Source organism: Gavia stellata, chromosome 3, assembly GCF_030936135.1.
Source record: "Gavia stellata isolate bGavSte3 chromosome 3, bGavSte3.hap2, whole genome shotgun sequence".
Classification (NCBI taxonomy): domain Eukaryota; kingdom Metazoa; phylum Chordata; class Aves; order Gaviiformes; family Gaviidae; genus Gavia; species Gavia stellata.
The window spans coordinates 90,235,011-90,307,099 of NC_082596.1; the positions used below are offsets into that span (position 1 = coordinate 90,235,011).

At 39.9% G+C, this 72,089-nt stretch overlaps 1 pseudogene; it reads left to right on the forward strand.

The window, feature by feature from the left end:
* Nucleotides 1-14,113: 14,113 nt before the first annotated feature.
* Nucleotides 14,114-32,731, forward strand: LOC132316774 (glutamate decarboxylase 1-like; annotated as a pseudogene).
* The last annotated feature ends 39,358 nt before the right edge of the window (nucleotides 32,732-72,089 follow it).

The window sequence follows — 72,089 nt, forward strand, 5'->3', positions numbered from 1 at the left end:
AATGTTGTAAAGCAGCCTCTCCTGGTGCCCGTCACTCAAGCTACATGTAAATCCCAACACTACCTTTTTCAACCCATGATTTGATAACATAAGGGAAACTTAATGGAGCTATGTAATTCCTGATAGGGAGGTAGCTAGGACTCTGGTGAAACAAGCATTGTGGCTTAATTCAGGAATTTTCTGAAGGCTCTTAAATATTGCTACAATGCTGGTTGGCCCAAGAGATCCCTGCACTTTAGTCCATATCATCTGTTTCATCCACAGCAAAGTGGTATGGCTTTTCCTGTAGAAAGCTGCTTTTCACGGAAGACCTAGATTTTTGACCCTGAACTTGAAATGCTTCTGCTGAAAATCCAAATTTCTTAACTTCAAAACATTGTTGTGCCTCTCTGAAACTGTACTTTGCCTTTCTCATCTGCTTGAAGTCCTCTGTAGGACAGGTACTGCTCATAAATACACTTCTCATACTACAGACAAGGAAAGATAAGGCAGTAGAGTGTTATCTTCTGAGAGCTGGACTTCAGACAAACAGCCTGCAAAAAAGCGCAATGTTTTGGGGTTTAAGGAAAGCGTTGCTTTAAAGTGGCATATGTACTTTCTCTGAAACTTTTAGTGATTAAAAAAAAACTTTTCTAAGAATCTGTAACCCTCAATTATAGTTGAGAAGACAGCAAGAAAATCGAAACTGCATGCGACAGTCAGTTTGTTGCTATTTTCCATTCAAAAATGTAAGCATACCTCATAAGCATTATGATACGGGCATGCAGATACTTCTTCAAGACAGAAAATAGCTTTTAGGTACTAACCGTTTCTTTTGTAACTATGATTTTGTCCACGCGTATGTTATAAGTTGCACAGTTACCCTGGGGTAGAAGTCTGCAAATTTTTCTCTTCTCTCTGCATTGAGTTTAAAAAAAAAAAATAAAAAATTGAGAAGTTAACATTTGACAAATGGATGGGAAAGTAAACAGAACATTTATAAAATATCTAGAAACCAGTCAGATGTAAATGACAACAGACGTTTTCCATTTTTCAGTGAGAAATATGGCTCACTGAGAGACTGGGGAAAAAAATGGAAAGCAAGTGAAACCTTTTTTCAAGTCTTCTCTGTTCTCCTTTTCATGGGAGACTGAAACAGTGACAGTCCTTTCATAAGGACTGAAACAGAACCAAGGGAGTCAATATAGTCCTTATTTTGAATTTGTGAAATAGTAATCATACTCCTCAAGAGAAAGTGGCATATGTTTCTCTTGATAGAATAGTATTTGATTCTTTGCCTCATTCATGATCTGCTCCATAATCTTCCCTGGCACCAAGGTCAGGCTTATGAGGAATGGCTGAGAGAGCTGGGGTTGTTTAGCCTGAAAAGGAAGCTCGGAGGAGACCTCATCGCTCTCTACAACTACCTGAAAGGAGGTTGCAGAGAGGTGGGTGCTGGTCTCTTGTCCCAAGTGACAAGTGACAGGACAAGAGGAAATGGCTTCAAGTTGCGCCAGGGGAGGTTTAGACTGGATATTAGGAAAAACTTCTCCATGGAAAGGGTTGTCAGACATTGGAACAGGCTGCCCAGCGAGCTGGTTGAGTCACCATCCCTGGAGGTATTTAAAAGACGTGTGCATGAGGCGCTTAGGGACATGGTTTAGTGGTGGACTGGGTAGTGTTAGGTTTATGGTTGGACTTGATGATCTTAAAGGTCCTTTCCAACCTAAACAATTCTATAAGTCTAATGTCTAAGATGCAAGTCCTTTTTCCAAAACAAAAAGTAATTGCTGCAAAAGGGGCTTTTACTAAATTGCTATGCCTTGTTTCTATGGTTTAGTGGTAAATATCGTTCTCTTAATACCTATCTGGTAACAGATCTACTGATACAGTGGGTATATTAAAAATCGCACAGGCTGAGAAAGGTATTGCTCTTGTATATACAACTAGCCAAAAGTAACATTGCAAAAGTTAAATGATTCATCACAGCACTAAGTACTGAAAGAATTTTAAGGTTTTCAGGAGGTTTCATCACTGGTGCTTATATAACTTCTTCATTTAGTCTTTAGCATTTTTGTCATTATATCATCACATAAGGCTGATCACTGACCTAAATAGACCTGTACATGATTGGAGATATTTTGGATGCCTCACTCCATTTCCAGCTACTTTATTTGTTTCTTCACATCTTATTTTAGCCTTTGTGTATGCCACCTGAAGTATACAGCTTCCCTTGCTCATTAGAGGAGTTGGCACCTAAGTCAGGACTGAGGATTGCTTTTGTGGAGTCAGACAAGTAAAAGTGAGGTGATGCCATGTGAAGAGTCCTAGTCCAAGTGACCATGCTTGAGGTCAGGGGAGCTGTGCTGGTAGAACAGGAAACTGAACAGAGACATTCACAAACACGGGAATATTTTTGTTTCCAGGGTTGGACATTCCTGAACATTTTCAGCTCTTGTTGAACACATTTGAGAGCACAAAGCACTCAACATTTTTAACTTTCAGCCACAGATGGCAATGCATTTTCAAATATTTGTTTAATATCACGCATGAGAAGCATCATCTTTCTTTTACCTAAACATAACAAGGTGGGGGCAGCTGGGGAAAGAAGGGATCTAAGGAAGCTTTTCTACAGGTGAGAGCTCTGTGAAAACTGACTAGCTCTGGCCACAGTAAAAGCAAAACAAAAGCAGATTTCAACCATCCAGTTAGCTACCACCCATGATTCAGAGTTGTTCCCATTAGATCAGAAGAATATAAAATCTACATGTTGGATATCTGTTCAGACACAGATAAACCTCTCCCCTTCTTCAAAACCATGTGCACATGGCTCTTCCCATTTCCTGCTCTGTACTGTTACCCAGAGAAGCACAAGTATGGATCGCAAGGCAGCTGCTAATAAGACGAGTAAGTATAAAGATGTCATTAAATAACATTTTTGTGGAATCTACTTAGTATTAAAGACTACCTAAAAAATGATTGCCATCATTTGTACCACTCACAGTCAAGTAGGAAAAATATTGAGGCTTATTGTTACTTTTGAACACAACTTAAACTATGTGCAGGTAACACAGATTATTTTTGCATCATCTGTATTACTAGAGTAAAAATAGATCTCTGTTCCATCCCATTAAGTTAATAAGAATTCAAACAACTCTTTTGAACTGAGTTCTTTCTTTCTAATACAGTGGAATGAATAAAGATGAAAGTAGCAAAAGCAGGTAGGTGATCAAATTCAGGTGACTGATGTTTTTAATATATTGCTTACTCTTGTCCAAAAAAAACCTAACCTAAAACAGCCAACCAACAAACTGATAACAAATGGCCTTCTTCCCACCTGCCCCCGAAAAAAAAGTCATAAATTTCTTAAGCAAAATGTATTTCTGAATGTCACTCATATCTCCTAGGTTGCTGTTTGAAGCAAAACTCTGAAAAGCCAAATAGTGCCCTTGTGTTCACTGATTTGTAGTTTTACTTGGATGATAAACTTCAATGCTTATTGTGGACAATTTCTCTGCCTAAAATTCTGCATCTTTATTGTTTTCAAGATTTTGTCTTCAGTGCTCAAGACCATTAAACCTCTTTAAATTGCAAATTTCTCTGAAGAAAAGACCCAACTTCATTAAACACCATGATGTTATCTGATGGGCATTAATGTAAGAAATATGCCCTGACAGAGTTGCTTTATCATTTAAGAGAAAAGCTCCCCAGTGGCCACATCGGTGGCTTCCCAGCAAGTTCAGTAATAACTCCCACAGGGTCATTGTATTTACATTAAAGTAATTTGGAACAGAGAAGTAGGCATTCATAAAATTGGTATGCTCATAGATAATGTATGGGGCATGACTTGACCTTTCTTTGAATTATATGGATGCTGCCTAATTTTACGGGTCCTAGGTGCTTTGGGTTGACTTCTGAGAGGTCCACTGCTTCTAGGCTCTTTCCTTATTCAGTCACTAAGTAAGCTGAATTAAGGTTAGACTGTGTAAACTGGTACCCTCTTCTCCTCTCCAGACTTTTTTTAGGAGTACACATTAGAGGTAAATACTTCAACATCAAAACATCAGTGTTTTGTACAAAGGCCACGACTTACTACAGCTAAATGCTGGTGTGACATCCACTGCTATGCATGCAGTCTAGCAAGCTTGTTTGTGGACCAGGCCTCCTTATGCTTGCTGTACAACAGGAGGAAACAAACCAAACCTTCTGTGCTTTGCCACCAGGGTAAGCTATGGAGAGAAAATTTGTTGAAAGCTGACACATGCAGTGATCTGTCTATTGAGTGGGTTTGTTTGATTATTTTTTTTTCATTGAGTAATTTACACCAAAAGGAACTCTATTAACCTTTTCTGATTCACAACAGGAAAATAGTTTAATCCTGTTCAATGTGTAGTGATAGCTTGTTATTGTTCCTCAGTAGTCTGGACTGAGTATTAAAAGATATTATTTTACCTAAGCTGTTAAGTAGATAGTTCATAGAAACAAAGCTACCTGTTGGAAAAAAATAGGGAGTTGAGGAAAAATGCATTAATATTTTTAATCTTGAAAACCATATCTTTGTTTCTGCCTGGTGCAGTGAAAGCCCAATTTTGCATTTGGCTCAAGCTGATCAAAGCCTGTGCTGCTGAAAGGGATGGTCCTGCCTTCCTCCTCCTCTCCTCAGCCCTGTGTTTCAGCAGCCTCACAGTGCAGGGAGCCCAGTCAGCTGCTGAACCCTGGTTGTTCTGGTTTTTTTGTTTGTTTGTTTGGTGTGTCATCCCGCTCCCCAAGGGTGAGGTTTTTAGCTCTATCAGTGATCTGATCTGACTTGGTGCATGGCCACATGCTAGTGTTGACACAGAAGCTGTCACAGGAAATGTTCAGCCAAGGTTTGGAAAAGGCGTGGGAAGGGCAGGTGTAGAACCATTCTCTTCAGTGGCAGCCTCCCACTAGGTCCATGCCGGCTGCAATCCCACCAGAGTAGTTTCCATGATGGGCTGCGAGAATTTGCAGTTTACTAACCTGAGTTTGCTACTCAGCTAAGTATTAATGATGTCTAACAGGGTAATCCAAACTTTTCAGGTGTAGAAAACTCTCTGCCTTCTTCGCCCCTCTGCCAGCACAGTCTTGGTTCTCGGCTGTCCGTGCCTGGCCATGCACACACCAAGACATGTGGACGTGACATATTGCAGTCTTCCAGAAGCAGGCTGTTTGCCAGCCTAGGGGGAAACAGGTGTAGGTCAGCATCACTGCATGTTCCTGTTGCAGTGTGAGGATAAGAAAAAGGGCTGGACAGAATTGTCCCCAGACCAGCTCTTTCCTGTGGCTGTGCACATATGCCTGACCATATCTCTCCATCGGACAGTGCATGTATGGATGAAGAAGGAAAAGCTGACAATGCAGATATTGCAATGCTAGATGCGAGACACTCTACGGACTGAGAATGATGCTCTGCAGTGATGCAGCTGTTTTCCTGGCACGTGATCCCAGAAAGCAGGTCTGTCAGCAATGGGGAGCCTACAGCTCTTTTAGCCCAGTCTGATAAATCTGTCTGTCATTAACATGATGAGGACAATTGGCATATTTCCATCCTAAATTAAATTAGCAAGCTTAAGACCTCAACTCTAAAGGTTGTTGTCTTTGAAAAGACTTGCTGCCAACTATGCAAGTAAGAAAACAGATATTATGTTATTTTTACAGATACTACAGATTTTTTTTTTTACTTTATAGATATTACAGATATTCTTAAGAAAACAGATATTTTCAGATATGGAAAATGAACTTGGTAAAGCAGATAGCTAAGGTAAGTTTTAATAATAAACACACAAATAGTTATTGGTGCAAAAGCAGTGCCCTGGCTCCCTACCCTTCAAAAACCAGTCCTTGATGTGACAGTTTGGAAAGTGTGAGTCTTCCTTCTTTTCCTGCTTCCCTTCCCAAATGATTCATCCCTTGCTTGGGGATAAAGTAGAAATAAGCTTTAAAAACAGGTCTTCCACCATCTGCTCACTAAAATTCCAAATAAAGGAAAGATGCCACCACATTCTCTGCTCTCTGCGCTTGACACAGACTTTTTTGAGGAAAAATGTAAACATTGGCACCTTCCTCTAGAAAGGAGTTCAGGGTTGAATATTTTTTTCCTAGGGGAAAATGTTAGTAAATCCAAGCAGCTGGGGTGGGGAGAGATCTAAGTTGTACCATTTTTTATGGTTAGCCTGAAACAGCTCTCTGACTAGTCTGTGACTCTTTAGACATTTGAACCTTACAGTGTGAGCAGATGTATGTCACATCCAGAGGGTTGGACTCTGCAACCCTCCTAGGGGTGACCCTCCTGCTACTGCTCTGCTGAAATCTCTTTTGTGGGGTTTACCCTCTCTGCAAAGGTTGAGTTTACCAAGTAACACTGCTGTTTTCATGGTTAGCAAATGTGCGATCAATTGGAAAGCAGAGGCTGAAAGCATGGGACAGGTGCATTGCACTGGGAGTCAGAGTGAGTAGGAGAGATGACAAAACAAATATGTATATGGATCGTTTTAAGGAAACAAAAGTGAAGCCCTCTTTTTTTTTTTTAGGCAGTCAGAAAAACTAGACTAGTATTTAATTTTTTAAAGACTATTTTCACAACTTACAAGGAATGAAACTCAAACAAATTCATACCATACTTTTTTTCCCATATCCCCAGAAACCTGGTAATAAACCTTACTTCACATGGTCATAATTAGAACTAGAGACAAATCAGAACAGGTTTATTAAAAAAACTGGAGGACAGATGACAAAATGTCATATATATTTGAGGTAAACAGTGTTTGCACAGTTGTAACTTCAGCCATATAAAGATTATCCTCTTCCCATGTACATATCTGCCTGTCTCAGATATTAAGTGTGGATAAGTATATCCTTCTTTCTTTTGTCTCTATTAATGCAGTTAAATGATCGATTTATGGGCACAGTTATGTTAGACTTATGGCTACTGTCATTTGTGCCCAAAAACAGTACCACAAAATCTGAAGTCATAGTTCCAAATCAGGAGGTATATGATGTCTATATGCAGTAAAAGTACACATTCTGTTACTATAAAACAGAGGTTTTTAAAGAAGTTTGAATAGTCTCTTTTACAAATTCAAGGAAATTGAAATTAAAAATCTAGTTTAAATTTCCACAAGACAGGACACTTTCCAAGTGTTACTTTTTATTGCATCTGGAGAGTTAAAATTCTGGCAGCTGCTACAGAAGCTGCTTTGGGCACTGGGTGTCTGGTTTTCTAAGGACTGTCTTTGTAGGCCAGCACTAACTGCATTCTCAAGTAGCTTTTTTTTGCTTACATTTTGTTGTTTCGGTGAAGGAAGTGCTTGGTTGGTAAGAGAAAAGGAAATATAAGTATCCAGTAAGGGCTGTGGTACCATTGTGACAGAGGAGAAAAAGTAACACTTGACTCAGCTGCTTTTATTATCTTAAAAGCCAAGTAACATTAACCATATTCTTTACCTACATTGTGAAAACAGAACCTAAAGTTACATCAGATGCAATTATTTTATAAAAGGCTATGTAAATCTATCCTGTCTGTGTGAATCCCAAGACAGCAAAGCTCTTTCCAAAACTATTCTTGTTTTATTGACTTTCAGAATAGCTGGTCAGTTATTCCTTTGTAATTTTTAAGCATTAGTTTAACCTGGAGGTTAAGAAAAGCCCAGGACTTCCTCTCTGTTATTTAAAATATTAAAATATTTAAAATATTAAAATATAAAAATATTCTATTAAAATAACGGTTTTAGTAATAATAAGAATAGAAGAATAGCCCACAGGCCAATGTCTGCCTGTCTCAATATCCTGTGACTGCCCCTTGTCTGGAGTCTACCCTTAGTAATGACCATAATGCAGGAAAACCTTGCAGTGATACTTCCCCAGCAACCTGCAGCTTGGGGGTGACTTCTCAAACCACAGGTTGTATCTCTGTGTTTCATCTCTCCCATTCCCTCCTCTCCCTCACAGCTAGGAACCAGATCCAGGACAACATACAGGTAAACCAGTTGCTCTACCATGGCACAACAATCCTTGTGGTTCAGGTTACTCTGCCTTCCCAGGTGCAGCAACCTCATCTGAGATTTTTGGGGTTGGTTGGTTGTGGTTTTTTCAGAGTGCTTCTTCAAATTCACCTGTTGCTTTTTTCAGCACCAGTGCTATGTGAGACCGAAAAGTTACTTTCATAGTCAAATAACAGATTCTATCTTCAGCTGGATCAGATGGAGAGCTAATCTCACAAATATGGAAGTTCTTATGTTCCTAATAATGTTTTTTTATATTTTTCTCCCTCCACCTTCTCCCCTATCCTGATGGTATTTCTGCAGATGAATACATTAATTCTAAACCTAGAGATGCAAGTAAAATACAAATCTGCACTCTCCAGCAAGAGGGTGAGGAGAAAGTGACTTGCACTGAGAGCTTTGGGAATTATTTTTCAAATATCTATGCATCAGGTAAGGCTAAATTAAAAAAAAAAACCACAAAAAACAACACACTTATAATTTGTGATTACTACATCTTAAATGTTACTGAGAACATACCCTCTTTGCCTGTTCTCTCAGGAAGATCTCACAGAGCCTCAATAGCATGCTGTGGAGCTACTATAGCAGGGTCCTTAGGGACCACCACCACATGTGAGACAGGAGCAAGTGAAGGACACTACGCGTGAAGATCCCCCTTCTCCAACCTCTGCCTCTGTGCATTATCACTCTTTGCAGTTCTCTCAGTCTCTTTTCATCATTGCATCATCATCTTCTTCCTCTTCCTCTTCAAAAGTCACCTAGAAATAAAATTTCCTTTCTTCTCATCAAGCAAAATCTGAGAAGGGTATTTGTTGAGGTTGCTGCTTCAGTCAGAGAGGCTGAAAACTGCTGATGGTGTGGACTCCCAAAACAGTTGTGCAGAGGATTGAGGGAGACTAGCCAGGCCATGGAAATCTTTTTCTATCCTCCAGCTTTGTCTGTCTTCCTAATTCCCCTGTAAATAGGAACAAAGGCATTTTCAGGACCATGCTGAGGAAGAATGGACCACGCTGAGTATGGGAGGATGTTCACCTTCTGTGCTCTCTATTTCTTCCTGTGAAAGTACAGAGGTCACTGTGGCAGCCACCTCTCCGGAGCAGTGTAAAAATTTATGGATAAAGTCTCCCCTCCTTGCTGGAAGAAGTGTTCTGTTGTTGCTGCTGGAAGGTGGAGTTGAGGCATAGTACACTACTGTGTCCTGGAAATGGCTCCAAAGTGAGCTAATGCTTTCCTTCTCACCCTTCCTCATCTTACCCACTGGCAGATGGCCACTAAGCAAATGACGAGTCTCTCATGAGCCAGGTTTCCACTCTGTGGCACTTCTTATGCCAGAAGCAAGAAGTACAGCCTAATTGTGAATGTTGCAAAAACATTCATGTCCTAAGACCCTAAGTTCTGAACCATGTTTTTCCCTTTCCTCACTGTTTGGTTATATCCCCATTCTTGTTTGATTGCCTGTGAAATGGATATACACAGAGAAACTCAGCAGAATATTTATAGTCTCTAAAACAGTCTCTGACCAGCCTGGCTGAGCTGATAGAGCTCAACACTGATTCACATGTTCTATTCATTTCTGTGTAGACTTGTTACCTGCTAAAAATGCTGAAGGCTTCACAGAATGGTTCTTGCTTGAGGTGGCAGAGATTCACCTGAGTTACATTAAGAGAACCTGTGACAGAGAAAATAAAGTCCTGGACTTTCACCACCCCCATCAGCTTCTGGAAGCGTTCAGCCTTGAGCTGTCTGACCAGGCAGAGCCTTTGGAACAAATACGTGCTGATTACAGGGACACCTTAAAATATGAAGTTAAAACAGGTAAAATAGCAAAAGCATACATGCCTCACTGTTACATCACTTCATGGATGCATGAAATACTTATTAATGGATTGGACTATATTTGTAAGAAAAGCTAGGTTTTATCAAATGTGTGGTATATATTTTGTAGCAATTCTGTATTTCCAGTAATGCTCGTATTGCTCTGAAAAGGCTTTTTTATTATAGAAGACATTTGGTGGGAAAAGATATACTACTCTGGGATCTATTACTAGATCAGAAGAGTTATTTACGCTGTCTCATTTAGGGGTCTCTGCATGGTCAGTGAAAAAAAATAGGCTCCTAAACTGGGTACTTTAAGTACTACTTCCTTACTTAGACACATACCAAACTTTAGTATCTATAAATGCAGGAGGAGAATGTCCCCCTTACTCCCTCATTAATGATAATGTTATTTGAAACGGTAATGTTTTTGCAGGACTGGATTAGTTTTTGCATTGTTTCATTTTCCCCCTCTTCATTAAAGCACTGTTTATGACATGCTTGGCTGACTTCCCATGTCCCTTTTTCTCCCTCTGTATCTTCAGCTAACTTGTTTGCTGTATTTACAGAGGAGTTAAGCAGTGCACAGTCCTTAACTCAGTACAGGCCAGGAAGTAGCAGAAAGAAGTAAACCCATTTGGTTTTGTTCAGATATTCAAGGACATATGGAGTTCTAGCTCTAAAGAAAATAGGATGCTTCTGAACATCTGCCAAAATTAATAACTTCAGCAAAAACTTATGTGTCAACCTGATGTAGATATTAAATTTAGTTGATTAATGTAATTTTCATTTTTTAATGGTCCCTAATGCTTTACAGCCTCCATTATATCCTTTTCCCAGGGATGTCTGTCTTTCCCAACATTACCATGAAACATGCTCTTTCTTGTTTCCCATATTGATTTCCATATCCTTTTGACAGCCAGCCTCAGCTGAGAGCCTTGGTTGAGAGCAGCGGCTTCTGAAAGTGCTCCCCATTCACTTCCCACAGGATGTCTGCTCAGGGCATCAGTGACTGTTGGCAGAACATTTGTAGACAATTACATTAAAATACTCATCTCTTACATTTTACTTAATAGCCACTAAAGTTACATGTTTGACTTGGGCGTGCTAACCAGAAGAATTACTGTATGCCTTTGCAAATAAATTGAATTAATATCTGCTGTTGATTCAGATCAAAACTTCTAATATCTCTGTGCTCTGCCCTGTGAAACTATAGATGCAGGACTAATACATGAGGAATTAATATTTTAGGATATTTGACCAGGACTGGATATCTGCATGCAAGATTTTATTGACTGGGGAGCATTATAGACCCATATAAGAGGGAACGCAGCAGGTACAGCAAAGGGTGAGTTGACTTCCTACCATAGCTTTGCCCAAAGAATCTCCTAAGAAATCTAAACTACAGTGTGTTATGTCACTGGTTCTGTTATATTTATGTGTACCCTAAAAAAAATTTTTTAATGAATTCCCTGTAAAAGCCCTACATATATATGGCTATACATCTATATATTTATGTGTATATAGGTATACATACAATTCCCCCTGCTCCCCCCCCCCCCCCCCAAAAAAAAAAATTTGTCTTTGTAATATTAGTTGCGGGTTTATCAGAATAATATTTTCAGTATAAGGCTTGTTAGATATTTGCCCTAAACTCATTTTCTTTTTTTTAACCTCCATGAAATAATAATGAATAAAAGGCAGGCTTTTGTCAAAGATATTTTGATAGGTTTCAGGACTGAAAAATCCAGCTTTTCAGAAGTGGGGAATGGGTAAGAATGGAGCAGGAGTGGCCTTGAGAGCATTAGCAAATATTTTGTACTTGCAGAAAATGAATAGTGCTAAGAGATAGGACAAATCCAAAGGAATAAAAGACGAAGTGTGTTTATGTAAGAAAAGAAACCACAAGGTTAATGAGAAGTACTTCCACAGTTGCTAAGGGAAACAGAGGAAAGAACTGATGGTTGCAGGCTTAGCTGAGGTACCAACAGGATATTCTGTCCCTCCTATAATTGTATCTTATATTCTTCGGCATGTAACTCAAGAGTGGTTTGTAATATATTGGAGGGGAAGACAATGTATGCTTCCTGGCCTGTGAGGAAAGTTTTTGGTTTTGTGTTTTGGCTTGTTTGTTTTGATTATTTGTGGAGATGCTGGAACGAAGTGGTTTTCAGGTTTTGATAAACAATGCCTCTACCTCTTTTCCCTAATCAGAATAACCTTTTAGCCCTTTGCTATGTGTAAAAAAAAAAAAAAAAAAAAAAAAAAAAAAAAAAAGGAACAAATCAGAGTAGAGAAATATGGGTAGTTATATAGCATACATGATTCCCTTTAGAAAGGGTAGGTGGAGAAGGAAGTATGCAGAGTGTATGTATGTGATAACACTTTTATCTTCTTTAAGACTGTGGATGTGGTTATTTTTAACTAGCAATGTTACCTTGTCTTTGAAAAGGGTTTATGAGGCTTCTCATCTGTACTACATTTCTTGATTAATATCAGATAAGGACTGCAGACCCAGTCCACTAATTTTATTCCATCATATGTTTTGAACACATAAGTAGTCCTCCTGCTGAGTTGAACTACTTGTATCTGTATAGGGAACATTTTTGCAAAGGACTGAAAAAGTCTCTCAGTCCCCTCTGACAGGCTACAGTAAAATTTGCAGGGGAAAAAAAGGGGCTTGTGTCATAAGTGCGCGAGCCACCACTTTTCATTCCTGATGTTTGCAATTAAATAAAGCATGCATTTGGCTTCATTGGTGATAGCAAAGCCATTGTTTATAATTAATTTGAGCATCATTCTGACAATCTGGCATGCAAACATAGCTTATTGCTTATTAGCCTAAATTTCTGCGCTCCAGGCAAACTTGGCCATATGGAAAAAAAATTGCATGCAGAATGCCAAAAAGCCACCCAGAATTCTGCCTGAAGTTTCAGAGCTTTTTTCTTGCTTGCTTTAAAACTCAGCTTCCGATATTTGTCCTCCAAAGAAAATTCCTATTGCTACTTGTTACCTAATGGTTGAAGTTATCCTGGTCTTGTTTTCAGTTCAGGTGGTGTTGTGATATATTAATCTGGGCTGGTTAGACTATAATTACCTTCTTTGACATTCTAAGCTAAATTTATAGAACTGTTGTGTTACAACTTTGGTTTAACTAGAAAATACCAGTGCTTCAGTGCCATGTCTAGTCAGTCTGTATTGAATAAATTTATTGCATCAGGTTGGTTGTAGCCATGTATTTTAAAATAATTGAAAGGCGGAAAGTTTATAGGAAAGTTCAATTAAAGGAAAAGCAGAAAGCATTCCCTTGGGCTCTAGTACTAGGCAACAGTGCATAACTATACCTTATAAGCACCTCTCAAATCTGGTTTTGGGTAAAAATCTGTATGGCTTTGTAATCTAATACAGCAGCATAAACTAAGTAAAACTGATTTCAATTCCATGCAAGTCATCAAACAGTGAGGTATTTTTGCATGTTATGTAATTCACTTTTGCCAAGCACAGTGTATTGTCCTCTGCATTACCAGTAACAGAAAACAGCCTGCAAGCCTTTCACCAAGCCCATGTAAATACTTGTTACTGGCTAGGAGCTGTGTCTATCTTCAGACCTGTTTAGAGTTGTACGGTGAAGTGGGCTGGTACTGCACAATAATGTCTGTGTACTAAATGGACCTTATTAGGCAGTACTGGTTTCCTGACTGTCTGTCTTACAGGTCAATTTTGGTTAAAGAATTTTTAACTCCCTCTACAACACGCATCAGGTAGCTGTCAAACCCCCTCGCTCCACAGAGCATAAATTGATAGGACTGTAATTTTACCTTAAATCAGTACTTGATGCTTTGGGGTTATTGTAATCACTCAATATTACCACAGACCCCACGCAGAATGTCTCAAATGTGATGGTATGGCACAAAGACTGTGCTACACACTCCAGTGTTAATTTTCAGCAAAAATAGCTTTAGGTATGACTCTGAAACGGTGGAATGTTGCAGTCCAGGGAGCTATAGTTCACAGCTCACACATAAATTAAGTAAATTTTGTAGAAAAAGCCTGAATGTGAACTACAGTTTTTAGAAGCAGTAGGTACAATCACAGACTGTATGGTGACCCCGTAACATGTCTATCAGAAATGCAGCATCTTCTCCTCTGCAGAAAGGCAAATATTAGTGCTCTCTGGTCTTGCTAAATCAAAACCTCCATTTGATTATGTTTCTTCTGCATCATGAAATAGTCTTAAAATAAGCTATTACTTTTGTAAAAAAAAAAAAAACACCACAGTGTATATATAGTTCACTATCATGGAGCAGATTTTTCTGAAGAAATTGCACGAAATTATAGGATGGAGGGAATTTTAAGCACATGGCGTATTTTCTCCAAGTAAGTAGAGCAAGGTAATTAACCCTGTTTATGGGTTGTGTCAGCCTGTGAAGTCTTCTAGCCCCACTGAATTGAGAGAGACTTTGTACTTAAATCAGGCTCTAGAGGAGGATGAGTTTTCGAGAGGGCAAAAGAGCTTGCAGTGAGATAGGCAAATAACTTGTACTTTCATTTTAATCTAGAAGCAAACAGCAGTGGAACTGTTTTGAAGGCAGGTAACTTTGGTTATATTTTTTTTAAATACTATTTATAATTTCAACACATAAATTGTGACAATTGAAAAATACTGCAAAAATGTGGTAAAAATACTTTCTCAGCCTAAAAAATCCCAGATAGAAGCATCTCCAGATTTGGAGGTACTAGAATTAAATTTTTCTTCAATTAGATATCAGAAATCAGTCTCAATAAAAGAAAATAATAAACTTTTTAAAAGACGTTAACTGCAGTGGCAACGACTTGGGTGCAACTAATTCCTCCTCCTCAGTTCTTTGTTGTTCTGCTAAAGCATAGGACTTGATGGATGAAGGAAGAGGAAGAGGGTCAAATGGGCCTAAAAAGTACAACTGTTTAAGTAATAATTAGGAAAAAAATATCCTTCCCTTCCCAGGCTAAGTTTTCTAGCATTATCAAAACTGAGGAAGTACAAAATGGGCTAGAGTGGAGAGGATCTGACTGCAGGAGGCAGACTATGCAAGCAGGCAGCATGGGAAGTGTTTGGAGACTTAGTTTCTCGCCTCTCAGGGAATTAATATATGGTTGGAAGAATGATGGCTCACACTGAGGATCCTGGCCTAAGATCTCCAAGAACGCAATGTTTAGATTCTGCAAAAGAATAAACTACTCAAAACTCAAACAACTTCTGTCATTTCCATGCCATTAGGTGGGACCATATCAAACCTCTACACTGTTTTGTTGGTTTGCTACAAGTCTCCCCGAGGTTAAAACTAAAGGCATGGCTGCACTTCCACATGTTGTGCTGTTTGTTTCTGAACACATAAGTATCTCACCTCAGTAAGGCTCCATAAACTTCCTGCCCATGGCACATCATCAGTCAGGAGTGCTGTAATGCCTGTGGTAAAGCGCACAGCCTGTGATTTCTGAAAATCCCAAATGTTTTTTACTCTGTGTGTGGGGAAAATACTCTTAGTGATTCAGGAACCTCTGGTCCTAGATTTGAGCCTGCGGTGTTAATGTCCTTCTGAGTCACTTGAATTTGTGATATTTAATGTAAGCATCCACATCCTGCAAGTATTTGAACCTTAGATGATCCTTAAATCATATGATGGTCTGCATGGGACAGCATGGTCTGCATAAGCACGTAGTCTAGAAAGGCAGACCCCTGAATTGAGTCTCTTTTCCTGCTTGCTATTGCAGGGAAGGGAAGGAGCAATAATATCTTGCTGATCTTTATTAGCAAATTAGCCTCAAGGGCACACAGCGATTTTTAATTTTTTTCTTTCTTTCTTTTTTTACCTAGTCATTGTAATTTTGACAGTTTCAAAGAGTAGGGAAAAAAAATCGTTATTCATTAGCCAAAACCAAGTATGTCTATTTCCTTTACAAATAAGAATATCAAACAGCTTTTTGTTTGAATTAAACATTTCATTTCAATAAAAAAGAACTGCTAATACTGAATTTGATTTTTTTTTTTACAGTACAAAGACCTAAAGACATTTCAAAAGTAAAATCATTCTCAGCTGAAAGAACTTGACATGGAATATGAATATCAGAATTAAGTGTAGGGGTGTTCTTTTCAGGATTTTTTTCCCTGCCAATAATAAACAACTGCGAAAACTGTCAGATGTTCATGAACCCTGTGGTATCACTAAATCTTTTTTTTTTGGTCCCTTTTTATTAAAAAAAAAAAGCTTTTGCTCTGATCATAGAATATCTCAGATTAGAAGGGACCCATAAGGATCATCGAGTGCAATTCCCTGCTCCTCACCTAACATTAAACCATATCACTAAGAGCATCATCCAGATGCTCCTTGAACTCCGATTGTTTAGCAAGAGTACCGCTTGGCTCTTTGTTATGGAGAAGTATGGAGAGCACAGTTCACCTGAACCAGGGGCAAAGATGGGTGAGCAGGTGACCAGGCTACTCCTGCTTGTAGCTGTGTGGCACAAAGAAAGTGCTGGTAATGCACACAGAGGGCATCTGGGTGACATTGCTCTGCCCTGCAGCTGCTTTGGCCAAGTCACTGGGTGCTTGGCTTGTGTTGCTGCTGCAAATACCTTTTAAAGGAGCTGTGATGTGCACTGAAAAGTTTTCCAGGGTTTGATCCCAAGCCAAGGAAGTTGGGTGGATTGTGTGCCCAGTTGAATGGGCTTGTCACATAGCTGTTTGGGCCTGACCTTCACTAAAGGGATTTGTGAAAGGAAGAAAGCAACACCCTCTGGGTGTAAAAGCTGACACTGGGGTCTCAAAAGCATCAGCAAAACTGAGCATTTCTTCCTCAAGTATGAGAATCTGCCTGGTAGGACCAGGATGCCCCACAGCCAGCTGGGCGGTCCTTCTCCTGCTTTCCCTGCACCACTCCCAGCCCTGCCTCAGGGACTCTCCCAGGACACCCTGCAGCAGCAATGTAGGTGGGATGGACGTGCCCCTCAGTGCTGGGGCTGTGCACTTGTAACTGTTCACTCAACTCCTGCTTGGATTTTGACTAACCCAGCTCATGCTAAGGCCTGACGTATGCCGGGAGCAGTGCCATTAGGTCAAAGCAAGAGCACCACGTAGGAAGAACTGCTGGCCAGAAGGAGCAAAATGGCCATTATGCAGCCATTATCACGCGCAAATTGCTATCTCCTGCAGTGGTAATTTTTGTCTGGCAGTTTCCTCAGAATCCGCTAACTTATGGAAATGGTATAGACCAAACCTCCAAGCTGGAAGGTATAAAACATCAGCTTACCCAAAAAACTTTTGAAGTGGATCCAACAGCAGTTGGACTGCTGAAGCTTTCATGCTTCCCGCTGTGACACAGAGGATGCCCGCACCATGATAGAGCAGGAAGGATGGATGAGTACTCTCACTGTCAGCTAGGTAACTAAATCCCTTTTTTTCTTTTTTTTCTCATAGGTGCCTGAATTAAGAGTTATGGGTTATAAGTTATGAAACCTTAGGACTTAAATCGTGAATAAGTGAAGTCACAAGATTGATAGATTAGTCTGGGCAAAAGGAGATTGAGCTCCTGTTTGTCATGTTTGTCGTCATTCTTAATAAGCTCATAAAATAAAGTTTAAATTGCAAAGTAGATTGCCCTGTAAATTTCAGAGATCCAAATGGACGCTCTGTGGGGACTGGCTGCCTCCCTGCAGGTGTTTGGAGAGGACAGTGTGACCCTGTAGCTGTGCATGCACACAGTGGGGTGACGATGAGCATCATCCTGATGCTGCTGCTTCAGCTGTCTTTTGGGGATGTCATTTCAGAGGGCAATGCTCCCTGCCTGCTTTTCATTTTGTCACTGTGAAGGCATGTGATAACACAGTTAGCAAAGTTTTTAACGGCTTTAGTTTTCCACTTTAAAGACAAGTATACTAATACCCAAAAAAAAAGGTGGAGAATAGTTCAGATAAATTTATTGCTTTATATTATGCAAATCCTGTAATGTTTGATTTGAGAAATTCTAAGTAGTTATATATCTCAGTGCTTTCACCTATGGCTTTAGGACTAACTGCATTAACCAGTGCTAAAGTAACCAACCACTTAGTAAGTATTCATCATGCCACTTAGTAAGTATTCATGATATAAATGTTGCGTTACTACTATAATTTAAATGGTTAATGATATTGCATAGCTATGACAGTCTTGCTCAATAATAATAACATTCCAAAATTGCTTCTGTGAAACTGTTTAGTAAATTGCTGAGTGCCATGCTTAAGTTAATTATCTAGGATTAAACATATACACACACACACACACGTACGTGATCTTCTTATCAGAATGTATTATGAAACCATCTGAGGAAAAACTGTTAGCTTCCTATAGGCATGGTACAGTGTAGAACAACTGAACGCATTACAGAAGACAGACAGCTGCTTCTGAAGGATATGTTGCTGCTCCTGCTGAAGACACAAACCAACAGAACACTGGTGAAATTTAACAGGGCTCCTCTTTAATGCTGGCATTTTAACATAACTGAGTCATGCACAATGTATTTCTTTAGGACAGAAAGAACGAAGAGGAGCATATACCATACGTAAACATATATATATGTATATACACCATTTATATTTCATGTAAACCTCTTCAAACTTTTTGTTCTTCTTATTTAAGAGCCATTCACTGAAGAAAGTAGTAGCAGTTCTTGGATTTGGGATGGATAATGTAATTACACTGAACTGTGATAAAAGGTAAGACATGCCATGCCTATCAAGAATGTTTTGTTGCGCTTAACTTCCTTTGATGCAGTGTGCCTTTGGTTCTGTTTCCTAGCAAGAATCCCATTTTATACAATGAACTGACTGTCTTGAACAAAACTCACTGTTCATAAAAACAGGGTTCAGTTTTACAAGTTGCTTTTTGTAGTTCGTACCCTGTTCAGTTTAAGTAAAAAGTGGCTGTTGTGCCTGAGGAAAAAAAATGGAGTAAAAATTATTGGACTTTCCTAGATATAGTCCACAATCTCATTGCTTATTTGCCTCTAGGAGATGGTGCTCTTTGGTGTGAGTTAAGGTGGCAGAAAGTGTTTTGGGCAGAGAATGGGATTAGGTGTTCTTGCCACTGTCTTCTGCGCAAAAAGCAATGCATTGCTCAGCCATTTCAGGAAACATGGGGAAGAAAAACGATGTGGGATAAGATAGACTCCTCCTTTCTTAACTCAGCCTTTCCAGGGGTGTGATAATTTTCCAGGTGCTCCTACTTGTAACGCATTTGTCTCCTTGGGGCAGTAGCAGCCCAGGAGCTTGGGGTGGGGTGGGAGGCCCTTGCTCATATCAGAATGCCTCCTTGGGGCACAGAAGAGAGTGCAAGAGACCTGCCTTTGCTTTCACAAAAGGATTTGCCCAAAGGGATTTGGGTGCACTGGAACAGATGGTGGGGAACTGGCCTCTTAAGCTAAGGCAGCCTTGGCGGGAATCTATCTTCTTCTGAGCTTCTGTCCAAGCACCCACTACCATTTTCAGTCTGTCTGAATTACTTTCATTTCAGACCTCTACTGTTTTGTTTAGAAGGGGTTTTTTTCCTTCTCACTGGAATGTGACCTTCTGTCCTCTACAAAAGGCTAGTGGAGCGGATGCAGTAGCGGTTTCAAGGAGAGGTTTACAGACATACTTCTTTTCTAGTCATTGCTCTTGGAATATGTTCAGGGCTTTAGGGTACATCTCTCTAGTTCTGCTTCTGGCTTTTTCTTGTTAAAACAATATTTAAGCTGCATTTCACTGAAAAATAAACAAACCACCCACACCACCTACTACTGAATTCTTCATTATTTCCTGGCATTGTCAAAATGCAAACTGGGAATCTTGAGGTGGGGAGGGGAAGCCCTCATCCTGCTCTCGTTACAAACTGTGTGATGCCCAGTGTGCTGTCAAAGTGTGCTGTCAAATTCTGGGGGGGAAGCATCGTGAAACAAAATTGGGGGACGGGATGAGGGGAGATCTGTTTTGTTTCTTAGACCTTACATAAGGGATGAGAACCAACTGTTTGTATTTAAACTTTGATACCTTTCTTCACATTTTCTTCTCTGCTTAATGCAGCATCTTGTGAAGGCTATATGGAACTCAGTTTGTAGTACCTGTACTTAAAAAGCAACATTCCTTTCTGTGACACTCTCTACTTCAGGGTTTATCCTCTTTTGCACAATCGGATTATTAAGGTTGAGATGTCATAGGCATTTAAGAGGGCCACTGGTCAACACACATACATGTTCCCCACCCCTCCCTTCCCAAATCCCAGAATTTGAAGGCATTGCTGTAGGCTTTCCTTGGCTCCTTGACCCCATTCATTTTTGAGAAAGCAGGGCAAACTGAAGCATTTCCAGATGGTGTATTTCTCCCTGTTTTGCTGCTCTGCAACATGGAGGATGGCCACCGTTATATGATGTATGGTCATATCATGTGACATAACATTGAGATTGAGGGGAAGAAAGAAAAGTCAGCGGAGAGTGGTGTTGCTTCTGTCCATGAAAGCATGAGGTGAAGGGGGATAGGAATCACTAACATGTCTGGAAAAAATGTAGTATTCCCTGCAGTGCTTTATTTTCATATTGCTGTCTATCATTGTTATTCTTACTTTTGAAAGGTTAAAATACCTGATGCCGCCACTCCCTGTTGTCTCAATGACTGAATCTGTTGACTCAGTCTCTGAATCCCTGCTCTGAGACGTGACAGGCAATTCAGAAACTTAGCACATTCTTATGTCTGTAACTTTTCTTCACTGATAATCAAAACTGAGAGAAACACTTCCCTCTCCCAGGCTGCAGGGGCACCTCTGCCGGGGCGCCTGGAGCTGCTCCTCCCCTCCTCCCGGCCTCCCCTCGGGGCTCGCAGGGCTGTTTCTCACCCCGCTTCCCTCAGCCCTGGCTGCCGGGCAGCCTTTCGCCCTTTCTCACAGGGGCTTTCCCGCCGCGGCTGAGGGGCTCAGCTGTGCCCTGCGCTGGGGCCGCTGGAGCCGGCGGGAACCGGCTGTGTCCGGCAGGGGGCAGCACCGGCCGCTCCTCACAGGGGTCGCCTCTGCAGCCCCCTCACTGCCGCCAGCACCGGGGCACCTGCACCCGGAGCAAAATTAAAAAAACCACATCATTGAAATTTTAAATAAGGGCAGTGAAAAAGGTTTTGGAAGGTTTTGCCCTGAAAGAGGTTGGCCATGACAGCTGACTTCTAGTTTGGGGAAGAAGCCCCCCAGACCATAAATGGCTTTAAAAGGTGGTTCCTTGGTAAATGTAGTTGTCCCTAGGGTGAATATTAAGGAAAAGGTTGGCTACGGTCCCATGAGGCAGTGTTGATGAGCAAACTGGTGCTCCAGCTTCTTCCTGCCAACCCAACTGGCCTGAGTGAGGAGGCGAGGAGGGCTGCTGCGCACCCGGGTCTCGCCCGCGCCGGGGGCTGAGGCTGTAAGTCATCAAAGACACCAAGCGAGCCACCAATCCCCGCAAAAGGATTGGAAGGATCTCTATGCACAGATGGCATGTGATCGCTTTTTACAAAAGTTTAGGTAATTCTTGAATGCAAAAGGGCTGAGGAAGATGAACTTGGGAATCGGTTCTTCCTCTAGTGCTGTTTTTTGTTTTTCTCAGCAGTTTTAATGATGACATGAAATTATGGCTGGTAAAACTTGCAGATGACATGAACTTAGTAGCATGGTAAATAATAAGGAACATAGAGTACTATGAATAGTCTTAGAAGTAGAATCTGATACCTGAATTCCTGTATATTTAGAGACTGATCAGAAGAATAAATGACATTATTTTCTTTGTGGATTTTTCCTCTCAATATTTGACGCTGGGAAAATGATTCCAGCTAATTTGAAGGCTGAAATACTGAAAATGAAAAGACAGGTTGTTGTTTTCACTCTCATTTTTAATGTTAATGTGGAGTTGAATCCAACAATGCTATCTGAAATCTGGCAGCGTTAACTCTCATAAAATTGACATTGATACTGATTGTAAAAGACAGAGTAGGATATATTCCCACCCCCCCAGGAAATAATAAAATAGCTGGAAAATCAGTTTTTGAAGAGAATGAGAACTGTCTGTTAATTTGCGTCAAATTCTGGCCTGCTGTTTCAGCCAGTTTTCTCCAAATGGAGGAAAATTTGAAATGCTTCGCTTTGATATATTTTTAAATGAAACATGTTGACTCTGTGTTGGCTCACAGCTAAGCTGTTTTAAAAAGCAACTTAAAATTATTGTGGTACTCAATGCTTAAATATTTCATTTCAGGTTAATCTGAAATGAAGGATTTTGTTATTGTTCAGTTGTTTTTCACATGGCTGAAACACCTGTATATGCATTTGGGGGGAGAGCCAAGAAAGCTCAGAAAATGTTCTTCAGCTACATTAGCACCACAGCAGGAATAGGATCTACGTTTGCAAAAGCACTTAAGTAAGAACTTGTGGTGTCTTTGGATACCTTCTGATTAAAAGTAATGGAAGTTTTCTGATGGACGACAGTACTTGGCTTATGTTGTGTTACGGATATATAAGATTGTTTCACACACAAATAGAAGCAGTCCTACAGATAAAGTGCCACTATATTTTGGGGGTTTTTTTCTTTTTTGGAAGAGCACCCTTTTTTTCCAGTTCACCTTGAAATGGAATAGGAATTTAAGAAATGGGAAGAGATGGGAGAGTACATTATTAATTATAGAGATAAGTTCTGCTAGAGATATGAGGAAAGCATAATAGGTTTTCCGAGATGTTTTTAAGCTCATGTGGACTTGCAGAATCTTCTATCACTTTCAGGGTCACATCCCATTTCATCAGTGCCACTGCTGGTACCACCATTTATGGAGCCTTTGATCCCCTTTCTGACATTGCTGACATGTCTAAGAAGAACAAGCTCTGGATGCACGTGGATGTAAGGCTTTCTGGAAATAATGCTTGGCATGCTTATAAGCTTAACAACTGGAATTAGTTCTGTAGGTACAGCTTTGCTGAGATTATGAAACAAATGGCCTATTTGCCTGAAGGGTTGCTATCAGAAAAAAATACGGAAGAGGATATAATCTTTCAGTATAGGTTGTGCTTGTTAACAAAAAAGGTTGCCTGCGCTCATCCAGTAATATAGCACGTACCACTTCTAAGATGGTTCTTGCATCAGCTAAGCCAACTCCAAAAATTAAACACACTACCTGTGCAGCATATAACATTTGAGCTCCTGAGTTACTGCCTGTCTTCAGATTTGTCATTCAGTTTACCCTCCTATTTCAAGGTACTTGACTTGTAACAAAGTAATGTTGATTACGCTTCCTAAACAAAAATCTTAGCTCTGGTATAAGTACGTGGGTGTAGGGGGCAAAGTAGCTAGTTTTGTTTTGGGGGTTTTGCTGCTGTTGTGAAGAGGTATGAATAATTATGGTTTATATCTTTAGCCAACTTTGGTATTGTGTTTACTAAATAGTCTGAATTTTTGTTTCAGGTTTTTAAGTTTATAGGAGCTCTAGTCCATTAGCCCCTCCTGAAAACTTCTAGATAAATCCTATAAATAGGCTTGCATGAGTAATATTAGGAAACCATTTTAAGGAAATGTTGGCTGTTGCACGTAAGAACAGTTGAATATTGATATGCATAGCATTGATTTCTTCCATAGTACAATGACAGTATAATAGAAGTATAATGAACTTATTCCACTGAAATCACTGTGTCCTGTAAAGATATTCTAATTTCTGCAAAATATGAAAGAGGATGTCAGACTAATTATGTGGGGAAAAATAGGAAACTTTGTTGTAAAGCTGCCTTGCTCTGATAGCTGCTGTTTGGTACTTCAGAGGTGGGAGCTCAAGATATTTGAGAAGGATGATTACAGTGAATAAAGAATACAGAACTAATATAAAGGCAAATTTTCTTCTTACATCCACATAACCCAACTATTTGTAGCTAAAGACCAAACTTACTTTCATATGCAATCATGCCTTCACTGAAAATAATGAAATCTGGGTTGGCATAAAGGTGACCAGAATATAACCCTTGGTATTTTTGAGTTCTTGTAATGGTGCTAAATCCTGCTCATCTTACTGATGCATTAAACCAGTAGGACTACTTGTATAACTAGAGGCTGAATCAAATACAACCAGTTTATTATCTGCTGTAATAAACAAGAGAGTGGTATAGAAGATCACTGGCGTACTGTAGCCCTTTATAATACTTGCCATATGTCATCAACCTACTTTCTTTTTTAATATATTGGTTTTGTCCTCTAATTGTGCTGAGGGAAGAGGGTAAGCTGTAAGTTTCTTCTCCTCTTCGAGTTTGTTTCTGTATAATACTTGAACAATTCATTGAGCAGTTTATATTCCTAAGATGAAATATTTAATGATGGTTGCAAACCTTTCCCTATTTTATTATGAGTAACTCAGTGAATCATTTTATGCAGGCTGCATGGGGTGGTGGCCTGATGATGTCTGGGAAACATTCTTTTAAACTCAACAGCATTGAAAGGTGAGCACAAGAACATGGTGTATTTTTTTTTCTTTCAGAGTAGATAAGCTTTTTTCTCTTGTCATTCTCACCATGTTGCTACTGCTTTGAATTTTTCCCTGCTTTCTGTCACTATGCAATGACATGTGGTATTTAGGAAAAAATAAAAACAAACTAGTAACCCCCCCCAAAAAACCCCAACCCAACAAAATCCAACCAAAAAACGCCACACAAAACAAACCGAAAAAACACAGGAAAAAAAAAAACAATCCTGGCCCCCTTAAGAAAACATCCCAGCCTCTCTCTTTGATTTCTTTCCCCTCTCACTGTATTAATTTTTTCTTGAACATATCTTCCATGTATTTTCTTTTCCTGCTACAAGTCTTATAGTTTCATCAAGCTGTTGCTTGTGCTTAAAAAATCCCACAATAACGTATTTCTTCATCAACTGTCAGCCTTTTTTTTCCTTTAATTTTCTTCTTGGAAGTGCTTTCCTCTTAAGGATGATGTCTCCCAGTTTCTGTACCGTAACTCATTATCTTATATCCCTGATCTAGAACTGCAAGCCTTTTGAGAGTGTATTTATACTGTAGACCACAGTGCTGTGTCGGTATATGCAAGTAGTTTAAATCCCACAATCGGGGCAAATTAGCCCATAGTGCTGCTGTGAAGGTACGTTATTTTTACTGTCAGTCTAATCTGGGGAGTCTATACTGTACTGTGGTGAAGAGCATGGCTATAACATATAGCACGAATTTTGTGCTGTGCAAACTGGTGGTCATACATAACTATTTAATAAGCTTCTATCTGCATGGGAATGGTTTGCAGCACTTAAGAGATGCAGCCTTTAACATCTGGATAGTGCTTTACATTCCATTTGATCTCTATGCCCCATTCTGTTATTTAGAATCCACACACGCTGATGGCAGCTCTGTTTCAGTGTTCAGCCTTCCTCATCTGTGGAAAGGTAACACGAGTGGGACCACTTTTCTATCACAATGCACTTTGGGTGACTCCGTTGAGCAAGTTTGAGGTCCCATTAATCCTAGAAGCGTGAAAGCTGGCTTACCACTCAGACAGAAGAATCAGTTCTTTAACTACTTCTTTCTTTGGAGCTTTCTGATAGCTTGTATAGCCAACCTTGTCCTCTACTGTGGAGCTTACATCTCAGGGGTTTCCTGCTCCAGAACCATTATGTGGTCAAGAGGAGAAGCTTTCCTATTCAACTAGTGTCAAATGGGTAGAGAAACATGTTCCTTGAGATCCTACCCTACAAGCATACTCTGTAGAGGAGAGGTGTGCAAGGACAGTGATCAGGTCCACTTCTCAACAGTTTCAAAAAGTCAGAGAGGGCTCAAGAAGAGCATAAAATGGATGCATGTCTTTTACAGATTCTTAGACACACAAGAAAAGCATTATTTTGTTAGCAAACACCTAAAAAGCAATGCAATGTCTTTGAGCCCACTTCCGGATTTCAGAAAACTCTCTCTAAAAAGGAGCAAATAGTTCTGCAAGGTTGTGTAAGCCAAGCTTATATTTGCTTATGCATTTATAAATTTAAAGATTTAAAATTGAAAGGCAGGGTTATCAGGTTTACATGATACAGTATCTGATTTAGGATTCTTCCAACAAACCCAGACTTCTTTTTCTAAGCCGTTGTAAATATTTGGATGTACACTGAATGAAAAGATTTGAGAGGGTCTCTATCAGATCCCAGGGTTAGTTGTTATTCTAACTATTGTCTCTTTGTATAAACTAGAAGAGCAGACTACTCGCTCCTCTCACCTTTTCATTAAAATACCTATGGAAGCTGCCATTCTTTCAACAGCAAAGCTTGCTTGCCAAACTAATGCCTGGCAAACAGAATATACCTTAGTAAAAGTTAAATCATCCTTTGTGCTGCTAGGTACCTTAGTACAGTGTGTAGAGTTCAGTGTGTCCGAGAGCTTTATTTGCAGAAGTCAGCATGCAGTAGGGAAAGGTGTAAATTTATAGCATGTTAGTTATTTCTATTTCCTTATGCAAGCAGTTCTTCAAATACTCAACACGGAGTAGCTTTCAAAATGCAGCAACCAACCTCTCATGGAGATGCTGGGAGCCCACGGAGGGAATGTAGCATTATTCTATAGCCTAGATAAATCCTCACTTATTTTCTCATGTAGACAAGCCACAGGATAAAGTTGCGGTGGGTGCATTAATTGTCTGTAGGTGTTTATAGTCTTTAACGTTGACATTATATGGCAAATACCCTCAACTTACCGATGAGATACTACTATGAGAAGTTAACAGGTTTGCTTATTTGGTGGTTAGGTTTACCAAGGTCTGTGCTGTCATTCTTAGCCACAGGAGCAACAGGAAACACATTGTCTTAGAAATAAAAGTAAATGCCTAAAAAGCACATTTGGGGGAATGATCACCTTGAATGTCACATGAAGCTTCCTCGCATGTTTGGCTGTTAATTTTCATGGGTTTAAGCTGGAAAGATCCTCTTGCTGCTTCGTTAAGCTTTGTTTCTCTTCGGTTGATGGAGGTGTGGCTTTGAGCAAGGAGAGGTTTTTAGTCCTGTTTATTTTCTTTTAAAGTCCAGTTAGAAAGAAAAAAATAAATTTTCCTAAAGAGTTATTTGCACATATATCATTAGAAAGTGACCATTATATTGTTTTACTAGGATTTTCTACAATCTTGTAACCAGATACACACAGGCTATCTGTTCCAGCCTGTTTCCAGGTAGGAAAGGACTCTGAAAATACAGATTTATTCCAGAAACTTAACACACTTCCTTCACTGTTTCAGACTGAAAGATATATGACATTAAAGAGAAAACTAAACTTTAAATTGGACTGTAGGAGGAAATATTAAGAAGCACATTTTATTACGAGTCCCATTCGAGTTAGAAATTATATGGCTGTGGCGTTCATCTCCCCTCTCCAGAGTTATTTGAATTAAGTGTCCTGTTTAGATTAAAACATGTAGGTTTCCTATCTGCCTAATGGTGAAGCTAAACATGCTGCTAAACATCCTGCAAGTATCTATCCTTTAGCTGGTCTCTTTAACAGTTCAGTGGTCCTAAAGAATTTTAAAGTATAAGTCAAACTTGTAAGCGGCGAAGGACAGGTGAATTGAGTTCAAAACCATAGGTCACAGTATTGAAATCCTGTTTTGGTATACGACCCTTCAAGCTTCACAACGTTCATCCAGGGTAACCATGCTTTTTAAAGCATGGAGAAAAGGGCAGCTGTATTAATTTCTTAAAATCATCACTATAACTGTTGTAAGGAAAGCTATGCTGATGGAGAGTGCTTTGGAAGGAGAACAACTGCAAAAGGCATGTAGACATATAACAAGAATTAGAATGATCAAAATCAAGCTTTCAGGGGCTTAAGAGAAAATAATAACTTGTTACCCATTGTTTCTTTTATTTTTGTTTGCTTCTACATCAATGTTTTACTGAAGAGATGGGATGCATTTCCTGTCATTATAAAAGCCAACATGTCACTCAAATGGCTCTTTATGCATTGCTTTTGTCCTTTCCATACTAGAAACATTTTGGAGAGGGGAAGAGGGGGGGGGACTGGAGGCAGCAGCGTATGTTCAGTTGCATAGAAGAACAAGAACCAATTCCATTTAACCCTAGTAATTGTCTCTACCATTTTTATTCTAGGTGAAACTTAGAAATATGGCCTTGTTTTTGTTGCTGTTCTGAATAATTTGTTTTTAAAATGGTAGCATTTTAAAATGGCAGCATTGCATGTGTAATGGAGATCCACACCGCTTTCTGTGTGGCATTGTGCTCTCAGGTCCACATAAGGACAGAACAGCTCAACAGTTTAACATTAAACATCTGCTTTAATGTTCTGCTTTCTAAGGACCAGAGTACTCAGCATTTTCCAGGGAAACATTCTAACAGATGTGGATTTCTGTAGAAAGCAAGCATGATGAGGAGGGTAACAAGTAGTACTGATTTGCAGTAATTATCAGCCTTGGTCAGAAAAATAGTTCTCTAGATACAGGTTAGAATTCCTGAAAAATGCAAGTTACTTGGAGTACAAATCATGCAGGTATGGCTCAATATATGTCAAGTCCTCTCACTTCAGACCAAAGAGCAGGAGAGGTTTCTGTTGTGATTTGGGCTTTCCTAAGCAGAGAAATAAACTTATTTTGTTTTTTGAAGCCTGAACTCACCAATGTGTGCTTCTGGTACATCCCACCAAGTCTGAAAGGAAGGCCAAGTGGACCAGAACAGGATAAATTACTTCATCAGATAATGTTTCTAACATTATTCAGTCAATCTGAAGGTTATGAATGCATTTAGGAGTAATTCTCAATAGTCTAATCTTTTTTGGTTTTTTGAGTGTAATCAGGATTCAAATATCAACATTTGACTGAAGTGCAAAGATCAAGTGTCAGAAGTAGAACTGGACAAATCCAAAGACAAATGAAATAAAACCTCACACATGTATATTCCAAAGAAAAAAATAAAATATTTTTGGAAGTGTTTGTGATAGTGGAGAGGTTTCAATTAATACCACAGCAGTAACACAATTCTGAATCTGTTAACAAAACAGATGTTAACAACATTAACAAAATCATGATGTGTTAATATGACTACAGTCCTCTCTGACTTTTGCCCTGTGTTGCAGTCTGAATGACCCAGCCCAGCTGAGTCTCTCCTACTATCCTTATTCCCAGAGCGGTCGTAATGATGCCTGAATGAATTTTTCCTCCTGCAGTGGGCTGCAAGTGAGGTACTAAAGACAATTTATGATAATTTTCTGTGGTGTTTTGGTGGAGTTGGGAGGGGAGTGGAAGGAAGTACATAGCTTCTGCATTCATGGGATTAGCAAGGAGTTGCAAGACCAGGCAAAGAAGTGCGGGAGAAAGGATGGTACTGGCGTAGGTGATCCCCTACTGCAGTGGGGTAGGATAACATCACTATAATGGTAGTGCCTCCCTTGTTTGTTTAGCCATTACGAAAACTTCTTAGGGTTTGCAACTGTCTGATAAGAAAACAAACAGTAATCTAACTAGTCGTAGAGCTGTAATATTAAAGTATGACTACTGAAAGCATTAGTCACATCAATTACTTATCAGATAAACCCCAGAATGAAACACTTGCATTAATCCTTTATCTAATCATTTCAAATCTAGGGGCTTACTGTCTTTCCTTGTCTTGAATTTACTTCCCCCCCCCCCCCCCCCCCATTTCTTAAGACAGAATTCTTTCTGGCTTCAGTAAAGGTCATATGACACTTGAAACTACTCAGTCAAAATAATACATTGTTCTCCTCCTCCTGACAAATTCTTTCTTCAGTTAAGACACAATCCTGTGAAACGTTTTGATCTGGGTTGAACAGCATGCTAGCTTATATTGCAAAGCTAGGTATAGAGCAGAGGGAGAAAGAAGCTTTGCTCTTTTTGTTTGGTTTTTTTTTTCAGAAAGACTCTTAACAACACTCATTCCCATCTTGTATGCAGATTGCTCCCAAGATCAAAGCACAGATGGCAGAAGAAGTAATGACAATGGTTAGCTACGAGCCAGAAGGTGACAAAGCCAATTTTTTCAGAATGGTTTTCTCCAACCCAGCTACAAGGAAACCAGATGTTGACTTCCTCCTTGAAGAAATTGAAAGACTTGGCAAAGATTTGTGATAATTAATCTCTTAACTTTATGAGGTACCTAAATACGGCAGAAGTTTCCTTCTTTTATTAGCTGAACATAGTATTTATCATTCTAAGTCTGGAAATAAGCTGTCATCATTGGTACGCACCAGAAGAAGCACAGAGGTTTTCAGAGCACTCAGCTCATAAATGAGTTTTTTTCCTACTTCACAAAGCCTGAAATTTGTTGTATGATGCTTCCTCAACAGAGGGGTTTTTTTCACTATTTTGGGGAGGGTATCTGAACAAACTTTAATTCTTGTGAATTGGTGTGAATCCTACCTTCTCTTTGGGGCTGATACTTACTTTCTTGTTTGATTTGGGTCCAGTAGCAGGAACAGAGTGCTATAAAAATAGCATTCCGTCTTTCATCAGCAAAGTAGAATAGACAGTCATAGCTTGAGAGACATTTACTTGCAGCTTTCTTCCTTAAAGTCAAGCTGAAATTTTGAATCTGTGTTTGGCCATCTGATTGTTTTAGAGTGCTCTTGGTTGCTTTCTGCTGCACTGCATCATGGCTTTGTAGGAAATGTTGTTGGCATCTCTTAGTTTGAAGACTTCACTTAAATTCTGATATGTTTTGTCATTTTTGGAAATACAATATTGGAAAACAGTCTGTGTTTTTCTCTCATCTGCAATTTATGTCTGCAACACTGGCTGAGTCTTGTAACTTGTCTTGTATGTCTGTGTTCCAGCATAAGAAGTCTTAAGACTTCCCTCCATGGTTATTCAAATTATGGTATTTTTTCCCAGTGTGTCCCTGCTCTATCTACTATGTAGATAAGCAAAGGTATGTCAGTTTAAAGCTACTAAGGGGCAGGGAAGGACTCACTGCACAGGGATTAGAGAGATTTCTTTTCTCTTTGTATAACATTAGAAATGTCTCAGAGCTTCATGTTGAGTTTCATGACCACTTTGGGGTATTTTCTTTCAAGAAAGATGTGAGTGACCTGGAGGCAAATCAGTGAAGGCCTGAGAATAGTTAGAAATCGAACATGTGACTTACCAGAAAACATTGAAATAATTTGAGTTCTTTAGGAAAAAGACAACTGGAAAGAGGCATCGCGATGATCCTGAAATAACTAAAAAGCTTCTGCAAAAATGAAGTAGAGTATATCTCCTTCATGTTCATGGTGGATAGGACAAAAAATAATAGGCTTTTATTTCAGTCAAGGAAGTTTTGAGTTCAAAATTAAGAAGCAGTTTCCTGATGGTAGGGACAACTGAGTGCTAGAACAGATTAGTTTATACAGAAACAGAATTGTCATTTGCCATTTGAGGTTTTAAAAACTAGTTTAGCTAATATTTTCCAGTAATTATGTAACTATACTTGATCTTGTCTAGGGGCAAGCAAGCGCATTAGATGTTGTCTTGAGGTTTGTCTAGCCTTATGTTGCATATGCATTTACCAGTATCAAGCAAGAAAAAGAAAGGATGAGTGACCACGCTTCTGGAATTGGAGCGGAACTTTCCTGACTGGACCATAGTCGCCAACAAAGGCCTGGATTTCTGATTGTGTCATAACTCACACACAAGTCAGAGCATAGAGTTGTGCAGACCTAGAAGTAACTTGGAAATTATATGTAAAAATGAAATTGCCCCTACCCACTGTACATATAAAGTGGTGTCTGATTAGATCAGTTAAGATCAGTGGAATTACTATAAAATATACTATAGAAGGATATCTTGCACTTTTCCAATGTGTGGACTAATTGACCTAAAATGGGTGTTCTCCTTTCTAAGTTTTATTTAGTTGTGACACTGGAAGCAAGTTGAGTCCAATTCATTGTACAAGGCAGTAAGGTTGCATTAGATAATTTCCAAAGGGTTTTTTTCCTCCTATTTAAGTATTTTCACACTGCAATGGTTCAATGTCTGTAGGGTTTGTAGAACACATACATAATTTTGCATTACACTAAATTATTCTATGTTCTCTGAGCCTTGAGCATTTCATGTACACATAGACAAAAGAGAATCTAATAAATGATGAAGCACATCAGAAAAATCACATCTGTATCTGAAATCTTTGTGCATCTCAGAGTGTCACACTTCAGTTCATTAAACAGAAAATGTAAAAGCAATGGACTGCAATGACAAGATTTTTTTGTGGTATGTGCTATCTGCTGCAACTTTGCTATGGCAAAGTAGAAAACAGGAGTAGACAAAACTGTCCATACGAATGCCAAAAGGGACTACTGCATCAAGTGGTGACTATTAGCACTTCATTTTCCATGCAACATTGAAAAAGAAGGTATGAAGCCTCTCCTGAGAAATTCAGAAAGTGTAGCAGCTGGGAAAGCTACTGTGACTTCTCTTTCAGCCCAAGGACCATCGCCAAGAATGGGATTGCTGAATTATTCCCTTCTCTTAACAGGAGGAAGCTTTCAGTTCCAACTCTCTTCCTGTCACTTTTTCACTACCTACTGGTAGGGAGACCCATATATGATGTTGTGACTGATGCCTCAGGAATGGGTCAGTTCCAAAGATTGTTATGTTTCAATTTGCTGAACATTATGGCCACAAATTTTCAAAGGAGCCTTATGCACTAGTGCTATAAATATGGTACATGTTCATTAATTGCCAGATAGCTATTGGCAGATAAACAAGTCTCTGCTTCTCCCACTTGAGAAAACTGTGTATGCTGTTCTGTTTCAGGATCAAAAAGCTGAAGAAGAAAGACATGATGGTGTTTCAGAAAGATTACTTTAATCAAGTATCAATTGAATATCCAAGGAAGAGAAATACCAGAATAAAGGTATCGGAACTTGTGTCTGTGCTTATTGGAGCCTTAGATGGCTTTGAGTTATGACTAGAGAACTAGCAATAAACTAGATTTCTTATTGTTTTTTATTATGTTTCTCTTGACATGCTTTTGTTCTGAGATGCATGTCAATAGGCTTTGTGGTGACCGGCTGGTGACTGATTTGCTCACAGCAAATGTGAAAAATAAATTTATGCTTCCTACAGTGCCTGCAGCAAACTAATTCTAGTCTAGAGAGAACTACCTTCCTCCTCTCCTATGAGTCCTACAGAGATCTGAGACTTGAGTAGGTCACTCTGAGGAGGACATGGCAGGAGAGGGTTGGGAGGGCAAGGATTTTCTTTCTCTAAAGCCATGGCAAAATCTAAAGCAGGCATGACAAGATGGTAAGTGCCAGTTTCCTTTCTATCTTATCAGCCTCAAGAATGAGTACCATGAACATATTTCAAGAAAATAGATTTACAGGGCTACTCATGTTCCCTCTCATAGTTGGACTTACATTGTTAGTATTGTTTCAATGCTTCTCAGCACCATGGGCAAAATCAAACTGCTGATCGAAGACTGAAAGCAAAATATTGGAGGTTTGGGGTGGAGGAGAGGGTGCTTTTCCTCTCTCTTTATTTTCAACTTGGCAAAATTCGTTATGGTGACAAGAGCAGTGACAGGTGCTTTAATTTCTTTCTTGCTGTTCCAGTTATTTTCCAGAATAACTGTAACACCAGTGCTTTGCTGCCCTTGAGAACCCAGCCTCCTTCAGGAGCACTCACTGTTCCTTCCTAGTCGCTCTTCAAAATATCTTCCACAAAGCTTAGAAATGTTAGTTGTCTTTTACACAACACAAAGTTTCTGCCAGGAAAACTTTCTTTCCTCTCTTTCTTTTGCAATATATATCCAAATATTTCTCCTCAATTCACGTTTCACTGCTGCAGGCTCCTCTGAGGAGAATGTGGCAGCAGCCCTGTAGGGCAGTCCATGTATTTCCAATATTGTCCCACTGAAGAGTTGCAAAGCATTGTCATTTCCCATGACATTTAGAGCCATATTGGAGTACGGCTCTATTGTAGAATGATATGGCTGTTGGATTGCTTCATTAAGTCTCCTCTTAAATATTAAAGTTACTAGGGCTGCCGTTGTTTCTTTTTGGACTATTACTCGCCATCCTCTTAAGTTGTGGTACATGCATGATATGCAGCATGCAGACACAGTTAGTTTAAATTACAAAATTTGTGTTGTAAGCAAAAAAAAAATAGAACTGAATGATAGAAATTAATAACAGAATTGTTACCTGGAATGACCTACTTCATCTGTTGTTGTAACTATACTCTTCAAATGAGCTTTCCAGACCCAATTTATTCCATCAATACAGTTTCAACTACATCTTCTAGGACATGATACCAGCATGATATGGTTCTCAACCCTTAGGTGCTTTTTTCCCTGATCATCTTCCTGTGATTGGTACAACTCCTAGTACTACCTCTACCTTCTTTTTACTAACCTAGTTACTTGTGCTTTAACAGCAAGAGAGCAAATTCAATTTGCTGAAATAGAAATAGAAAACAAACCTTGTGTTTTAACAGCTAATTTAATTTAGATTCTTAATAGGAGATACCTGAAAGATCAAGACAGATAACCCAGGGCCTGGAAAAAAACTTATCACATCTCTTACAGGCCTACAAACAGTAAATCATTTTTAAACTGGTTTCCAAGTAAAGGTTTGGGTTCTTCCTGCACTATTAAGTCCGTGATTCTCTTAACTCAGATAGATTTCCCAGCGAAATGCTGTTTCTTGTTAAAGAGGCAAAGGGTCTTTAAGGGGTCATTCCAATTTCTACAGGACCGCTTGCTGGTTAATATATGTATTTAGAATACAAAGGAAAATACTGTTTGTATGATGTGGGTTGGTGACAGTGATGAAAGACCAGTAGGGTTCTTCTAAAACTGCTGACTCTTTTGTAAAAATGTGTAATGATTTGTGAAGATTGTTTCAAGGGGTAATGTTAAGCAAAGTCTTTCTAGCAGACTCTCATCTGTCACTCTTAGGCACCAGTGAAAACCTTGTTTAGTATCTTGCTTTCAATCTGAATGTCCACCTGCCTTTTTAAGGATGTTGATGCAGATGGTTCTGGTCCTGCTCTGAAGCCTGCCAGGCCATGCCTCTCTCTCTCACTGAAGTTGTTCAAACTGCAGTAGTGAACAGTAAAAGGGAAAGAAGAGAGGTTTTACAACGCTTTACAGCCCTATGGCAATTTTAAATACAACTTGCACAGAGAATTGTGTGGGCTTTAAATGTCAGTTGTATCTTGACCCAGCTTCATCTCTGGCAGGTTGCGATCAGCTTCCCTTCTCTTTCAGCAGTTTGCATCTCCCCCTCAGCACCGCTGTTTCCATCCTTCTCTGTCTCCAGTTTCTGTCCTTTCTTTCCCACCTTTTCCATCTAACAACACCTGTGTCTGTGCTTCAGTTAAAGCGCAGCACCCCTCTCTTTGCCCTCAGGGAAAGCAGACCCAGGCTGCACCCCCCCCATAAAGTAAAGATCCTCCTGTTTCACTTCCGAGTTTTGACAAGGTGATCTCCTGTCAGGCACCCTCATGGTCCAGGAGGATGTTGCCATATTGAAGGGTGTTTGTTTTACTGTGCAAAGTGCAGCAACCCAAAAGAGATGTAGTGGGAGCCACCCCAAAATCCAGTATCCAATGGCAGATCTGTGTGAGCAGGACAGGGGAGACCACTCTTGGAGCAGTAGCTTTAGGGGCTTGAACCGCATCTGTTTCTCCAGTGTATCCATGCTCTTACTCATGTACTGTAGGTGTTGGGCTACTAACACTCCTGGGGTAGCTCTGCATAGTACAGGTCTTTCTCCAGGCCCAAGAAATCTTTCTGCTTGTTAAGATTTCTGAGAGGGAGTCTAAATCATTAGAATAAGTTCTAACCAGTTCAGCTCAGGTCTGCAAAACACTTACGTTTAGCTGGATAAAGAGCTATCATCAAGCCAGAAAGCAACTGGATGTCCTTGGAAGGAAGTGTCCTTCAAGAGTCAGTCTGCTCAAGGAGACATCACTCCTGACTATTTATTCTCTTGGTTATAACAGCATCCAGTAAATCCAACAGGAATTGAGATTGCGTTGGTCAGAGCAGCTAGCAGTTGAAACAACTACAGTAAAAAGTGACAGGAGAAATGGGGATGCAAAAAGCAAAGTAATAGAGGTAAGTCAGGCCATTGCTCAGAAGAAAACAGACTTTAAGCAGAGAAATTATTTTGGTAGTTACACAACTGGCTGGTCCAGAGGCCCGGCAGTAGAATAACCCTCTTCTGACTACAGCCAAATTTTTTAAAATCCTCTCAATGTGATCCTGTTACTTGGGCTCTTTAATAATCTGATTGATAACCATCTGATTATGGCCGTTGGCAAAAGGCTGCAGTGCACATAAGTATGTTATGCTGTGTGCAGACTGCTAATCTAGGCAGAGAAAAAGAGGTGCTGCTGAAGACTGGTGTCAGGCTTCAGTACAGTGATATTCCAGCACACCCATTCATGATTCCTCAGAAATATGCGAGACGTGGGGCCACGTGCCTTACATGTGTATGCTCAGCATTTGCTTCCACGCAATTTGCAAAGAACACTGAAACTGCTGGCAAACGGTAAAGTTTTGCCTGGGAATGCTGATATGAAGGGAGTTGTGAAGTGTATATGAGTTTCTTTATTTAGAAAAAAAATTTAAAAAAGATCATGTGGAAAGAAAATGTGCCAAGAATGTCTGTAAATCCCAGAAATTTCTTCTAGATGCTTGATTTCTGGTTTAAAAAAACATTTCTTATGTAAAACCTGTTTTATTAGTCAATGTTTTTGCCTGTTGGTTAGTCACAGCACATCAGGCTGACTGCTGGCTTGCAGTCTTTCCTTATTTGCAAGGGATTGAAATAATCAGAGGTTTTTTTCTTCTTCTAGCCACATTTCCTTTTGTTTTGTCTTGGTTTTTTAACTGATATTTTTTTCTTTCTGATTTCAGTGCTCGTTTGTATTCTGTCCTTGAAAAGCTTTTTAATACTGTTAAGCCCTCCCCATACTCCGAGACTCTTCTGAACAATTTTAGTCACCAGTGTTTGGTACCCTGGAATACACAAGACAAAATTAGCCATTCAAAAAACTACCCAGTGAACCCTGTCATCATCGTAGTGGATTTTATTACTGTACATCGTTAAGATGTGAGAAAAGCTGGCACACCGTTACATTATTACTTGAATTAGCATCCAAGTAGATTTCATTTGCTCCTAAATGCTGATTGTAAGACAAAAAGTGGATTCCTTCTTCTCTCTGGCTGTAAACTAGGCTCATTAATTTCAGCAGGGTAGAACTAAGGAATGGCCTGTTCAAAGGAATGATACATGCCGTTAAAAACATGTGAAAGGTTTTGTCTACCTACTGGGAGTCTTAGCATAATTCTTCTTTTGGACCATTTATGTGAAATGTTACAATGCTACTTTTGAGCAAACTAATTCAGCTCTTCTGTAATTCAGTGCATCGAATCCAAAATGTTGGGTATTTTTTTCCCAAAAGCCCACATTTTCAGTAATACCGTAAATTTACACTATCATTTTCTCCTCAGTTAAATTATTCCAACAATAAAATTCTGAACATCTGACTTAAAATGCACATTTCAATTTAAAAAAAAAAAAGAAATTAAGCTATTTGCAGAGTACATGCTATGACTGAGGTGGATAGAGACACTTTTGTGCTCAAACACCAAAAGTGGTCATAAAACTAGATTTCAGCTCAGATTTCAAAAGTAGGTGATAGCTTTGGGAACTTCCACTTTTGGAGGTGTTGGAAGCTTGGGGGCCTTTCTGGCAATGGGCTGCAGGAATCCTAGTTGCTGAAGTAATTCTGAAAATCCCACATATTGTCACTACTCAAAAAAATGAACAACTAAACAAACAAAAAAACACCTTAAAGAAATAGTTAGTGAGCATTACTTGGAATTTTAAACTAGGAATACAATTCTCACTAGTATTGCAGAAGTATTTAAGGAACAATTTCCAGTGAGTGGTTTAATTTTGCTGGCTTGTTCATCAATAACAGAGTTCTGTGCTTTCACACTGTTGATCTAACCATCTGATAGTAATTAAACTGCTCTACATAGCAGCCTCTAAGATGTTACAATACTACTCTCAGAAGCTGAAACAAGGCAGTTCTGGAACAAAATTGTAACTCTGACATAAAACATTAATGGAAGCAGAGAGCTTTTCTCTTGTGTTTCTCATACATCTCTAGAAAGACCTTGGATTACCAGATGAAAATGAAGTTGTTAGTGAGCTTGTTTAACTTTCTTTGAGTCTATTTTAGTAGATGTGTTGTTTAAATAATAATAAAAAGTGATGTGATTAGATTCCCTAGCATTAAACCTCTTCTACTTTATTTCATTCTTGCTAGAATTATCTTGAAAAGAAAAGATGCAGTGCTCTGAACTCCCAAGTCTATTTCTGTATGTGCAGATGTAATTTTACTGCCCTTATTTAGCAACTGCTACTTCTGCCAGACTCCCACCTCATTCAGGGCATGACTGGGCCATTAAAGTGGTGTTTGTGACAATCCTTGTTTCTTCCAGAAACCTCCTATTTGAGAGATCACATGTGATATCTTGCATCATGCCTCCATCTACTTTGTGGGACAATGCAGGAGAGATGAAGAATCTTTCCCTGTTATGTGTCCCCAGTCTCCTTGATGCTCAAGGGAACCAAAGAAACACCAGCGTCCATGCCTAGAAAAATGCAGTGCAATGGTGGAATAAAACTAAGGCTAACCACCAGCAGATGTTATGATATGCTGTATGCTTGCGAGTTTGTCATGACATTGCCCACCCCTCCGTCTCTTCACGAGAGTCCTGCAGAAGCTGGCTGGGGGGGCACAGGGTCTGTTTGGGGTGAGAAGGGGGCTGGAGTGTCCCTGGTATGGTGCTCACGCTCTGCCCTGGGATGTGGGGAACAGCATGCCTAAAGCAGAGATGGTGTCTGGCATTTTGCCAGAAAAGGGGGACAAGGGGGAGCTCTTTAGGCTCTTTGCCTCACCCTGGACCAGGCTCTTGCTGCTGTTTTAACAATGTAAGCTGAGACTAAGCGCTCTCAGCTCCCACCAGTGCCAGCATGACAAAGCGGGGCCTGGAAGATGTGCAGCCAAGAGGCAGGGCTTGTGTGCTGAACCGCGTGGGCAGACCCAGCCCCAATCTCAGCAGGGACAAACTAGCAGCAACAATTGGCATGGAGCTGGAGCTTGGGCCACAGCAGCAAACGTTTGTATGGAGAGGGCCTAAGGACCCTTTTGGCCTCCACTGTAGACAGCAAGGATAAAAGAGGTGATAGACGGCTGTCATGCTATAGTCAACTCAATTCTGAGTGCTTTGCATCAGCACATTGAGGCATGGCACTGAGCCTGACTTGGTTTAGTCAGCTCCGTGCAAGCCCAGGCTGGGGGATTGTCTTTTCCCTGTGTGGCTTACATACAAACTAGGTAATAAAAAGGGTTGGATGCAAAACCAGCATCAGTCTTTGGCTGATCAAGGAGTAAAATCTGGATCCTCCGGGCCTCTAGTGCAGTGCACCAGGCACCAGAGCTCCCTATGCCTCCAGGGTCTCATAACACTGTAGTTGATGCAGGACCTGTGACTCAACTTCCCGTGGCACTCACTGACTTGGACAACCTAAGTTCATACTGGAGAATCTACAGGATCTCAATCCTTCAAGTGGTTCAATTTTCTCTACAAGATGCTTACACCAATTAACTGCCACAGCTGACTTTTTTTCCCTACAGCGTGGAAGGAGGGGAAAGTTTAATGTCAGTTTTCTAGATTCATTTTTAACTATGGTCTCTATTTCGGCATATACTGTGGTGGTGCATTTCTCCCCACCCTTTCTCTCCTGGGCCTCTCTGCATTCTCAGGAATTCCAGCTAGGCCTTGGCCTTTGTGCAATGAGTTGAGCAGTTAGGCATCCCTTGACTGTACCAGGAACTCTTGCACGTCTAAGGTGGGGAACAGCACTGACTGTACCAAGCACTCCTGTTACCTGGCTGAGGCAGGTAACGAGAGTGGGAATAATGGAATAATCAGTCATCCCCTGACATCCTTGGAACGTTCCTCATCTGGATCATAGCCCAGGCATAACGACACCATGGTTACTGAAATTCCATCCTTTTGCTAATGACTAAAGCCAATCATCTTGCAAACCTATAAACAGCAGTCCCAGGTGAGGCCCTTTGAGCTCTCCTGGACCGCAGCAGGCTGTGACCAGCATCTCCTGCTGAGTGGGACACCTCTCAGAGTTCGTGAACTTTCCAGTTTGCAAAGTTTGGGGGAACCACCACCAAAAGCTGATAATGGGACCTGGGCTGAAACCCTTTCCTCCTCAAGGCTCAACCCTTGCCTGTTGAGAAATGCCAAGACATTTGAAGTTAATATTTCACAGAACTTGAGGGGAATTTTTAACAGGTATACCTTTGTACATAAGTATATATAGCTCTCTCTATTTATCTTTGTGTCTATGGGCATGCATGTGCGAATCAATTTGAGTACCCGATAGCAAGAATAGTATTACCATTTTGAGTCTGTAATCAAGTCACTGTTGTGATTGTAGTAGGTTCTATTAACTCATTTTGCAAATGTTAAACTAATCAATGATTAAGTGCTGTTAAAATGTGGTGATCCACCTTAAACTGTGAATGAACCTTAGATTGCTGCTAAATACATAAAATCCTTTAGATATAAACCGTTGACCAAGTCTGAGACTAGGATTGGACCTAACTGTACCTAAGCTCCATCAGGAGTTTAGAAAGCAAGGGGATCTATTCTGAACCTTGTGACTCAATGGGAGGGTCCTCTTTACCATTTTGTTTCTCCGGTCTCTCTGCATATATCATTCTGATTCGATTCTAATTTGATTTTCCTTTGTATGTTTTAGAAAGTAATAGAGTGGACCTTGCCATCGAATTCTCTTAAGTCACATTTTTATAAACTTCTTTTAGAACAACTTTTGCCAATATCCTTGACGGTGATTCTTTAAGCAGCCTAAACCACTCATTCACAACATGTACCTAATCAGATATCCTGAAATGCTACACAGAAAACACCCAGTCAGGACATAAAGGTTAGGCAGATAAAGATGTGCTATTGCATAAGAAGTCAGACTTAGAAGAAGATTAACAGTATTATTTAAATGTCATCCAAGTTAAGTAAGGCATAATGGCGGCTACAATGTAGTGATATTCATGCACCTCTCAACTTTTGTAAAATATACGTAATTCCTACAGGGAGAGTGAGCCTATTATTTCAATGATAATCATTAAATCTCACAGGACCTCATTCACCCTAGGTCTGGATACAACTGGATCAAAATGTTTGCCCTCAGATGATGCTGGAAAATGTCAGGACAGTAATGCTGTCACCCTCCCTTGTATTCTGCAGGATCAGGTTGGGAACTGAAGACTTCATCTGCATTAGACAATACTGTCAATAGTCTTTAACCCTTGGCCTTCCTGCAAACCCACTGCTGTCTTGTTAGTAGGTATTACAATGACAGTTCTTCCCATAGGGAGCCAAGAAGATCTTAGAATACAGTTTCCCTTTATCATGAGTGTAAAGAGCAGTATATATAAATATATAGTCATTTATATAAGTACACATTTGTATATGTGCATATATACATATATGAATATAAAGAACTAGGAGCAATAATTATCACAACTGGTTATTGTTTTTCCCTGTGTTTTAGGTAATTGCATTAGTCTTTATGAAGGGCCTGAGGTCTTCTTTGCTTTGTTCTAAGGCATAAAAATGGTCTGCATTTTGAATGAGCTAGGGGAGAAAAAAGAGAAAGGAGCAGAAGTAAACAATGGTAATACTAACATGCACACATCTCCCTTCTACACCCGCTTCTTTTCCAACTAGCTCCACTACTGAGTATGTGATAGGTGCAGAAAGCTTGCTGATAGCTTAAACAAACACATGGCAATGAAATATTTTTGGAATGGTATTCGTGAGAAGCTCTCAAGTTTGTCATGAATAAGTAAGTAAGCTACATGTCCGCAATGGTGCATAGGAAATAGGTGGCTGAAAGGGTTCACAGTGTACTCGGCGCCAAGATGCTCTTTTTTTTTTGCATGAATTTTCTAGTCCATACAAAATGATCTACTTTTTAGTGTCTGCATTTTATTTCTGTAACTCTGACTACATCTAGTCCTTGAATGGTTTAAAAATGTATGCTCATGGTCCTGGGATTGCCTCCAACTGCCTGCATCAAAACACAGTTTCCCATCAGCTAAACAGCTTTTAATTAATGCATTTAAGCAGTGTCTGCTGACAGTTCCTCCTTCGCCATTTAAAGTTATGTGTATTTTATTGGAAAAACACTCTCCTTGCTGTTCATTAGTCAACAGTGATTTATGAAGGATGTGAGTGTCTATGACAAATATACAGCTCCAGACTACAACTGCCACAAGGTTTATGCATGCTCAAATTCAGGAGTTTTGGGAATTTGGTGGTGCATTTTTTTCACGCTAATCTATTGGCAAATAGAACTGAAGAGATCAAGCGTCTTTGTCCATGTGTCATTCGAGGTGATTACCTAGAGACAGCCGGGCTGGCAGAGAACTGCAGTACTGGTCAGTTTCTTTCTTTAAAAGGAAAGGCTTGGTGCAGGAATGCTGGTTGCTGGAGACAGGGCACTCACTCCTGCACTTCCTGCAAGCTCCCACATGATGGCACAGGCACTTCACGCTAAGAAACTTCTTCATCCAGCTTCAGGTGGAAGAAAACCTGGCAATTTTAAGTCTGGAAACGTCCTGCTAACTAGCTATGGGATTGTGGAAAGTGTGCGGAAGCGCTGTCTTTGAATACCCTCCTCTCTGTGCCTCCTGGATACTCCAGCTTCTCCTTGCGGGTACATCATGCCACTGCTAGCTTTCTTCGGGTAGATTTGGTTTCAAAAATGAAATGTTAGTATTGCTTTCTATACAGCACCAAATTTTCCTTGCTCCCTGTTAAAGTTTTTAAACCTTAGCTGTTTTCTTACAGTTTTCTCTGTGAATAATGTCTGCAAGCAACCTGGAAAAGAAGTGAGAGAAGGAACTTCTGTAAGTTTCTAGCGAAGGAAGAGAAAATTTACATCTAATCCTCTAAAAGTTGGGATGTAGGGGAGGCATGAATGAATTGAATGTAGTCTCAAAAGACCTCACATCAATAGGAGCTGGCATTGTTTCACTCCTTTGCAATGTCGCTGTGTACTGATGCTATAGCATGAAGCAAACATTGCACGCTGCAATCCTGCATGCTAGGTGTATTTTGTGGGTCTGTCTGCAGCCATCCCTCAATGGTGAAGATCTTAAGACTTGAGAATATATAAGTTCATTTTCTGTATCTTTCTCAGCAGCAGGAAATGAAGGATTGGTGTATAGAAAGAGAAAAAAAAAAATCACTAAGAAGTAAAACTGGAGCTCCTAAGAGACTTTCTTTTGGACTTTATGATCTTAGACCACAGCCTGGTTTCCACCAATGTACCTATGAGGACAGTCTGAGAATAGGTTGTGAAATTTATGACATTGTCTTGTGTGTACGAAGTGCCAGTAGAAGAAGACTGAAAATTTCTGCATCTCTCCTTGGCGTGGGAGATGCCCCATCCTTTTCCTGCATCTCCTCGTCTCTCTGTAGTCCTTATCTTAAGGAAATAAGCATCAGTCTGTATCTTGCCCAGAAAGATCTCCTTGACCTCTGGTACACTTATGAGGGAAGAAGGTCTGGCCTTGCTTTTGGGTTCTTCTTTACACCTGTGAAGTGACCAAGAGGAGAAACTGGACCTGGTAGGGATTTTGTAACAGCTTTGCTCTGTCGTCCCATACCCCATTTCTCCCTCAAGAAAGAAGATGTGTTAGTGCTCCTGCCTCCTTGTTCCTGCCACTTGGCCCTCCATCAGGAAGGTGAGGACATATTTCCATTCATCCTATTGAGCCCACTGCCACACATGCTCTTGGGAGGGTCATCCTTGTTCCACATGGTGGCAATGATAGTGGGAAAAGGCTGAGGACAACAAGGATGGTGAAAGAGGGGAAAGAAGAAAGATCAAACACTTGAGCAAAAATGAGTACAAAAAGGCAGAATACAAAAAGACCCCCACCATCAAAACAATGCTGTGACACAACAGAGAGGCTAAGGAGAATCTTTGTTCTTGCTAGATTTTTGGCATCCTTCATGTGGTTTCATTTCACATGAAAAATTCATGTGCCTAATAATGTGACTTATTGGTGGCTAAGGAGCTATTTTTCCTTCCCGGAGAGTCTTTTAAGGGTTAAAAACTTGAAAATGTTTCTAAACTGCTAATCAAACTGTTCTGATTTTGAAATATTTTTCCATTGCATTTTCTTTCCAGTATTAATGTGCTGAAATATCTAGACAAGAAGTCACAGGAAAATAAACTGTTTCCTTTTAGACAAGAAGTCATAGGAAAATAAAATATTTCCTTTTGAGACTCAGATACTGGGACATATAAACTGGGTTTTTTTGTTGCTTTTTTGTGTTTTTTTTTAAATCCCTGTGTAATCTAGAGACTCATTAAAAGTCATCTTTTCCCATCACCAATTCTGTCAACTCTATTAAAAGTGTTTTGACAGCAAATACCTGACCAGCTCTACTTAATTAACACCATGAGTCAGTTTAAGATTCCCCTGTATTTTTGATGCCCATAGAGCCTTAAAAAGCACAGTTATTTCTGGCAACTCTCTGAGTGGGACATGCAGCACCTTCAGAGTACCCTACTCTGCTGAACACCTTTCTACCAAGGAGGAATCACAACTGACCTGGACTTGTATGCTAGGTTCGGTTTGTTTGGCTGGTAGGCTGATGGGTGATATCTTTTCACCTACAGCATGTGTCTACTTTAGAGAGACATATTAGTACTTGATAAATGTGGAAGTCCCTGGACTCAGATATAGAGAGCCACTGACAACAAGGCAAGTGCATTTTAACAACTGTTGTGATTTAATGAACGTTGGGCAGTTGAGCCACCACTGGAAGGGATCAAGCAAACATTTTATATGAAGAGTCACTGTGAACTTCTTGCATTGAGCTAAGAATATCCAGCTGATTGTTATAGATTCATATACATTCATATTTTATCTCCTCAGGGAATGTCTTTGGAGATAATGTGATCTCGGTGTGCCCAGTGGAAGTATCCAGGATTAAAGCGGGAGACTGAGGCACTTCCCCACTTTGCCCAATCTAAGTGTCAATAAAAATCTTATTCCTTGAACTCTCATGGGGGCAGGTTTGCCTCCAAAAAGGGGAGTGAGGTAACAACCTTGTGACTTTCTGCACTGGACAGTCAGCCATGCCTGCTCTTCTGGGGAAGAGCATCACCATCTTTACTAAAGCAAAACCTGTCTCAAGCTAAAACCTTAAGATGCATTTTTTCCCCTTTAACTTATGTACAGTCACATAGGAGTTAACTGTCCCGTTCCTTCCCCAGCTCTGGGAGAAGCTAAACACCAATATTGATGTTAATGCTTCTAATTATTTGAGAGGCACTGAAGTAACACACTGGTTGGCCAAATTAGTACCTGGATGACATTAAATCATTAATTTCAGTACTTGTATAAAATATGGTGAGCACAAACTGAACTGCACAAACATAATATAGTTAAGCAGAGGGCATTAAAAAATAAATTAAAAAAAGGCTAGCTCAAAACCTGGTGCAAGCTGTCTCCTCTAGCCAAAGACACATGGGAAGTGATAAGCCTCTGGCTGCCCAGCCCAAGGGACTGGACCCCGCTCCCAGGTCGACTGTCTGCCTGACCCCCAAGAAAGGCTGAGCGCATGTCCCAGGCTGTGGGTATTGCCCTGGCATGACTGCTCAGAAAGTCTGAAAAAAACCTTAAAGGAAATAATGCAAAAATTCAATTAGAGCAGAGTGAAGAGATTTGTCTGATAGGCGTGGAGCAGGTTTCCACCATCAAAACAACCCATTCAACCCCCATCTCAATCCTGAAGCACCATTGCAGAGATGTGCTGCTAGGAGCATGCTACAAATGTCACTGTTTTCCCACTGATGTCTGAGGCAGCATCTCTGCACTGAAATTACAGCTCTCAATGTACGCCACTCCATCTTGAGGGAAATTTCCAGGGATAGGTTCTAACAACTCTCAGTAAATTTTAATCCATCTGTTATTGTGGAAATTAATTAAGAGATTATGAAAACTGCAGTGTTTGGAGGTGTTAACTTGAATCATTTCCAGCAAGAATTCATGCTCAGTCTACCTAAGAAAACCAATGGCAGTGGAGCTCCACTGTGCCTTGTGAAAAAAAGTACTCAGGTTAAACAGTTGGAAGGTTTTAATGATAAAGAGAGTAGTAGGTATATAACTGCAATCTCCAGAGTGTCTGCATATACCACTTGAAATGTCTTGTATTACCATTGCGGTGAATTTAGCTATGAGAGTTAAGATAACATTGTTTGGTTTGGAGTCATTATGATGGACACGTAGGTAGAATCCCCCTACCTATCTATTCATATCTCATGCCATATAATCAGTTAAGAGACCATGTACATTTGAAGACAAAGCTGGGCTCTAGATATTAAGAAGAGTAAAATAATCTATGATGTAATCCTGCTTAATTAGCCTTAAAAGATATCAAGTAATTTTTAAGGGGAAAGGGCTTTTAGACTAAAACTATACATAGATCTCAGCAACTTTTAATACTTGATTTACAAAGAGTACACAAAGGTAACTTTCCTCTGAACTGCGGTACCCAAGACCTTGGCTATGTGCCATAGCTGGGATCTGACCCCACACCTGATTGAGAGCGATCTCCCAAATGCCTACCCCATGGGAAAGAGGGCCAGGTACGTAGGCCAGGAGGGCTCCAGAGTGCTCTGCAGAAGTAGTTAACTGATATGCTTCTGACTTGTTTCATATTCACTATTATTTACGTGTCATTGACAGTAATTTTTACGTGGCTATTTTCTTTATTACAGGCATCGTTCTGTACCTCAGAAAAAGATGCCAACTTTTGTACAGTGAAAGAAAAAGTGGATAAAACCAAGAGGGAACATAATGCAAGTGTAAAATGTCCTTGTTCTGTTTGAGCACATTAACTGCCTGTTTATTGTCAAGTGGTATGTGGCTACCACCTAGATGCAGGCTTATCCAAGTGCATCCACATTTCAAACAGTTGGTTTGAAGGGAGACAAAAATTTAATAGCAACTGCCATTTTCTGTGAGCTTTCATGTGTAGGTATAGAACTGAGATTACAATTTTTAAAGCCTGATTCATCTGGGATCATCTAGGAATCTGCAGTTTAGCTATTTATATGTAATCAAACTGCTTATTCTGCATGCAAGGTAATTTTAAATATTTAAAAAAAGAACAGAACTATGTTACTGTTCTGATATAAACCTAAGCACCTAAGCAGTTTGAGAATTGGCAAAAGTTTTTATTCAGAACAGGAAAATATGGAAAATAATAGGTAGATAATATGTAAAGTACCTAATTCCTGATTGTTTGAAATTGCTAACTCAAAAAGAGGGGTAAAACTATTTCTACTATACATATTTATAGCACTGTGTGGTCTTTTATACTCACCCCTGGACCCATACAGTTCTACATACGATTTCAGAAAATTAACACTTATTTTTACAATGCATCTATTCTCTAAATGAATGGAAATTTTAGCCATTTCACTCAATGACTGGTTTCACAGTATGGCTGTAATATTAATGCCAGGTATTTCACAAAATACCTGAATAATGTAGTCATTTCTTGCAATGACCAGATAGAGCAGTCAAACAGCATAATACTTGTCGTGCCAGTCATTGCGCCGAGTGATTTAAACGCAATCATTTCATGGAGCAACAGGTTACACATGATAAGATGCATATCTAGCCTCACTCCTTTGCAGTTTGCGTCTCAAGGTGCATCCACCACAGTTTATGGTTGCTTAAGACCAGACTGCTGAGCCCCACCTCAGTTTCATAGTCCTATTCCCAGCCTCCTGACATTTTCAAGAGCACACGGGGAGGGGAGAGCTGCTCCATCTGCACCCTACTCCTACCACACCAAGTGATTAGTTTTCAGATGGATTAGCTCCCTCACCCAGCTCAGCTGTACAAGTCCAACTGCCAGGCAGGGAGAGAGGGAAGGGATGCAAATAAGGGGAAGGGGAGTTGCATCGTTCAGGTAGGGTCAGGCTGCCAGGAACCTGCTCTTTTGCTTCTATCCAAAGGGGAGCTTCAAACCTCTGAGCAAACAATGCTCAGTCTGGATGAAATATCCAGGGATGAGTGGACCTTTATGGCTTGGCCACCTGTCTGAAAAAAACAGCAGTCCAGACCTTCTGGGCTCCTGTATAAAAAATGGTCCAAACTGCTTGTCCATGTTTGTTTGCAGTGTAAAGTGCTGAATCTGTTCTTGTGGCAAGGATATAGTAGAAATAATATCTGGTACAGAAGAAGATGCTTGCAAAAAACAAGTTTGGCTTTTCTCAAATGGCTTAGGTGCTTTGTTTGCTCATTTCAGCATGAAATAACCAACAAAAGCCACTTACTGTTTTATTATTTTCCTCCATATCTTAATTATATGAAAACATCAGCACTTTATTTAGTCTTTAATTAGCATAATCCAAGTACAAAATTCAGCCTGGGCAAGGACACAAGGATATTGATTACCTGTCCTTTCCACCAGAGTCAAAAATCACTTCTGTGCTGTGTTTATTAATATATGTTCATAGCTATGGCATTGAAATCTATCACTGCGATCGACCTTTATTTTCAGGCAGTCAATAGCCATTGACCCATGCAGATAAATTACTGTAGTGAATTTTGCAGTTGCTTGCTCAGACTTTTATATCAATAGTTGACCTACTGAATGCTTATTCATTTTTTTTCTTCCCTTTTGCCTACCAATCAAATAAAAACTATGCACACAGATTCAAACAAATATATAAATAAGAAGCAGGTCACAAACCGCTTTGCTGTTCTCAGCTTGCAGAGGTACACATGGTACCTTTCTTATTTCTACCTTTTGGTGTCAGCAAAACACCCATTCTGCTAACCTGAAAGGGAGAGAGCAGGAATAGTATTTCAAATAGATGGTACTTCATATAAGGAATGTGTTATGCTGTGGCTACAAAGCATGTTTCTCAGATTTTGTAGATCCCAGTAAAATCTTCCTGAGTGATCATAGACTATAACCTGGACTGCAATGTTTTCATTTTGGTTTGAATCCAAACATACCAATGTTTAGCTATGATAATATTAGATTGTTTTCTCTGTCCTACTGAAGACCTAGGGACCTCCTCCAAATATGGGGTCTGAATCTGGCCTTTTCCATAGATTTTGAGAGTTCAGAAACAAAATCTTAGTTTGACCCAGTTCTAATAATTTAAAGAACTTCTTATTTAAAAAATCAAATAATTTCTTAGATTGGCTTCCAATTTTCCTCTTCATTACATAAAAAATTGAATTGCCAAGGAAGAAATGACTAGCAAAAATGATATGTCAGTTTGTTGGTCTCCTTTACGTATTTGATTTGAAAAGGGCATGATTTTTAGGCAGCTTCAAAACTGTTTTCTGTTGTTTCAGGAGACAAAGAGGGAGTCTTAGCAAGCAGGTGGCCTGTTCGTTACTGTGAGGAGCAACGTATAAGTTCAGAGATGTAATTTGAATGCATATCTTGTGTCACTGAGCTGGAAAATCTCTGATATTCATTTTTAGAATGTTCCCCTTAAAGTTACTGTTTGGAGGCAGAATGTTCAACAGATAAGCATTGTGCTTGTTATGTCTGATGGGATTATTATTAAATGACATGATTCTATAGAGGGTTTTGTGAGTTATTTACATCTTTTTTTCAGTTCTACATAAAAGTAATAGATTAAAAGATTTTTTGTCAGAGCTGTGAAACAGACTATGACTACACGGTTTTCCCCTTCCTTTATATGTAGCTCTCCTCCCCAATATCCATAGGGGCTGTATTTACATTAGTGGGTTTTTTTAAAGCAGTGGTATGGTTTTGTAGCTAAGTCTTTGTTTGTCAGGACCCTGAGAGTACTAATTGACCTTAACGTCCCTGATCATCCTTACCTGGGGCCTCCACCCACCTCCACACCTGAGCCTAGGAGTCCTATTTCAGCTCAGCCAAGGGGCAGAAGTCCTGGCCTAAGCTACAGAGTAGGTGTACCTGTCTCTGTTTCCTGCATGGACCTCAGACTTGCATTGTAGCCCTATCTGCTGTTGATACTAGCAAAAGGATTTTGAACAAAAAGTTCCTCCGGAGGCAGAGGACTTGGGAGAGTCAGAAGGCTGTTAAACTTACGACTGCTGGTGGGTTCAAGAAGACTAATACTAGGAGCTCAAGGAGGTGAAGGTCATGCTTCTGGAGACCTGTAACAGCTGCTTGTTGTGTGAGAGCCAGTAGGTGTGCCCCATTATAGACCTCTACAACAGATCTTTAGTTGGAAATGTGCCACCAAACCCACCAGATGCTTGGACCACTCTAGTGAGCACTTTAGAGGAGCCTGCATGTGCTGATGCCTTTCTAAAGTCTGCATGTTGGGACCTGGCAAAAGAACCCTATGCAATACAACCAGAGACAATCCTGCTGTCTGTTCCCTTTCCTACTCAACACTGGGAGCTTCCTGTGGAAATGTCCTATGCTGCCATCCTGGTAGGTGCAATGTTTTTCTTTAAATGCTTTCATGGGGGAAAGGAAGGATGTGTGTGAGGTTTCTTGTAGCATTAGGGCATTGGGCTCAGAGGAGAGATGATATATACCACTGGTCTGCTGACTGCAAGGGCTGTTATACTTTCTAAAGCTATTCCCCTGGGACTCTGAGAGTGATCTCCTGCATGGCAACTAACCAAATCAAAAACTCACCACCCAATTTCCACCCTGTACTCTTAGTCCCTGCTATCGTGTCAGCTGCACATGCAGCCTTGTCATGGTAGTAGAGCCCTCCTAGGCTTTTCTGCCACAGTTCTGCTATGTATCCCTTCTCCCTTCCCTGAATGCGGTGGCTAATGAGCTAATGGTGTGGTCACTATGCTCCACAAAACAGTACTGCAGGTCCCATCTCTAGCCCTCAAACAATAAGAGTGACAAGGTAGTGGGATGCAAGGCAGACTGTGGCTGAGAGGTTGGACTGAGTGGTAGGAGTCAGGAGACATGGGGCTGCACAGGACGACAGCCATTCTCCTAAACGCAGGTAGGGGCTCCTGCAATTTCATAAGAGGGTGGCAAAGTCAGGGGTCTGCCACAACCAACTGTGGGTGCAAAATTTTGGGATGACTCTACCCAAGGCTCACCTTCTGGACCCAAAACCTATGTATGACAAACACCACCTCATTGACAAGGACTCCTAGAGGGTCATGCTCTTTGTCTTTTTCCTCAGAGAAGAGGAGGCATTGGATGTCAAGCATTGATTCATTGAGGGTGTCCTGTAATAGTTGCTGCAGCTGTGGGATTAAGGCCACGCTGTTACCTCTGTAGCACCTTGTATCCAACATAGTCCCAACTCAGAGTGAGCAGGTGGGAATGTTTCCCCAATGAAGAGAACATTAACAGTGTTGTGGCTCTGAAGCAGGTTTTCTTTATTCTAAACAAGTAAGAGGTAGAGTGGAGGACTCTAAATCCTGTCATCCTTTGTTGTATACAAAAGATAGAGCAGAAACAATATCTGTATATCGGGACCATTTCTACCTCACCTTTGCTGAGATTATCCCTGTAATTTTGGAAGCTGGATATTCAGCAGACAGTAGCTATCTGGAAACCTGCTTGCTTATTTGTGGAAAGAAGCAGAGTAAAAATTGGGGGGGGGGGAAATATGAAAATTGAGTGAAATGTTGATTTAGTTAAGCAATTCTGATAAGAAGACAAAGGCTAACAAGGTAAAAAAAAGATCGTTGAGTTTATTATTGCACAAAACCATACTATGATGGTATAGAATCCTGAAGTTGAAAAGTAGTGTTTCCTTTTTGAGGTTTGTGTTTATCAGTGGGACTCTGAAAGAGGATAATTGTACTTGCAGTAGCCAAGGTAATGAATAGTAAACAAATTGTCTTACTTTGTTAGGATTTTTTAATGCTCCAACCTACATTATTTTAGCACTTCTCTTGCAAAATCAATGGAAACTTGCACATTGAACTTTAATAGACTCTGTTATGTCTTTGGGGGATAAAACCCTCTGCTTCTTCCCTTGTTTTCCTTATCTGCAGTCCCCTATGTCTCTCATCTCCCACAATGTTCAGTGTTAGAAGCAGTTCTGTCAGAAATTTAATTCCTTCCACTTTGGAATAAACACGAACTAACACAATACTTTTTGGGTTTTGTCACACAAAATCTGCACAAATATCTTGGTGAATTATTCTTGTTGTGTGGATTGCTTGTAGATTACACACCTGTGTAATTCACAGTTCATGACATACCAATCCATTAAATCATGAAATGCTATTACTCTTGTTTGAGTGACTCATGTAGTTAAGTAGCCCAGCCTTTTAGAAATTAGCATAATGGAGGCTTTTTCCCCTTTGGCAAAAACCAAGTGAAAATTGTCCTTTCATTGGGTATTTGTGGTAGAAAATAACTGTGCTTGTATGAAGTAAATGTGATATGGTCACGGGCATAGTACAAGTCACAGTTTATTTTATACTTCAAATATTTGCAGAGGAAATAGGTCTGCTATTTGCTTAGCCTAGCAGCTAAGGAATCCTGGTAGGATACAAGCTAACACTGCTATCCTTTCAAATGTACTGTGCCATCTCAAGAGACTGCAAGTGATCAGGACCTCTGTTTGTGCTTCATCTGAAAGACTGTTTCTAGTAGTTGAGTACATCTGTGTGTGAGATATTGACTCAAAGCAGGTCTGAAAGGCAGAGCAAAAGAGAACCAATTTAGAGGAGAGAGCATTTCCTACAGGTTCACCATGATGCCAATTGCTTTTGTCTGTACTAGGTTTTATTTGGAGATTTCCTGTAAAACAAATAAACAAAATTCATTCTCACCACTAACTTAATATAATTCAAGATGTTTCTATTGCAAAGAGTATAAAGTAAAATTGGGTGTCCTAATCATAGTAAGTACTTTATTATTAGTCTTCCAAATGAATGTTTCCACTCATCAGGATGACTAAATAACTTGTTGAGTAAAATTCTTAATTTACGTGACTAAAAGCCAATAACAGCTTCATCTCCCTTCATCTGATTATATTCTGGTTTTATATCCACATTTCATTGGCCACCTGCCACTCTCTAAAGGATAGGAGGTAATTAGAACCAGTGATAGTGCACTATTGTTATACTTTTTACAGCACAGATGCAGTTGGGTGCTATTATCATATCTGGTACAATTTTGTGGATAATATTATTATGTCTCTGCTGCCCATAAATTTAATTGGAAATGTGAATCAATTGAAAATGAATTTTAATCTCTGCATCATAATACATTTTGCTTAACATAACGGTACTTCAAAGTTTTAACAAAATATGTTACACTGTGTGCAGACAGCAAATCCTCTGTTGCCTCTAACTGTTCTGTATACACATATACTTGCACATAATTTTTTTCACTGTGGTAAAGTAATCTACTGTACAAAATACCATTGAAAGTATACTGAAATAATGAAAATTATCATTAAATACTAATTATTACTATGCTGAGTTCTATATTGCATTTCACATGGATCAAGTGACCCTACAGAACCTTAATAATAATAATAATAAATTACTGCAAATAATGAAATAGTTTACATGTAACTATCTCTTTTAAAAATGACTGACGATCAACCTTATTTAAGTATTCTGTTTCACTGTAGTACTGTTGTGTTTCTTTTGTAATTCAGCTACTACAGAACAAGCATAACAAAGCTTGAGATAAAGCAGATTGTTCCACAGAGAGGAATTTAAGAGTGTATTAGCAGAGAGATGGAGAAAATATGGAACTCTTTTAAATGCCTGCTAATCAAAGGTACAATTTCCTTGATATATTTAACACAGAATCTTCGATGTAGCAGAGTCAAATGTTCATCAGTTTCCCCAGAGCTGAAACTGATCTACATCCCAGATTCTTCAATAGTGAAAGCTTTTTCAACCAATCTTTACTTCCTGAAATAGCATCTTATAATCAATCCCTTAAATACAGTTTCTGGTAATCCCAAAGTGACCAAAATGGACAGCTGGCCCCATCTCTTGTTAAATTAGTTCTTGTTAAAAATATTTGAATATCTTAGTTGTATTGGGGTACTGATAGATTAAACTTTTTTTAAACTCTGGAGCTGGTTTGTCCTGAAGCTCTACTGCTCTACAGTTTGAGGAAAAGCTCATCTTTCTTTTTCCCTGATAAGACTGAAATAAAGTCCCAAATTACATGTGAAATTCCTGTCCTTCTTTACATTCTGTCTTTTTAGATAATTTCATGGCTTTGCTCTGTTGGACAGTAGGATACACTATAACAATAACTGTCAAAAATCAGGACTCTCTTCACCTTTCCTTTGTTTTTTGGATTTGTATTGTTTCTCCTCTCTCTGCATTGGTCTTTTTAAATTCCATTGTGTTTATTTTCAGTGCATAGCTTCTAGTTTTAGACTGGGTTTTCCCATTTTTCATGTCTTCAAAAATGTGGAGGGAAAGTCCGCACTGTGTACCACAGCAGACATTGGTGATACTTCCTTCTTGCTGGATTCATTGTTTGTCTTGCTCTGCACTTCTCAGAGTTGACAAATTACCCTTTGATAATAAAGATTACGAAGTTAGTGTTAACTGTGCGTTAAAACATTTTCTAGCTTCTTTAACAATTTTGGGGTCCCACAATGGAGAATAAACACACCTTTAAAACTTTCATCCCCTGAGAGAGGTGTAGGTCAGCCCTCAGTTCACTGTCAGGGTAAAAAATATTGAACATTTCAGTGTTCTGTGTGGAGTAAAAGCTAAACTCCATCAAAACATCCATGAACTCTATCAAAGAACCAAAAGCAGGATTACAATTTCATAATCTCACTTCAGTGAGCATAATGTGTCTATTCATACTGGAAGGTGATAAGGTGAACTAAAACAGAGGCATGAAATTTATACTGAGGTTAAGAAAAGCCAGAAGGAGTGGGGTGCAAATTTTTTTCTTAAAAAAAAAAAAAAACCCAGTCAAGCAGCTAAATTGTTCCTTATAAATCACAGCTGTGTCTGTCACAAGATTAGTATGTTATGGGGAAACAGGTATTATATGTCATTTAACCAAGTTTGTGAGGTCAAATGCCAGTGTGAGCATTTGCTTTAGGTGTAGCACAAAGCCTGCAGAGGATTTGACTTTTTGATAGTAGAACTAAGGTGCAGGAGGAAATTTGAAGCAAATCTGCCTGGAGTTAGGTTCAGGAAGACATATGGTGGCAAGAATGAGAAGGGAGAGTTGTGGGGGTAGAAAGGAGAGAAAAGTGTACTGCATTTGGAGAACTTGCACAGAAGTTGTGCTACTATTTTAGAGCAGGAATACACATCATAAATATTAACAGCTACTTGAGGCACATTAGGAAAAAGTCATTTGAACTGTGATAAATTGCTGATGATGACATGTTCATCCAATCGACCATGGTAACTGAAGCAGCTTCTGGAGAGAAAATACAGGGAGGAAGGAGAAAAACCCAACCAACCAAAAAAAAACCCACCAAAAAACCTAGTCTGATCTGAGTGGGCTTGACCTGGGAAAAGGTGTATTAATGAACAATAACTTGCATTGCTTGAAGACTTTTCTGCAAGGTTTCCTGTAGAAGCATATTCTGTGATCTGATGCTGATATAAATAAAATACAGAAACCAGGAGATGATCATTTTGTCTGAGGCAATAATGTTTGTCTTTAAAAAAAAAAAAAAATGACACTTTTTTCTGGTTGATATTTCCGGGGCAGGGGGGTGGGTGGTGTGCAATTATACTTCTTTACTTGGCTGTACATTGGAGATGTTGAACAAGGCTGGAATGGATTTTCCCATCCCTCTTCCACACTGGAGGGAAACTTTACATGTCGTTTGTTCACATGTTGATATGGTTGACCAACTGCCCTAGACACATTCATAGCCAAGGAATTATTATTTCCCTTTATTGTGCAGAGGCTTTGTAACCAGTGGAGACTTACATTTTGTGCACCTTTCTTTGCTTAGCTCAGATAAATATACTTATCCAGGTACTATACATCCCCCAAGTTGCTTCTTCTATTAATCACCTGACATATCTTTGAAGATATTTTAGGACTTGGCATTATGGCTAATCACACTGATAATTCCTTATTCTTCCTTTTCTTAATTTGTCATTGGCTATATTGCCATTTTTCTTTTCTTTTACTTCACAGTCTGGTTTGTCTAATTTTATTCTCTTCCTAGATATATTTTTCCCATTATTATCCCTTTTTTCTTGTTCTGTATCAAAATCAAAACATGTTATACCCTCTCATATCAACATTCACTTGGATAGCATTCTTTAACAGTGCATGTTCTTCTTTTAGACAGCTCAGCTGATATGTTTTGGCTTAGAGAATTCTGTCATAAAGAAACTTTTCTAATTTCTTTCTATGGTTGTAGCTGAAGTACTCATCTAGGGTTTTTTCCCCTTTCTTAGCCATAGGTTATGGCCGTGTAGTTGCTCTTCATTCTTTCAGTATTTAAATCGTCTTCACTTCTGTTTGGTCTTTTTCCAGTTGAACACTTTAGTCCTCTTTTTCTTCATCTAGTAATCATGTGTGATCTGCTATTTATCACTCCCACATGTCTAATTAACCTGCTCCTTACAGATTTATGCCTCCTTATGGCTGGATTTTCTGCTTCTGATATTGACCATATGTGTGTATGTGACTCTCCATACATAGATTTTTGAAATTTGGGTATGCAACATGTGCTTGATTGGTACCTGCCATCCTTGCTTTTGCATATGAATGAGCTTATTTAAAACTAATTAAATGCTAGTGCTTTCTGTATATACCATTACCCAATTTGCTTTAGTCGATTTGTGTGTGCAGACTAAATATATCAACTGCATGAAGTTTTTACTCTGCTCCCGAAGGCAGAGTGCAAATCTTTATAACTCACATACCTGGATAGCTGAAGATTTTTATTTTTTCTTTCTATTATGTGGACAAAGTCCTCATGAGATACAGAGCTGCTGTAATGACTTAACCTTTTATTCTGCCTTTGGAATAAAAAATGTTTCAAGGAGAGTGTCTCAACGATGATTTTCTGCTGGAAATTACTCTTTAGTAACTAAAAAAAAAAAAGTGGAGGCAGACAGGCCTTCCCAAAGGCTTGGCAGTTTTGAGATTGGGAGATTATAATGACTGTTTAACAGCATCACGCCCCCTGAAATTTTATAAGTTTACAAATCAAAGACAGGATTTTTAGGTGCCTAAATGTTTCAAGCTTCTCATCAACTCATAAATGAACTTGAGCTTCTTCGTAGTGAAGACTCTGTAATGCCCCCTTGGCTAATAGCACAAGCAACCTGACTCTTTCAACCACTGTCCCTTTGTTTATTACAGGTTATTTATTGATCTTTTGGGGCTTTTACTTTTGGGGTTGGTTTGTTGGGGTTTTTTTGACTCCCCATCCTTGTTGCTTCTAATGTCTTCTTTCTATGAATTAAAGTTCAGGTCTGAAGACATGAGATGAATGGTGACTTGTGACAGTCTTTTAAATGTCCCCTTCAGTTCAGTGGGAGTTGAGAGCACTGGCAAACTTTGTTCTCTGCTGTTGTGGTGTTGCCCAGAGACTTCCGACAGAAACAATTGACTTATGTTGATTATGTCAGCATAGTCAAGATTTCTGATGTAAACCTTATACATTTAACTTACAAAATATTTAGATCCTGTATGACTGTTCTCTCCTGCATTTGAGAAGCTGCTTTACAAAACCTCATGCTTTCATGGAGAGGCCAGTAAATTGCTCTCCAGATGCAGTCTTTATCACACCAGGCTGATCTAATTTAATTTTCTTCATCCATACTTGTCAACACATGGTTTAATTCGGCTTTTTAGGTCCTTATCATGATCAGTGAAGTTGTCTACATTTATTAATGGTTTAAATAGATCATGTGAGGACCTGAAGAAACCCCTTCTGTTAAGAAATCACCTGGAGGGGGGGGAAGAGGGCAGTGGCTCAAGAGAATCACCAGAAGACTTCTTGAAAATGAAAGCTGCATAATACTGGTTGTAGGTTTCTGCACTAACTACTGTTTTTAAGGGAATCTGAAGGCAGAACTTGCACTGGCAAATCTGCTTGCATGACAAGAGCTGACTTTAAAAATGGCTGTAGCAAACAAACATGGTTCTGCATATTCAAGGAATTTTGCTAAATCAGGAAAAAAAACCTTGTGGTGATTAACCCTATTGGTGATATGTCTGTCCTCTGAGGATGAGTTTAAAAGGCACAATTCTAACGAATACCTAAAAGTTGTCTGCATTCTCTAGAGCTGTTCTGCCAAATAATGTGTTCCGCTCTCCTTGTTACATTTGGTGAGTGCTTTAAAAAGCACTGAACCTGCTTATGCTTTCTAAAGACAAGAAACAATGTTCTTTGCTGTCTCAACAGGCAATATATTGATACTTTCAACTGTGGTATAAAAAGATTTTGTTTTCAAACCTTTTTGTGGCATTAATGAGATTGAGGATGTTAAGAGGGTCTTAATTAGGCAGAGTACTCCTGCTTAAGAATTTTAATACTAGACTAATTTTAATACATATTTTAGTACTAGATATGAGTTAGATGAATACATTTCTTAACTTTTGTAAATGTGATTCAAGGTTAATAACTTACCTTGACCAACATTGTAAAAGAAAAGGACTTGCCTCTGCCACTCTTATTTTTATTTTTTTTAAGCAGCCTTATAGTAAAATCTTTGCTCCAGTTTTCTCTCGATACTCAGTCCTGCTGAAGGCCTTCTCTAAAGACATGTTAGTAGTTCTGCAACAAATCACTTCTACTGCATGTTTTTTTACAGATTACTGATCTGTGGTATATCTTCTTGGTCAGAAAAGGCACCAGCCCAAAACCCTTAGTGAAGTTCTGTTGTTCAACAGCAATGTAACAGTTTCCGTGGTTTCAGTCCTCTTTATTAAAACACTTGAATTGTGAAGTTAGCTTTAAATTGAATAATTTGTAACATATACCAGGAGTCTGAGTCATAACTCCTATAGTTTGTTTCTCAGGATAACACAGAAGACTTCAATGTGTCCCACAAATGAACTTGAACCGGTGTTTTCAAAGAGTATGCAGGAAGTGTGCATAGATTTTTCCACTAATTTCCTCACACTTCAGTGTATCCTGCTGCCATGGTGCTCAGCCCTTCAAAAAAGTCTGCTCCGTAGAGTTCGTGCTAAGAGTACCTTTTTCATCAGTATACCTTTCACTTTACCAGCTCAACATCGGATCAATAATGAACTTCTTCAGTTTGTGTTGGTCTGGTTCAAAACCATGGAGCTCTCTGAAATAATGTGCATTGGAAGTGGGAAATATATGTATGTAACCAGTCTAATCTAGAGAAGTTAGAGATATGGCTCTGCCACTGAGATGTATACCCTATGACCACTGACAGAGAAGAATTAAGAGTGGTAGTAGACAATCAGAGGAAATAAAAAATTTAAAATGGAAGTAAAAAGCTTCTGTATACCACATCCTGGAGCAGAATTCAGAAAGAATAAAATATAAGCTAGTGGCTTGAAAGGCTGACATACCAGAGGTAAGCATTAGCATAATGTAAAACTCCATCAGGCAGAGTAGACAAAGTATGGCAGAGAACTTGGAGGTGAAATGACTACAGATGATCTCCTTCAGGCCTAACTCCGACTAGAATCTGGGCAGTGTTATTTTACTTTCTTTCATTAGTAGTAGTGCTCTACTACATGTTTTTGAGCCATGAAGCCAATAGTAATGTGTTGCATGTGGTGATAGGGATGGTCACATTGTGAGGGGTACAACAAGAGCATTAGGAACTCAACATTTAGTATTTTCTGTAAGAATTGTCTGCTTAGAATGGTTTATTGGCTGTTGAGCTTGTCTCTTGAGTAAATATATCCTTTGTCTTTCTGTGAGTGAGACTTAGATTGAAAAAGCTAAAGATCACATGTTGAGGATGAAGTGTAATAGGATTCAGGAAGAAGACTAACACTGTACTGGGATAGTTCTCTTTGATGTAAATAATTCTATTTAATATGTGTGAAGAGCCTTGGCCTTTCCCTGGCAGTGCATGCAAAGAAGAGTCTTACTGGTTATTTACCACACAAAGCTCTGGAGAAGCCTGACTGATTTGTCCAAGTAACAGTTTGTTTATTGCTGTTCTCCCTGGGCTGTACAAGCAAGCACTGCCTCTTGCTTAGTTTAGACAGTAAGATTAAAATTACAATATGTGGCAATGGAAAGAGACTGATTTTGGTATGCTCAGCACCCATTTATTTTCTGCAGGCCAGGAATAGTTGCCACTATTTCTGCTATGTAGACTGGGACCCTTTCATAGCTGCCTAAGGGGCTTGGAGGCTTGGTTAAAATAAATGGCAACTGGGTCTCCAAATACCTGAGGTGACATGGGAAATTTCAGCTTTGACCCATCTGTATCTCAGCTTTCCTAATAAGGAAAACCAGATTTGCAGCACTTCAAGTTTGACACTAGGACAGAGAGCTTTCCTCCACTGGAATCTGCAGAAGATGCTGTGGTAATGTAGGGCAGTTGTGCAGGGAGAGAAATTGCCTCTTTGAGCAATAGCTGAGTGAATTAACTGCTTTGGAGCTCCTTTTTTATCATCTTCATATAGCTAATCTTGTAGGGAAGGAACTGTCCCATGTGAGGTCTGATGGCACGCAAGACAATAGCAAAACTGTCCTCTGCGATGACTACTGAGAAGGAAGCAGTTATTCCTCCTGTTGCCAGATGTTTCAAGATGCTGTTAAGATTTAGGTTAATGTTAAGATAATATTATATAAAGAAAAAATTTAAAGACAGAACATAAAGATATTAAAACAAGTGCTTATATTGTATTATAAGCCAAGAGATAAACTGCAGGTTTTTAGTTCATTCTTCTAACTTATGCATTCACTTTGATTATAGAGGCGTAATTAAGATGGGTAATTACAAACCCTGTGTCTCCTAGTAACATATTCATGCAGTAGTAGCTATGGTGTTTTACAATATCAAGCTCATATGTAAAGCAAATTATCTATTTAGTTGGAATGATATCACTAGAGCCAAATTAAATTCTCTGATAAGCACAAATATTCATCAGTTGGCTGCACGTCATCTAAAAGCTACTTGTATTGCAGTAACAAAGATGGAATATTATCCTATTCTAGATACATTTGCTCTCAAAAGCTTAATACACAAGTTTAACTAGATCAGCTGAGACCATTTTGTTTTTTCAACTTCCCAATTAACTTGAATTCAATTGCTGTTGACATGTGTCTTAAAGTTGGTTTCACTGAGGTTTGCAGATGACACCAAGTTGGGAGGGAGTGTTGATCTGCTTGAGGGTAGGAAGGCTCTGCAGAGGGATCTGGACAGGCTGGATCGATGGGCTGAGGCCAACCGGATGAAGTTCAATAAGGCCAAGTGCCGGGTTCTACACTTCGGCCACAACAACCCCAGGCAACGCTACAGGCTTGGGGATGAGTGGCTGGAAAGTTCCCCTGCAGAAAAGGACCTGGGGGTGTTGATCGACACCCGGCTGAATATGAGCCAGCAGTGTGCCCAGGTGGCCAAGAAGGCCAACGGCATCCTGGCTTGCATCAGAAATGGTGTGGCCAGCAGGAGCAGGGAGGTGATCATGCCTCTGTACTCGGCTCTGGTGAGGCCGCACCTCGAATACTGTGTTCAGTTTTGGGCCCCTCACTACAAGAAGGACATTGAGGTGCTGGAGCGTGTCCAGAGAAGGGCGACAAAGCTGGTGAGGGGTCTGGAACACAAGTCTTATGAGGAGCGGCTGAGCGAGCTGGGGTTGTTTAGCCTGGAGAAGAGGAGGCTGAGGGGAGACCTCATCGCTCTCTACAACTACCTGAAAGGGGGTTGCAGAGAGGTGGGTGTTGGTCTCTTCTCCCAAGTGAATAGTGACAGGACTAGAGGAAATGGCCTCAAGTTGCGACAGGGGAGGTTCAGGCTAGACATTAGGAAAAAGTTCTTTACTGAGAGAGTGGTGAGACACTGGAATAGGCTGCCCAGGGAGGTGGTAGAGTCACCCTCCCTGGAGGTATTCAAGGAGCGTGTGGATGTGGCATTGTGGGATGTAGCTTGATGGACATGGTGCTGTGTGGTGTTGGGTGGGTTGTGGCTTGTTATTGTTGTTGTGTGGCGTGGGTTTTGTGGTTGTGTTGTGGTTTTTTTTTTTTTTTTTTTTTTTTTTTTTTTTTTGTGGGTTTTTTGATGTTGTGTGTTGTGGGTTCCCCCCCCCCCCCCCCCCCCCCCCCCAGGTTGGACTCGATGATCTTACAGGTCTTTTCCAACCGTACTGATTCTGTGTGATTCTGTGAGGTTCTGACCTTCTTCAAAATCTCTTTCTTAGATAGGCTAAAGTCTACTTCTGAAATGACAAAAAGGAAAAAGGAGTTTTCATGGGCAGCTGGGTGAGTTCCCCTTGAATCGATTGTTTTATGCTGTTGAATTTTAAAATGCACTGTTAATAGTATATTAGGTGCTGAACGTGCTGGAGAGGTGTCTTCGGGTATTTAAATCAAAATAAATAAAATATTGACTAAGCTGAACTCAGTAGCTCACTGAATTAAACTGAAGCAGTATATTCCAGTTTCAAACACTGCATTTATAGGGATTTATTTCAGTTTAAATCAATGCTTAAAAGTCTCCACTTTCAATTGATTTAGTGCAAATTTGTGTGCGTAGACAAAATAGGAGAGGTGCTGTTACACTAGTCTGAAACTTGCAGGATGACTTTTACTTTTCCTTGAACACTGTCATTTCCTATGTCATCTTCCAATTTCTTAGTACACTATGTAGTTTTTCTGTAGGACAGGTTCAGGGGGAGGGTGGGACAGTAAAGCGCTGTTGCTCTGTCCATAGCATAGTAGAAGAGAGATGCTCCCCTCAGTGCTTCTCTTCACAAATCCAAGGTAGGATCCTGCACCTGTCCCTGAGAAGTACTTTGGCCTGGCAATTTCAAAACAACTAGAAAAATAATGGAGGATGACTTTCTTCTCATAGTTTCAGTGTTTCATACCAGAAGTCTGTGCCACCCCCAGATGCAGAATTCCAGGCTGGTAAGACAGCACAGGAGTTGGGGTATCTCCTGTCAAACTGAAGGAAGCTTTATCCAGAAGATACCAGTTTTCAATGATCCATATGTATTTGGCTCTTAACAGCTATAACTTGCTTATGTACTGAGTATTCTTTTCCTGTCATTGTACAGTATCTTGCATATGTCCTGTATTACTGATCTATTTTACAATGAATCAACATTCCTGGTTTATGTATTGTGACCCTGTTTATAGATTCTTGTTCATATCGGGTAAGTCTGCTGATTCGAATATTAGTATTACTTTGTTTCAGTGAGAACCAGTGTATATATAAATGATTTGAAGAAAAGAACAAGCCTTTAAGTTTATTCTGTTTCTGGTTTTGATTTAAAGACACATACTAGCTACAGCAGTAAAAGCTATGTTGTTTATTTCCTAAAGTTTTAGTGTTGTTCTCATCCATTAACAAAAGTATACATGAAGATAAATATATATTGATCCACTGAATATGGTCCATTTCTAAGACTCAGATCATAATCTCAAAATTCAGGGCCAAGTAAAACAAGGATTTGTTAATTTTTTTATTAGGTTCAACTCCTGGTCTAGAATATTCTGTAATGAAGCAAATATATTGTAATTGAAAGAAGCTTGCACAGGAATAAGCAGAAAGAACAGAGGCACCCTTCCATAGTGGTTCAGATTTGTTTGGAATAAATAGCATGAGCTCATAGATATTTTCTTTGAAGTAAAAAAGGTGTCACTGCTATGATCCTCCAGGAGCCCAGAGCTTTGAACTAGATTTCCTGCACCTTTTTAAAAGTGAGGTTTCTAGTCACTGAGATAAAATATAAACTAGAAAAGCAAATTTCTTAAAGGATAGAGAAAATACAAAGTGAGGTGGAAATAAAATAGGCTTATAAATATGTGTCTTCCTCCAGTTCTGTATTCTTTCAGGGTGAGTCCTTTTCTCTAGTCTTACTTTCATCCCAGTAAGTTGGTGGCTTCCTAAATCACAGCAATTGCTATCCAATCTAGTCTGGGTCCCCAGGAAAAGCCTTACTTTCTGTCCGCCTGAGGTCTGGCTCTGCATGTGCACTGTTTACATGAGGAGTCTCCTGGCCACTGCTGGGTGAAGCTTCTCTGGCAGCTCCCTCCCATATTGTAATATCCTTTTCCCTTCTGCCTGCATCCATTTTTTCCTTGAGCAATAGCTTAGAATATATTATTTAAACCTTTTTAAGTTGCAGATGGTCCATTAGATGTCTTTCCCTCTTTACATCTGAACTTTTGTCCTGCGGACTAAGTGTGCCTGAATTCTGTTGCTGAATGCAGGAGTTCTTATTCCCTATACCAAGGACCCACCTACTCTGAAATCCCTTGTTTACTGGCAGCATGCCAATCAGACCAGAGCTGAATGAACTCCTGATGTGGGTGATCAAATTGAGCTGAGTTGTCTTAATGAAGGTACAACCCTCTAGGATCCTTAGCATCCCATTTTTATTGATATATTTTGTGTTAGGTAGGGAATTGTTTGTGAACTAACATAAGACTAGAAAATGCCATGTCATAAATACCAGAATCTTATACAAGACTTGAAATTCATCGGAAGAAGGAGCAGAACAGCCCGTAGCCGGAATTTTCAGAGCCCTCACCTGCAATCTGGAAGGCCAAAATTAAGGTCTGCTCCAACATGTCCAGTCACAAAGTTTCCGTCTGCAGACAAGCCATGTGGAAATAAATAACACTGTGTTCTTCATCTTCACTAAAGTCCTTATTAAACTGTCCTTTAACTTCTCTGTTCTTTTTCCTTCTCTGGACTTATACACTAGTCTGAGGATGACAGCAAGGAATAACTATTGCGTGTAGCAGACCACAAGGAGAGTGTTTTTACTTGGCCACTGAGCGCATCAACCTATACTCCAAACATTTCCCAGGGTTGAAAGGGACAGAATAAAAGCCAGTTCTGTATTTCCATGTTTTAGTGCAGGGAGACTTTTTTGCCTCTTGTTTGAAATGAGCAAGGACAACTGCAACCACTCTTGTGCCTGAAGGAAGCAGTTTCCTCCCTTAATTGTGGAATTTTACCCTGTCTTTCTCTTTAAAATTGAATCTTGTAATTAAAATACAAATAAATGCGATAAAGATATAATAATCTGCAGATTAGTCTGACCCATAGTGCCTAACTGTTGGGGTGGAGGTAGATACAATGAATGTTAAATATTTGAGTTGTGCATTCCAGTTACAACAAAATGTCAATTCCATTCCTACTGCAGTAGTTACTGCCAAATGTGGGAATATGCATTTTAATCCTCAGGTGTTGGGGTTTTTTGGTGGCGTGTGAATAGGTATAGTGAAAGATGAGGCTCATAAGGAGGAGAAAAGAATGTCTTAAACACTACATATAAGTATTCTAAAGTGGCATGTATGTATTCTGAAGTGGCAGATAAGATATAAATTGAAAGACAGTTCCACATGGAATGAGGTGAGTAAAATACCAGCAGTAGTTTACTTTTGAGTTGGTTTCCCCCACTCTGGATGATGTTAGTTAACCACATTTGCAAAAAATAGGCTATTTAGTATAGGTGCTCCCCTAAGTCAAAGTTGCCCAACTGGAGTCGGGCCCAGATCCAAAAAAGGCATATGAATGTCTCACTCCACTGATTCCAAGGATCTAAGCCTGAAAGCTGTGTTTCCATATGTACGGGGGATTGTATCCTTGTATTTTGGCCCCTGCCCCAATGTACTGAACAGCTACAATTCTCCTCAATTTTATGGATATGTCTGATGTTACAGACCCATGCCAGAATGAACAGAGGATGCTTCTACCAGGGATCAAAAGCATGGTTGCATATGCTTAACTTTAGGTAGGTAACCTTGAAATTTTTGCCCAGGTTATTACCAAAGTTAATTTACCCAATAAGACAGCATTCCAATTTAACTAGATTGACTTAATGCTTCAGTTAATATCATGCAAATGAAGTGTTAATTGCTACAACATTTTCCACATGTCAAGTTATACAGGAGTAAGATTTATTAGTACACAATTCCCATCACTGCCTTCATTAAAGAAAAAAAGTATTTTCAGCATGGAGGATAACTTCAAGAAAGACACAGTTTAAAAAAAAAGTTTGGAATCTGGAAGAATCTGTGATCTCTGTGTCATCAGAATGACAGTAGAAGGGTGAGCATAATACCAGAGAAAGGGACAATTACTGTAAAGTTTGGGTATTTCAGTTTTCATTGTATCATTATCATTGGGCATGGTGGTATTGGGTTGATGGTTGGACTTGATGATCTTGCAGGTCTCTTTCAACCTTAGTGATTCTGTGATTCAGTTTAGTCTACATTTCCACACTGAACCAGATGTTTTCTTCCAAAATCTTTGCTTCCATAGGAGATAAGAGATGAAGTATTCTCCCACCGTTTCACTACTGCAGAACTGTTGGTTTTGGTCTGGTGAGTCAGTTGAAGCAGAAATCACTGAAGAGACTGAAGGTGAAGTTGATCTTTTGATCTGTGGACTAGCTTGTGCAAGTCCTGTATGTATGGAGAAAGTAGACCTAGTAAAAGAGGAGAGCAAGCCCTCCTCTTGTGCTAAGGCATGTTTATATCTTAGGGAGAAGCAGAAGAAAGAGCACTTGCTTTGTTAATAGGAGCTCTCGATCCTGCTGTACTGAGCTCAGATTTCAGAAGAGAAAGAAGAAAGATAAAAGGGGATGGTGATACAATCCAGGCAAGGACTTTGGAGAGGTCATATGTCCTTAGGGTTGCCATGGTACTTATTAAGTAAGGATATTTCTGAAACCTGTTAATGAAATCTGGTCAATTTTTTGGTTACCAGTAAGTTGATGGAAATTTTCTGGCTGCAAGTTGATTAGCATTTGGGATTCTTTCACTGTTTACAAGACTTTACCAATTAGTCTGATCAAACAATTTTCAGTGTGGCAATTCTCTTCAGTCTGTTTGTTCTGATTGCTGGCTTTTCTTTACATCCAGTGTTTATTTGGTTCAGCTTGGATGTCTGAAATTTCTAAAGCAACGGTGGATAACGTGAGTAGCAAATATCCTTGTTCCCGTGCGAGCAGGGGCAAAAGTGTGTTCATATAAAACATTCCTACAACTAAATCTCTCTTCTCTGTATAAAGTGAACTTTGGAACAGATAATAGAGCTTTAAAAGAGCACACATTTATAGAACACTTCAAATTAACTGGTATTGGGGCTGTCCCAATTTTAGGATTTGTGAGTCTCTTGGATTGGGTTAAGGATTCTCAGAATGGTGACTCTGAGTTTATCTTAGTTGTCCTGTCTACCCATGCTTTTAAATCTTACCAGTTCTCTCAGGCAAAATCAGAGGTGATTTGCACTAGAATATTCTTCTGGGAAAGGGATGAGAGGAAGCTCACACATCCTGAAAGAATCTGAGCTAAGATGATTAGCATGTGAGACAAACAGTATGCCTGTGACTTGTTTCTCTAGTTATGTATTCCTCCTCACAAAACTGGAGTGCAAACTATAGAGATTTATACGCTTTTTAATTATTAGTTTCAGTTGTGCATGTGTCCATGTCCCTATGCGTAGCACCTATAAATATTCTTTAGTTTTTCTACACCTCTGCAATTGTTTAATCTGAGAGCACTCAACTTCTGCCAATGTATGTCAGCTGAGGTTTTTGCCTGTACTACCTCACACTGCCTTTTAAGAAGGCTAGATTAATTAAATTGAAAAATTACATTGTCCATTAAACTATTTCAAAGACATGAAAACTTGAAACTTCACTTTGGCTTTCTAGACACAAGCCAAATCTTAGCTTATACTTGTAACACAAAAAAGGTAACTCCAGTTGGTTAATTATATATTATGCCAATTGAAGGACTCTGCTTTGAAAATTATATTCAGGTCTGAATTATGCACTCTGAAAATATAGAAGCAGAGGATCTGCTTCTATATTTACACTTTTACGGTAATACTAACATATTGAAAGAATCCAAGCATACATGTGATGTAATTGACAATGGTAGGTACAAGGCAATTTTTGTGAAGAAGAAAGAGGGTTTGGGGGAGGCTCTCTTTTTCCTTTCTTGGTGAGATAAAGGAGAGGGAAGTAATACAGCCCTCCAGGTTAGGAGTTCCAGACAGAACAAAGGCAGAAGTAAAAAGAATAGCCTCTGAAGAGTACATGACTATTTCATGCTTAAATCTGCATATTGCCCTACCTAAACGTCTCTGATTTGAACCTGATGGATTCAGTGGGCAGGGAACTACATTGAAGGAATGAATAATGGAAAACACAATTGCCTGGAAGATAGGTGCTGGTATAAACTTAAGATCAGATTATTTAAAGGTTTTTATGGATGTACAGTGTTTGGCAGATACTTAAAGGCTATCAGAGGGAAAGTCATCCTATGTTTATCCTACTTGTCATACTTTTTTCCTCAAGTTTCTCTAACAGCTGTTGTTGGAGACTAAATAGTGGGCTAGATGGGTTTGTAATCCAAATCCCAAGGGCATCACCTGATTGTATGTGACTCTAATATAGATCCTTGTATTGAGAAAGATAGGGGACTTTGTTTTGTTTATTTATTTTGAACCTTGATGGAAATCTTATTGAAGCCCATAGGAATTATCCCTTGACTTTAGTGGATCTAGCTGTTTCAGTTCTGTGGAAGCAACAGCCATTCCAAATTAGCCTAGCAGAGTTTAACAGTCAGAAAAAAAACCCCAAAGAACACAACAAAAAAACACCAAAAAAACAAACAAAAAACCCAAGAACAACAACAAAAAAAAAAACCCCAAACACCAATCACCTTTTGGTGGTTCAGTTTCCCTTTTATACTCATGACTTCGGTTCACACATTTTGGGATGTATTTGTTCGTAGTTACTTGTAGAGCAGCTGTAGTTGCAAGTTACTCTTTGCAGATCTTCCAAAACTCCATCATGCAGCCTGGTTCCAGCTTGGTGTCAGAATCATGTGGTCTTTTCAGCTTTCTGACAGTGTTGAGTTAGCTTTCAGATCTCTGGAGTCGATGTGTGGCCCCATCTTGGTACTGAGAGTACCAATGGTATACCAAAGGAATAATCACCCACGACTTGAATTATTTCATGTAATCTCTCTTTTAATCTTCTGTTATTAACCAGTGTTGTACAGAGGATACTAAACTAGGGTAGAGATTCAATATGAGTATGGTAGTTATTGTGTTCTCTTTTAAGCGCTTGCAGAAATTTAATACAGGTAAACTTTATGTACATTTTTTCCCAAAATGGAAAAGACGAGACAGATTAATTGAATTGAAGGGAGGAGGAATGTTTGCCCTTTTCGCCCTCCCATGTGCTGTGCAGGGCCTGGGCATATGTATCTTAAAAATGCAAGTGGACATAGTTGTTTTTAGAAAGAATGGGGCTTGTATATTGAGGGCCAAGCCCTGTATGGTTTTTACCCTTTTGGGGAAGATCAGTGCACTTTTCTCAACACTTATAAAGAGTGGGAAGAGAAGGCTCCTTCCTGTCTTAATTCTTCTTTCCTCAACTCTGCTTAGGGCCACCAAAACTTATCCCAAGGCTACACAATGCTGTTTGCTCATGCCTTGTTACACTGCACCAGCCCCTCTGGAGTTGCAGAGTGGTCTGGAGCAGCTCCCCATGAAGACGTTTAGCTGTGTGAATGCCTCTCGCACCCTGGGGAGGGTTCAGTGCTGGGGGAAATGTGTTTTCCCACCCCTGCTGAATTCCACAATTGACCTGGTTATGATGAATTATCCATTTCTTTCAAAACACAGAGAAAGCTCAAGTGCGATTGATTGGAATCAATTGTTTTATTGAACAGTGTAAACAATGCCATGTGTCCAAATTAAATACAATTGTTATGGTTGGATTTCTCATTTAAAATTTAATAACAAAAACAAATCAGGGAGGGGGAGAAATCCCAGGTTTTGATGTGCTTTGCTGCAGCAACAGCTAAACTATATATTGTGACTTCTGTAAGAGTGGGACGTGCTTGAACCCAGCGTCATTTCTCCATGTGTGTCCATCAGCTTTTCCATACCAAATGCTTCCAGGCCGAACACTCGCACCAGCCCCTCCGCAGGGCCGGGCACACACAGGGCAGCTTCACTGACAGAAACCCCCTTTCTACCTTCTTTGTGTTGAGCGGGAGTGGGGGGCTGAGCACCTCCCTTCTGGCCCAGGTGAAACGTCGGTGAGGGAGCTGGGCATGGTGGGCAGGTGGCACTGGGGGCTGTCCCCAGCCGATCACAGCTGGTTCTGGCCAGCTCTGGTACTGGTGAAGGGCCCGTTATGTGCCAAACCTGCAGTTGGGGGGCCAGGGGCTGTGTGGCACCTCTGTGTAGTCATGTTTGAGAGAGTGGCAGCAAGGACATGTGGAAAGGGAGGTTGTAGGCACATGGCTGGGGATGCAATCACGGGAGCAGGTACCCTTGAGGGACTGCAGCCTGCGGGTGACCCACACTGGGGCAGAGGAGCAGGAAGAAGTGAGGAGTAATGGAGGGAAGCAAAGAGGCACAGAGGAGAGGCAGGCAGAAAACAACCCCAAACCTCCCGTGCCACCCATTGCCACATCCAAGGGCTGAGAGCAGTGCAGGGCAAGGCTGAGGTACTGTGACACCAGGAGGATGTGAAGGAGAGGAGCTGGACTTGAACTGAGCCTCAGGAAGAAGGAGGAAAGGTGTTTCCCCAAGCCCTTTTTTAATGGTTTGTTTTCATTTTTCCCAATGCCCAAATCTATAAGTAAAAGTTGGTGTTAATTGGCAACGAGTTAAGTAAAATTCCCCGAGCGGGAGACTGTTCAGCCTGCAGCGCTGGCTTTGCTTGGGTTCAGAGTGAATCACTCTCTGCTTGCACCATGAAACACTCAAACATTTTCCTTGCATTCCCATTTGCTTTCCCCACACGAAGGACACCTCCCCTGTCTGCTGGGCAAAACTAACTGGGGTAAAACTGAGAAGAGTGTGAATGCTGGTTGCTCAGCTTGCCAGACTTTAAAGCTCGTTAGGCATATGAGTGCACCCTGGCCCACAGAGGCTGTAGGCTGCTGTGCCTATGGTGTCTCTGCACAGCTGGGTGCCTGAGTGCCCATCCTGGTGGCCGGTCATCTTGGGGAGCTTTCTGCAAGAGGGACCTGGGATGTTTTGAAAGCCTCAGTTTAAACTGGAGACTTTGGAATCCTCGGGGCGTGGTTTCCTGGTTTCAAGAGCAGTGTGCTGCTACTGTGAGCCAAAACAATTGAACAGTGAGGTCTGGGAGCTGCGGCCTGGCAGGCTGGTGCAGGAGCCCAGGGCTATAAAAGTTTTTGGAGATGGATACAACCAGGTCAGCAGTAAGTGTAGAAAGGCTGTCCTGATGCGTCCCAACCCTGCAGGATCTGGGTGCTTAGGGACTCATGCTTGTTTGAAAAAAGTTAGTGGCAATCATAGCTTCTGCAGAACACCTTAGGCTGAACAAGTTGAACAAGAAGGCGGTATGGGAACTGCTGAGGCTTTTCTTCTGTGTTAGGTCATCTGTTCTGATGTTAAATTACAGAGCAATTTTCACCCTTTGAGGGAGTGATAAGAGCCTAATCTTAGAATAGACATTTCCCATAAATTGTTAGTATTTGCTAACCAAACTGTGTAAATTGGTCCAATATCTTCGATTTCTCACATAATTTAAACTTTTTCTCTAACTACCTAGGAAGAAGTCACTCAAGACTGACAAAATATAGATGCATTTAAAACATAGAAATACGAAGAAAAATAATTTTTATACAAATAAAATGCCTGAAATAAAATAAATGAGAATAAACTGCATGCATCTCACTTGCATCCATCCTAATCCCTGTACCTCTGAAACTAAATTCCAAACCATATATATTTTAAGAGACCAATTAATAAATCTACTGACAATTAAAACCTAAAACCTGACATTTGAGCATACTTCCTCTTGGCTACTGTCTAGTAACCCATATGGACATCCGTTAGCCCTGCTAACTTGTGCCTCTGAGGTCTGTGGCATCTTTGCACTATCAGCCATAGTGCAAAGATGCTGCGTCATCGTGGAGCAGTGCAAGAATGATGCTAGGTCAGGCTTAAGTCTGTAGCTGGGATTTGCAAGCAAGATATATGGGCTGCAGAAAATAATCTGCAACAGATGGATGGATTTCTAAGCAAATTCCAAAACGTACTGAAACTTTTGCAAT